This window comes from Ranitomeya variabilis, chromosome 5 (assembly GCF_051348905.1).
Source record: "Ranitomeya variabilis isolate aRanVar5 chromosome 5, aRanVar5.hap1, whole genome shotgun sequence".
NCBI classification, from domain to species: Eukaryota; Metazoa; Chordata; class Amphibia; order Anura; family Dendrobatidae; genus Ranitomeya; species Ranitomeya variabilis.
In genome coordinates, this window is record NC_135236.1 from 650,147,681 (window position 1) to 650,219,769 (window position 72,089).

The window sequence follows — 72,089 nt, forward strand, 5'->3', positions numbered from 1 at the left end:
TCTGCGTTTGTAAGACTTGTATTCAATCTAGACCAAGGCTTTCACCTCGGATCGTGCACAGTGAAAACTGAGGCCTTCAGCAAAGATTGAGAGGCAGCACTGAAGTAGAGGCTCGAGGACAACCCTATTCCTCTTCGCTGCCTTTATACTCCCTGGGAATGGGCCCTTTCTGCCTTCCCCCTCTAATTATGCCACTGACCAAGGTAGAATGACTTGTTGGCAGAGTCTTCCATACATGGATCCTACTGTAGGCACTAATCCCTGCTTAGAGCTATAATGGTAAAGCAGCTTTTCCATCTCGGATAACAAGGCTTAGGATTATACAAAATTTCACAAATTTCTCAAAGTTGCTTAATTCTAGGTAGGTAGAGCAAAGGTCATTACAATTTCTCCAAATTCTTTAAAATCACTGATTATATCTCAATTAATATTATTATTATTTTGTAATACTACTACTACTACTAATAATAATAATAATAGAAAACCTGCAACAATGTGTCTTCAAGATTTTCTGCCTTTTAAAGAAGGTAGAGGAAAGGAGAGTCATTGGTGAATACCGTTCTGTTGGGTCAGATTTTGCAGTAATCTCTTTAAATTTGTACAAATAGGGGTGTGACCCCCTTTTTGAGCTTAGTAATTAATCTGTATAGTTTCCCATGGATGGGTGTCTCAGTTGGGGCCCTGTCCTGCTCCGCCCTTATTCATATTGACATCCTATGACATATGGAAATGATTTAATATTGGACAGGTTAGGACCGTCCCGATTGGGTAAACCTTGTCATGGTGGGATGGCTTTTCTGCTTTTTTGATCAAAATGGTGTTAGCTAAGTGCCCCATGTAATTTACATGTACTATTACTATTTACTTACTTAAGACATTCAGGCAAGTGGTAAATAGTCCAACAAAAAAGAACCATAATTTTAAAGCTAATTAATCTTTATTAGAGGCAAACAATTTAAGAACAACTATAGGGATGCCACTGTGTCCCGACCAAATCAATATAAGCCTAAAGTCAAAATTGAAATTCAAACTGTGAGGTTAAAAACAGTTCAAGCCAAGTGTCCCCGGAAGAAGCTTGAGGCGAAACGCTTGTTGGGGTGTGGGGATGCCACGGTGACCTTTCCTGCCATATCTACCTCTGAGACCTTTATATATTGATTATTACCAAGGTATTTATCAGGCTCTTTTCTCTTCTCTGATGTAGACTCACATCACTATAATTTATATTCATGCGATCTTATTTGTGAGACTATTCATACATATGCTAATATATCAGGAATAATTATCTAGTACTTTGGCATCTATAGTGCCATTCTTCTAACCTTTGGTAGCCGCAGGGTATTTTATCATAGAGGTTAACCCTTGTTTATACCGTAACTGGTCTCTTGTGTTAGTAAGGAATGTTAAAATTCTATTTGCATTATTGATTAATGTTATATTCTAATATTAGGGATTTTTTTTTTTTTTTTGGCTGGTTATATTATTTATATGAGGAGTCTTTTGACTTGATTTGTTTATAACCTCATTTTTTGAATTTGGGCTTATATTGATTTTGTCGGGGCACTTAGTGGTTTTTTAACTAGAGTTGTTTTAATTGTTTGACTCTAATAAAAATTAATTAACTTTTTAATTATAGTTCTCTTCTTTTATCTTGGGCTATTTATCTCTAGCTTGAAGTTTTCTATATTGCATATGAAGTGCCAATAGCATGATTGATTGGACTTTTTGAGTTTTATTACTTATTTAATTGTTGTAGAGTATATACCGTACTCATTTTGTGATTTTTTTTTTGTGTTTTTTTTATTTTCTTGGGTTTTCGCTTTAGGTCCATATTAGAATCCTGAAATAATCAGTGTAGAAGGATAAGATAATATCTTTGAAATTAAATAAATCTCACCCATTCTATGTACTTGATGATTATTTTCTCTGTATCAAGTTTTTAATCATCAGATAATCAAATTCTGATAACTCTTGCTTTCTTTTCCGCAGTAAATGCAGAGCACGGACGTCTAATTACATGGATTTTCCATGGCAACACCGGATGCGATCGTCTGGTCCCCTGATGGACCATCCAGTCATTTGCATACAAGTGCGGTATTTGAGATGAAAAAGCAGTCAAGAGAGCAAGTATTATAGATTAGGCCCGGTCCGGGCAATACTTGGAGGGCTCTCAACATTTATCTTCCAGGCTTCTTTTATACTCATGTACTTTTCCTGTATTCTTAAGATGTTTTCAAGAATAATAGTGCAATGTACAATTAATTGTGTCCCTTTCCTTAAGGACTTGTTCAGATGTCTGTTTTTCTCATAAGAGTGCAACCGTGGTTTTCACGAAAAGAAGTTGCATCTATTATAGTCTATGCAGCTATTAACATGTCCGTGACCGAGTGGCTCACAGAAAATCATGGAGTCATGTCCGATTTTGATCCGAATTTTGGATCAAACTCGCCAATGCACGTTTATGGGTCCGTGCAAAAAAAAAGGGCCAGCACTCGCAAGCCACCTGTGTGCTGTCCGATTTTCAGGGACTGTTAGATAGAATCTTGAGAAACTTATGTCAGTTTTTTTTTCATCTGAGAAAACTGATGATACTCTGACCAAACTCTGATGGTAAAAACTGACACTCTGACCAAACTCTGATGGTAAAACTGACACTCTGACCAAACTCTGATGGTAAAACTGACACTCTGACCAAACTCTGATGGTAAAACTGACACTCTGACCAAACTCAGTTGGTAAAAACTGACTCTGACTAAACTATGAGGGTAACAACTGACACTCTGACCAACCAAACTCTGATGGTAACAACTGACATTGACCAAACTCTGAAGGTAAAAACTATCACTCTGATCGAACTATGATGGTAAAAACCGACACTCTGACCAAACTCTGATGGTAAAAACTGACACTCTGAACAAACTCTGATGCTAAAAACTGACACTCTGAACAAACTCTGATGCTAAAAACTGACACTCTGAACAAACTCTGATGGTAAAAACTGTCCTAACTATGATGGTAATGTGACGCCCGCTAGGGCCGCAGGGTACTCGGTCTGGGTCGGCCAGTTCTTCAAGGGGTTGTCACGGCAGCAGTGACCCGGTTCGTGGCCCTGGGCGCGCAATAAAATAATGAAGTAAAGTTATTAGGGGATTTAACGTGACACCACCTGTGGTGTTCGGCAATGAATGGCCGACACTGCTTAAGGGGACAGCTGGGGCCGATGGTAATGCAGCTGGGATGGTTCTGCTCCTCACAGATGGAGCGGTGCCTCAGGGCTACTGGTACTGCTGTAAGGGATCATGGACTTTGGGGTGTAGGACTGAGGGTGCGAGAAATGACCGGAGGACACAAGGGCTGTAGTTTTATTTACCTTTACTCAATGGCTGAAGGTGCAGTCTGGGGCACGGGCAACAGATGGTAATGGAGATCTGGGCAGCCTGGAAGCAATTTACGATCCACCCAGCCAGGTGGGTTCAAAGGTCTTCCTACTGCGCTGTCCTGTTAGGTCCTTGCTGCTTTAAGCTATGCTCAAGTCCCTCTCACTGGCTGGCAGTTAAAATCAAACAGGCCGCTTGACCCTGTTACAGGTGTTGCTCCTTCGTGGCGGCTCCGGGCTCTGGTATGCTGCTGTGCCGCTGGGTGTTAGATGGGCCAGTAGACCTGCAGTCTCCTGCCCTCTGGATTTAGTTGCCGGGACATCAGTACCCGAGCAACCACGAAATCTGGTGTCCAGTTTCTAGCACTCTACTCTGAGGTGAGCTTGGTTGCAGCTCCACTCCCCAGGTTCTCCTCGACTTCTTTCCTCTCACTCTAACTCTCTCTCAGACTCAGACTCACTCACTCCGCTTCCAGGCCAGAACTTATAGGGAAGCTCCCCTGAAACCAGGTGTTAGAGCTCCCCCTTCTGGTCTGGAGTAAGGAAAAGTGTTGGATGCTGGTGTTACCTGGTAAGGGGACCCCTCCTTTCTTCCAGGCATGGCATCACCCCCTGTGAGGGAGGCAATGCCACTGTGGCAACCGGACACCTGGGATGCCACAGTAAGAATGGACACTTTGACCAAACTGATGGTAAAACTAACACTCTGACTAAATTATGATGAAAGGGTAGGAGCACACGGTGTCATTTCAAGGAGCGCCCCATAAAATGAACATAATGCACAGCAATGTAAAAATGACATTGCTGTGCACATGTTCCATCTTATGTCACTTTTTTAACCACTTTAGTGTTCAGAAACCCGCTAGGAAGTCACCCGCTCTCTTGTCTACAGAAAGCCGCCAGCGTAGGAACCGATGCAAAACGAAGACAGGCCACCTCAGGACAATGACCACCGATAGAACACTCAGTGTCTGTGCCAGCCTTTAAGAGATGCTGCATGCACATACCCAAACTTTGAAGAAACACTGATGAAATTTGAACTGTTTTTTGCATGCAAGAAAAATCACTGATGCCTGAATGAGGCCTAAATTTGTGTATGTAGGATGTAATGGTAATTAAGACCTTGAAATAGTGTGACCCCAGTGCAGGGTGGGACTGGGACTAAAATTCAGCCCTGGCATTTGAAGTTACACAGGCCCACTTGTCACATGGAGACTGTATAATATCTTTGTACACTTGTAGGTTACAAGAAGTGAGGGGAGTGTAACACGACTGTATATAACTTATAATCACAGCTGTATCCAGCATTACAGCTCAGTTCTATTTATTGCTTTTAGTTGCAGTACCAAGAAAAAACGCTACTTTACCTACATAACTGGATCTCGTAGATAATGAAGGGATTGTGGAACCTCATTCTGATGCTCCATAAACTTTGCCTACAGCCACTTTTGGTTCCGCTGCGCAGCACGAGACCCGGTGACTCTGAAGAGTGGTGACATCAGTAACGTCACCGCTCTTCAGATATTCCGGGTCTTGCGCTAAGCTCGGCGACTGTGAAGAGCGGTATTGTTACGACTGTCACCGCTCTTCAGAGTCGCTGGGTCTCGCCAGGTCTGGGCTAGTAGTGGGGGTGTCTGATAGACACCTCTCCATTACTTACACCAGGGATTGATAGTAGCTGACATTACGCAGCTGACATCAACCCTAAAAATCATTACACATACCAGAATTAAATGCTCTGGCAGCTGGGAAAAGCAGTAGAGTTAGTGCTATTCCCAGGCGCCGGGTGCTAACTACAACTGTCATCATCCTTGCCTCATCTCCCTGCGAAGCATCTCTGCTGTATTTACATGCGCTGATCTCAGGCCGCTAAACGAGTGTGATCGACAATACTGAAGTCGTTCGCTTGTTTCCCGGCCTCTTTACACCAACTGATAAAGAATTAAGGGAACAGAACAATCACAATTAGATCAATCTGTCCCTATACAGTATCATGTTATCAGCAGCACATCTACAGTTTACACCGCGATGTGCTGCTGAGAACAAGGATTTCTGTTCCCACATAAACAATCCAATCACTCGATGAATAGGCAGCATTTTGCTTGTTTAGTATAATACACCCCATAGTCCTCCATATATTATAATGTGCACCTCAGTCCTCCATATAGTATAATACACTCCTCAGTCTTCCATATAGTATAATACACTCCTCAGTCCTCCATATAGTATAATACACTCCTCAGTCCTCTATATAGTATTATACACTCCACATAGTCCTCCATGTAGTATAATACACTCCTCATAGACCTCCATATATTAAAATACACTGCAATTCCTCCATACAGTATAATACACTCCTCAGTCCTCCAAATAGCATAATACATTCCTCAGTCCTCCAAATAGTATAATACATTCCTCATAGTGCTCCATGTAGTATAATGCCCCGTCATTGTCATCCATGTAGTACAATTCACTTCCCATGGTATAATGCACCCCATAGTTCTTCATATAGTATAATGTATTCCCCATAGTCCTCGATACAGTATAATGCAGCCCACATATAGTATAATGATGCCACCCCAGAGTATAATGCAGCCACCCCACAGAATATATTGCAGCCCCCTGAGTATAATGTAACCCCCCAGAGAATATAATGCAGCCCCCTCATATAGTATAATGCAGCCCCTGCATATATAATATATGGTAGCCCCCTCATAGAGCATAATGCAGCCCCCATAGAATATAATGTAGCCCCTCCATAGAATATAATACAGCACCCCATAGAATGTAATACAGCCCTCTCCCATAGAATGTAATGCAGCCAGCCCCCATAGAATGTAATGCAGCCAGCCACCCATAGAATGTAATGCAGCCAGCCCCCATAGAATGTAATGCAGCCAGCCCCCATAGAATGTAATACAGCACAGCCCAATAGAATGTAATACAGCACAGCCCCCATAGAATGTAATACAGCACAGCCCCCATAGAATGTAATGCAGCACAGCCCCCATAGAATGTAATGCAGCACAGCCCCCATAGAATGTAATACAGCACAGCCCCCATAGAATGTAATACAGCACAGCTCCCATAGAATGTAATGCAGCCAGCCCCCATAGAATGTGATGCAGCCAGCCCCCATAGAATGTAATGCAGCCAGCCCCATAGAATGTAATGCAGCCAACCACCCATAGAATGTAATGCAGCCAGCCCCCATAGAATGTAATACAGCACAGCCCCCATAGAATGTAATACAGCACAGCCCCCATAGAATGTAATACAGCCAGCCCCCATAGAATGTAATACAGCCAGCCACCCATAGAATGTAATGTAGCACAGCCCAATAGAATGTAATACAGCACAGCCCCCATAGAATGTAATGCAGCCAGCCCCCATAGAATGTAATACAGCACAGCCCAATAGAATGTAATACAGCACAGCCCCCATAGAATGTAATACAGCACAGCCCAATAGAATGTAATACAGCACAGCCCCCATAGAATGTAATGCAGCCAGCCCCCATAGAATGTAATACAGCACAGCCCAATAGAATGTAATACAGCACAGCCCCCATAGAATGTAATACAGCACAGCCCCCATAGAATGTAATGCAGCACAGCCCCCATAGAATGTAATGCAGCACAGCCCCCATAGAATGTAATACAGCACAGCCCCCATAGAATGTAATGCAGCACAGCTCCCATAGAATGTAATGCAGCCAGCCCCCATAGAATGTGATGCAGCCAACCACCCATAGAATGTAATGCAGCCAGCCCCCATAGAATGTAATACAGCACAGCCCCCATAGAATGTAATACAGCACAGCCCCCATAGAATGTAATACAGCCAGCCCCCATAGAATGTAATACAGCCAGCCACCCATAGAATGTAATGTAGCCAGCCCCCATAGAATGTAATACAGCACAGCCCCCATAGAATGTAATACAGCACAGCCCCCATAGAATGTAATACAGCACAGCCCCCATAGAATGTAATACAGCACAGCCCCCATAGAATGTAATACAGCCAGCCCCCATAGAATGTAATACAGCCAGCCACCCATAGAATGTAATGTAGCCAGCCCCCATAGAATGTAATACAGCACAGCCCCCATAGAATGTAATACAGCCAGCCCCCATAGAATGTAATACAGCACAGCCCCCATAGAATGTAATGCAGCCCCCCCAATAGCCCCACAATCCAGTTATCACTCAGTGATATATTTAAAAAAACAAACAAACACTCTCCCCACCTCTCCTCGTGCCCAGCGCTGCTCCTGGCTCCGGTCTCAGCAGCTGCAGTCTGCCCGCCCGACACACAGCAGGTGCGCGATGATATGACATCATCGCGCACCCGCAGTGTCAGCGCCAGGCAGAGCAGGGAATGATGGGAGAGGGAGCGTCAGCAGACGCTCTCTCCTCCATCATTGCATTCAACTGTATCGGTGTCATAGACGCCGGTATAGTTGAATGCGGCGGTGCTGGCGGGGGGGTGAGTCGCCGGGGGGGTGAGTCGGCGCTGGCGAGCGGCCCACAACTGTCAACGGCCCTTCTGGCACTTGCCAGAACTGCCCGATGGCCAGTCCGGCCCTGCCCCAGTGGTATAAAAAAACATTTATCCCCTTTTTAGATTTTTTTTTAAAGTCATAATAAAGATTTTATCGAAACACATAGTAAAAGGATTAAGAATATTAACAGAAGTGATGCACAAAGTGGTCAACTCCGAGTAAGGAACCATTAAGGTGGTTTTCTGACAGCAAAATATTTTATTTTTTAGGGGATGGTTTAAATAAAAGTAATGAACAGAAGCATGCTCATCGTACAGCGGCCATACATAATCAGTATAGAATGCTCCGGAGGTCTGTGGAGGTTCAGGAAGCGGTGTCTGCCCAACTTGAATGCAAAAAGAATTAAAGGTATCACTCATGCACTGCTTAGATAAAATCCTTAAAATCAAATCGTTTATTAGACCAGGTTTACAAGTCAACACGTTTCAAGTTCACGCCGGGCCTATTCATCAGGACAAACCTGGTCAGGTTTGTCCTAATGAAGAGGTCCGGCATGACCTTGAAACGATCTGATTTTAAGGATTCTATCTCAGCAGCGCATGAGTGATACCTCCTGTCATTTTTCCTTGTAGTCACTCGACATCTGCAGCCAATTACATGCTTCAGCTAACATATGAAACTGTGCTACATTGACCTCATTGCCTCTCTATGACTTGGGCCACAACATCTATTTTTTAAAAGATTTGCCCTGCCTTCCACTACGCAATGGAAAACAGCTAGAGAGATAAATGTATTTTTTTAAATTCCAATTAGCCAAATTCAATAAATTTTTTCAAAAAATTGCAAGCACCCTAATTGGAAGGACCAATTTGTGTGTAACGCTCTGAGGTCTACAAAAACTGTATCTGACCCCTTTAAAGCTCTTTAATTCATACGTAGCTTTAGTAATGTCAAAGCAACCTCACCATATATGGCTAGTAGATATGAGAGGACTGATTTGGGCATCATACGCCACATCAGTAGAATCTCTTACTTTCCGCAATCCCCAGCACAGCTTTTGACTAGCCAGTGCTGGCACGATATCATTATTGCGGTGCACTATGATCAACTAATCAAAAAGCTGCACTTGGGTACCTGGAAGGTAAGTTTCTTCAGAGTTTGATGGTTTTCTTACCCTATGTCTAAGGCTAAAGCTGTAAGCTGTGACATTTTCTCACTATCCAGATTCACAACAAAATGGTTGCTGCATTCCCTTCTTTTGCTTTTATACAGGCTATGATAGTCTCCTCATTGGCTGTGCCATACCACATAATACGATAGCTGCAAGACATTATGGAGAAGACCAGCCAAGGCCATGTGAGCCTTCTCTGTCTGATGCAATCTTCTGCATTGTGCAAAATGGTAGGGGGAATGTTTGGTGATTGGCGTTAAGTGAATTGCACATTTTTCAAATTCACCAGATTCAGCGAATTCTGAAAAATTCTGAAAAAAGGATTTGCACATATCTAAAATCAACCTATTTATAAGCTGTAAAACTTCTTATTTTTCACTCCTTTGGGTGATAGAACTGTTATGCATAAGACCATGTTTAGTGAATAAGTATTGGTATTTTTGGGACAACCAATAATTCGTGATGTCCTTGTGGTTTTAGGCACCCTGCAGGCAGCATTGTGACAAGTATAATATGAATTGATATGTTGCAGTTTATTAGAATGATAAGATTTACTTTTCCCGCATTTTACTTTCTATGATATTCTCCCCTGCTGGGCAGGTTATTTGCTGGAATGGTGCAAGCACTAGATATAATTTCCTGTCTTTATGATGTGTTTTGTAGTTGACAGTGTTTGATGGAATCCATTGCAGACTAATCGGCTCATTTTAGCAGATAGTTAAATCGGAGGTTCACGTGCAATTTCTTTCCGCAAAACGCCTAGGATGCCCAATCTCATGACATGCTGCTTATAAAAAATGATTCTCGCGAAGAAGATCGTAAGGTCAGCAAAGGATTAGTATTTTTTTTTTTGTATATCAGAAAATTGTAATTGCTCGTTACCTTATCATTAGTAATATAATAATAATAATCTTTATTTATACAGCGCCAACAATTCAACAGTTCATATACAAGTCATAAGTAACAGCGTTAAAGATAATACAATATTTAAAGGGAAAATAATGACGACCCTGCCCGTGAGAGCTTACAATCTACAAGGTGGAGAGGCACAAAGTACAGGTGCTTGTTTACAATGATGGTCCAGCCATCTTGAGGGAATGGGGGATAGATAAAGGCTCGATGACCTAGTCACCAGCCAATATTTGTGGTGCTTTGGGGTATGGTGGAGTTTGATGGAGAGTTATTCTCAGATAACTAGTGAATGGAAAACACACACTTTGATTAGGGAACGTGTTAGGCCGCTCTAAACAGATGTGTTTTGTGGGAGCGTCTAAAACTGCGTCAGTTGTGGTTAGTCCTAATTTCTTGGGGTAGGGCATTCCAGAGGATTGGTGCAACTCGGGAGAAGTCTTGGAGCCGGGAGTGGGAGGTACGGAATAGTACAAAGGTTAGTCGAAAGTCGCTTGTGGAGCGTAACGAGCGGGTAGGCCGATAAACAGAAATGAGGGAGGAGGTGTAAGGATGTGCCGCCCTGTAGAGAGCTTTGTGGGTTAGAACAAGCAGTTTAAATTGGATCCTATAATGTATGGGCAGCCAGTGTTTTGACTGACGAAGAGAGGACACGTCCGAATAACGATTAGCCAGATGGAAAACCCTGGCTGCTGCATTAAGGATAGACAATAGAGGGGAAAGTGGAGTGAGGGGAAGACCTACTAATAGCGAATTACAGTAGTCCAGGCGGGAATGGATCAGGGCAACATTGAGGGCTTTTGTTGTTTTCATGGTGAGAAACAGGCGGATTCTAGAGATGTTCTTTAGGTGCAAGCAACAAGAGGGGGCAAGAGATTGTATATAGGAGGTGAAGGAGAGATTGGTGTCAAACATAACACCTAGACAGGGATCCTGCTGCCTAAGGGTTATTGTGGTGCCACCCACAGAGAGGGAGATGTCAGATTTAGGGAGGTGAGTAGACAATGGGAGCAAAAGTTCTGTTTTGGAAATGTTGGGTTTCAGATAGAGAGAGGACATGATTTTGGAAACTGTGGACAGACAGTCACTGGTGTCCTGTAGTAGAGCGGGGGTAAGGTTAGGGGATGGTGTGCATTATTGGATATACCCTATTATATTATGATATTTAAATAGTTCAAGACCAGGCCATATACCCCCATTCCAACCAGACACATTTTCAGGTTTTATTGTCCATGCGGTTCACATTTTATTCTTGCTTGGCTGTTCAAATAAAAATTTTTGCATCTTTTTTTCGTCATACATGCAGCATAATTGTAATGTTACTTTCATAATCTCCTCTTTCTTTTTTTTTTTACAATTCCAGCTATATCAGAGGAAAAATAAAGGAAATACATGTCTGTCTGTCATGTTTTTTAATTTATTTTAAAGGACTACTAAAATACATTTAAAAATGCTGTCTCCATTCTGTAATAAGCTTATTTTTGTATTTCAGACTTTTTTTGACAGGAGACTAATATTTTTAGCTATTTATTCATTTATTTTTCATTTATCTCACGTGTAGCACCCACTATACGGTCATACAGGACATGTGGTCAACATGTAAATCATTTACAATTTTTGTTTGATAGCCCCTGTAACTGGGGATAGTATCTCAGCCCCAGTTACAGCTCTGTGTATATAGTGATCGGGAAAACAAAGTCGGTAATAAACCATCTCTGCCTTCTCTATCATGTGCAGCTGCAAGGCTTTGTAGTGATGTTTTATAAAGTCACTGCAGAGCAAAAAGTGGACGTGCCAGATGTGAATCATCTATGGGTGGTTTGGAAGTAGTTAAAGTGCAACCGTAATTTTTATTTAATAAATTAATAATGCCCATGAAAATACTTTTTAATATATCTTATCAAACAAATCTTCTTCATTTTCCTCCTGGACTGATCATTCATTCAGTAAACTCTGTGTTCAGTGGTAAAATCCACCCTTAGTAAAAACAGATTTTCAAGTTACTGACAAAGGAGGAGGAGGGAGGAGCTAGAGACAGACACAGACATTCTAGGGAAGAGATAGAGGCAGATACAGACATTCTAGGGAGGAGCTAGAGGCAGACACGGACATTCTAGGGAGGAGCTAGATGTAGACATGGAAATTCTAGGGAGGAGCTAGAGGCAGACACAGACATTCTAGGGAGGAGCTAGAGGCAGACACAGACTTTCTAGGGAGGAGATAGAGACAGACAGACATTCTAGGGAGGAGCTAGAGGCAGACAGACATTCTAGGGAGGAGCTAGAGGCAGACACGGACATTCTAGGGAGGAGCTAGAGGCAGACATGGAAATTCTAGGGAGGAGCTAGAGGCAGACACAGACATTCTAGGGAGGAGCTAGAGGCAGACAAAGACATTCTAGGGAGGAGCTAGAGACAGACACAGACATTCTAGGGAGGAAATAGAGGCAGACAGACATTCTAGGGAGGAGCTAGAGGCCGACACAGACATTCTAGGGAGGAGCTAGAGGCAGACAGACATTCTAGGGAGGAGCTAGAGGCCGACACAGACATTCTAGGGAGGAGCTAGAGGAAGACATGGACATTCTAGGGAGGAGCTAGAGGCAGAAACAGACATTCTAGGGAGGAGCTAGAAGCAGACACAGACATTCTAAGGAGGAGCTAGAGGCAGACACAGACATTCTGGGGAGGAGCTAGAGGCAGACACAGACATTCTAGGGAGGAGCTAGAGGCAGACACAGACATTCTAGGGAGGAGCTAGAAACATACACAGATATTCTAGGGAGGAGCTAGAGGCAGACACAGACATTCTAGGGAGGAGCTAGAGGCAGACACGGACATTCTAGGGAGGAGCTAGAGGCAGACACAGAAATTCTAGGGAGGAGCTAGAGGCACACACAGACATTCTAGGGAGGAGCTAGAGGCAGACACAGACATTCTAGGGAGGAGCTAGAGGCAGACACAGACTTTCTAGGGAGGAGATAGAGACAGACAGACATTCTAGGGAGGAGCTAGAGGCAGACAGACATTCTAGGGAGGAGCTAGAGGCAGACACGGACATTCTAGGGAGGAGCTAGAGGCAGACATGGAAATTCTAGGGAGGAGCTAGAGGCACACACAGACATTCAAGGGAGGAGCTAGAGGCAGACACAGACATTCTAGGGAGGAGCTAGAGGCAGACAAAGACATTCTAGGGAGGAGCTAGAGACAGACACAGACATTCTAGGGAGGAAATAGAGGCAGACAGACATTCTAGGGAGGAGCTAGAGGCCGACACAGACATTCTAGGGAGGAGCTAGAGGCAGACAGACATTCTAGGGAGGAGCTAGAGGCCGACACAGACATTCTAGGGAGGAGCTAGAGGAAGACATGGACATTCTAGGGAGGAGCTAGAGGCAGAAACAGACATTCTAGGGAGGAGCTAGAAGCAGACACAGACATTCTAAGGAGGAGCTAGAGGCAGACACCGACATTCTGGGGAGGAGCTAGAGGCAGACACAGACATTCTAGGGAGGAGCTAGAGGCAGACACAGACATTCTAGGGAGGAGCTAGAAACATACACAGATATTCTAGGGAGGAGCTAGAGGCAGACACAGACATTCTAGGGAGGAGCTAGAGGCAGACACGGACATTCTAGGGAGGAGCTAGAGGCAGACACAGAAATTCTAGGGAGGAGCTAGAGGCACACACAGACATTCTAGGGAGGAGCTAGAGGCAGACACAGACATTCTAGGGAGGAGCTAGAGGCAGACAAAGACATTCTAGGGAGGAGCTAGAGACAGACACAGCCATTCTAGGGAGGAAATAGAGGCAGACAGACATTCTAGGGAGGAGCTAGAGGCCGACACAGACATTCTAGGGAGGAGCTAGAGGCAGAAACAGAGATTCTAGGGAGGAGCTAGAGGCAGACACAGACATTCTAAGGAGGAGCTAGAGGCAGACACAGACATTCTAGGGAGGAGCTAGAGGCAGACACAGACATTCTAGGGAGGAGCTAGAGGCAGACACAGACATTCTAGGGAGGAGCTAGAAACATACACAGATATTCTAGGGAGGAGCTAGAGGCAGACTCACATATTCTAGGGAGGAGCTAGAGGCAGACACGGACATTCTAGGGAGGAGCTAGAGGCAGACACGGAAATTCTAGGGAGGAGCTAGAGGCAGACACGGAAATTCTAGGGAGGAGCTATAGGCACACACAGACATTCTAGGGAGGAGCTAGAGGCAGACACAGACATTCTAGGGAGGAGCTAGAGGAAGACACAGACATTCTAGGGAGGAGCTAGAGGTAGACACAGAGATTCTAGGGAGGAGCTATAGGCACACACAGACATTATAGGGAGGAGCTAGAGGCAGACACAGACATTCTAGGGAGGAGGTAGAGGCCAATGCAGACATTCTAGGGAGGAAATAGAGGCAGACACAGACATTCTAGGTTGGATCTAGAGGCAGATAAGGCCATTCTGCTGCAAGTTCTCCTGAAATGACCGTAACACTTTAAAGCAGAACTCCGGTGAATTTTTTTTATTTCTCCCTTTGTTAGCAATCTTGTGCATATTGTAGTGCAGTGACATGCAGTGTCACCAGTTGATGTCTTCTGCTTTTTTCACATAAACTCACTTGTGGCCTGCCAGTTCGCGCAGTGTCTGTTGTGTGGAGCAGACTGTGAGATTCCAAATAAGGCTCAGTAGACCTCATTTGGGGTCTTAGAATTACATTGAGAATTTTTTTTAAAAAGAGACCTTTGCTCCACACAGAAGATACTGTTAATCCATACTCATATGATTGCTGCCAAAGGAAGGAACACAAAAGTTATTTAGTTTTAGTTTAAAGAATGGAATGATAGAAGCATTGTAGGTGCAAGTTATTGAATTTCAGTTTTTTTGGAATTTGAAGCAATTCCAACAAACTGTAGGTCAGCCAGCTGTCATTCTGTTGGGTTCCAAGAGCTTGCAGGGGATAAATAAAAATTGTATTCCTCACCTCTCTTTCACCCACTCTTTCTTTCCTGGTGGTTAAGTTTATGCTTGCTACCTTCTGGTCAACTCATTGGCTGCATAACATCTCAAACTGTTATTGGACTCAATTCACATTGGGGATTCATCTTTGAAAACTCCTGTGGTTCCTTTGCCTTTCACTCTGTACTGTTTCAGAATGGCAGTTTCCCACTTTGACTGCCCTCCTGGTTCTGTGGTTTCCATTATGATCAAGTCTTTGCTATTTCATGTGCAATCCAGCCTGCTGTGCCAATGACCTGCGACTTTGTGAATCCACCTCATCAGGTGAGCCTAACCGATACATCAGTAGATAAACTCCATTACGAACTTTAAAGTTCTTTTTATTTCAATTATTTGAATTTTCAGTTTACTGACGCATAGATATCTGGGAAATTGAATACTTATGTCAATGCTTTAGTCGGGGAAATGCTTGGTATAAATCCTGCAGAGAACAAAGGGGTTCATACTCCTGAAGATCAGTTCCATCCTCAAATGATCGAATGAAGTTTCACACGGTGAGGAGGCAGAGCTTGGCCCTCTCCTGCCGATAGGGCAGGGAGGACAGAGGCTTCTGCTGCAGCTAGTTGTCTTACAGCCACAAACAGGATAGTGAGAAGAAGGACATGGCTGATCTCCACAATCACACACAGATCTTTTTTTTCTCAATTTCAATTATAACACAAATTAGGATCAAGCAAAAGGAGAAGATCAAGGGAGAAGGTGCTGGGATATTTTTTTTTAATCATTTTTTGTGCATTTTCTGTGTTTAGATTTTCTTGAGATTGCTGTTTTTGTAGCAATAAAGAAAAATGGCTCTTTCTGCTACCTCTACATAACAGATCAATTTTTGTCTTTATTTCTGGTATCTAATGAAGTGCGCCGTACCTTTTTCATGCTTTTCTATTATTGTTAACCACATGATCAAGAACATTTTTCATGTTCAATAGGTATTACGCACTTTTCATGTTTTGCTTGTGGGTCTCCTTTTATACAATGAACAAGTTGGGGGGGAGCGAGAGAAGAACATTTTCTGCCACTAATAACAGCTACAAGGCACAAGTGTGTACAATTCATTATGAGACTTGGGTAATGGAAATTGATTAAAACTCCTAAGGGTGCTTGTACACGTGCACATTTAGTTCTGGTTTTGTGATGCAGTTTTTCAATCCAAAACCAGAATCATGAAAGGAAGAGAAAAGTACAAAATACAACTACATCTCCTTGGGTAACCTCACTCTTCAACATCCATTTCAATTAAATAAATGATCAATTTGGTTTCTGGCATCCTAAGAAGGTTTGATTGAAGGTTTTAATATAATTGTCCATGGCCTCCAGGAAACTCAACCACTGCTGCGTTCTTCTGAGATTGCAGCAGCAGTTGTCAAATCTCTACCACTCTTGGTTTAGTTTGATATCAAGCTTTTGGTTATACAGTCGACTCGTGACTAAAAGTTTTCAGCCTGGAGCAAATTTTGGTTTTCATGAAGTTTGCTGCTTCAGTGTTTTTGATCTTTTAGTCAGATGTTTCTCTGGTTACTGAAGTACAGCTATCAGCATTTCATCAGCAAAGACTCAATATTTACAGTTGACCCTTATGTAGTGATCCACGGGGAGGCACCAGAAGATGCAGAGGGGCCAAATGGGACATTTAATTCAACTGGCAGCAGATGGCAATGACACTATAGCTGAAGTGGGTTGCTGGACTTGTAAACACTTCCCTTGTGTCCACAACAATGGTCAATAGCGGGAGGTGGCACTTATGGAGATAGTATAGGACCCCTCGGGGGTGTTCCTAGATAGGTGTTGTCTGGCTTGAGTGTCCTTGGTGTTAGTGAAATTGGAAGCAGCCAGACACATGTGTGAACTTAGTTACATAAGTTGAAAAAGACCAAGGTCCATCAAGTTCAACCTTTCTCCTCCAATTGTGCATTTTGTCACTAAATTAACTATAACCCGCAATGTTATGTTTTAGTCATTATTTTGCATATGAAAGGATCTTTCCTCTAGCAAGGTTTAGAGCCTCTCATGGTGGCTGTAATGCATTTCACTTCACTTGATATTGGAGGAGTTGTTATTGGAAAGTACAGTCAGATAATACTTTGCAGATGGAGGAATCTTCATCGGTTGGCTTCCTGTGGCGACACACTGGTAGTATGAAGTTACTCATGGTTTTAGGCACTACTGTTCCCTATTAAAGGGGGTAGGAAAGACAAAGTGGCATGGAAGTCACATTGCACTGGTTCCCAATGGAAGCCCATTGAAAAAACAGTATGCAGGAGAGCACTTGTTCAGCCTTATCTCTCCCTGCCTCATTGCCCTGTTCCCCTGAAGACCTCAGTGCTGTGTATAATGTAAAGGGTAGTGTGTATAATGTCATGCATTATTGTGATGTTGTGTATGGTAATGTTTTGCACCAAGCGGTAAGGAAGTTGAGTTTTCCCCAGCAACCGACAGTGAGTAGGGTAAGTTAGAGTTGGGACTAGCTCATAGTGAGAGGGGCTATGGTCTGTGGACAGAGACAGTTTCCTTCTAGAAGCTCAGACTCAGCTTAGCATTCACCTAGAGCAGACATTTGTTCTGAGTGCTTAGCAAGGCCGCATGCAGTGAGTGTTCTGTGGCAAGTGAGAAAGGAGACCAAGTCAGAGATAGCATGATCCTTAAGAACAGACCATGACAGAGAGAGAGAGTTACAGAGATGCAGAGAGAAGGACAGTGCCGGCTCAAAGGACTGAGCCGAGTGACCAAATGAGAAGGGTCCGGAGAAGGTACGCCTACCAGCATGCCCCCTGAGTAGCTTACAGGGCCAGGATGTAATAGAACGTGAGACAAAGTGGTTGCCCTTGGCTTGAGTTCCATAAGTATCAGAAATAAGTCCAGCCATATTGGCAAACTCTTACCTGTAAGAGGAGATTCAGACATGAAAACTCGGGAAGCGTAAATGACTTTCACGGACTGTACTGTGCTGCTAAGCTGGGTTGTGGTAAAGGAAATGAGAACATTGGATGCAGGAATGTGTGAGACCAAGGAAGTAATGAGACTGTGTATTGAGATGTTCTGTATTAATGAAGAAATGTGTGAGAAGCTATGTACATGCTATCCTGTATACATAGTAGCCACACAATGGCTCTTTAGTAAAGCATTGTTTGCTAAGAACTAGTGGTCTCCTTTCATGAAGTGGTTAACGTCAGGTCCTAGCTAGCCAAAGTCACCGGCATCATATGGCCTGCACTGGAGTACTGCCCCTACGACACAAGTCCACACACTCAGCCAACACCTATTTTTCTTCCAGCATGTCGAGGGACAGAACATACAGACCTTGCCCATGGCTACTGGCCCGCACCATCTTCAACACTAACTAGTAGATGACATCAAAGTGCAAAGCACAATTCATATTTATCCATTCTCAGTGCGCACACAGCACACTGCAACACCCAATGTATAATACATGTCCTAAATCACAGTACTCAAAGTCATTCTGGCACATTGGAACAGAACTACTGCCACACAACTACTGTTTCATTCAGTAGCAGAATAATGAGTATTGGGATACCACTAGAATCAAAGTGATCCAGCTCACCACAGTAGTTCCTCCTTACAGTCTGGAGCATAGAGGCATCTCTCTCAGGGCATGATGCACGAAGAAAGGAAATCCAGCTCCACAAACCCATAAAATTCTTAATTTAGGTAAGTATATACAAATGGACAAAATGGTTAAAACATAATTGCTACTGATATTTATGCGTTTCTTCTGCTCTTCAGCCTGGTAGCTGGATATCGGCTTCTGGTCTACTTCTTGACTGATGACCACTCATTTTTTTATGATCAGGGCTTGGAGTTTATGTCAATTTCTGTCCTTTTGTTTGTCCACCAACTTTGTTGAAGATTGTTCACATGTTCTCAATGGAATTGATATCTGATGAGTTTCCTGGTAAAGCAAAAACCTGCTGACAGATTCCCTTTAACAGTTGGTCAGCTATGCAGATGGGATAAGTATTTGGACGTAAGAGGAACGTGACTTTCCAGTTAAAGGAGTCATCAGCTAGTGATTAGCTCTGGAAGAGGAAAGAAGTGAGCCTCATGCCAGTGTGTGACAGGAAGATTGCAGGGTCAGAGATAGCAAGCTCTGAAAAGTAAAAGTACAGGATAAAGTGGAGAGTTGAATACAGCTGGAAGATCTTGGAAGCTCAGCTGCCGTGAGCATGGCCGGGAGCCAAAGGAGGTATAGCTGTGGGTTGTAGGTAACTCTGAGACAGCGCAGAAGAAGAGAGCTGAGAGGCAAGGTGTAGGTCAGACCTAGGAATGTTAGTGAACAAACACTAAGCTTACCAGTTCGGGACATGGGTACCATTGAAGAGGGTTGTGGTCAGTGGGGAACAGTTAGTGAAAATGGAGTATGCAAACCATGTATGCCGTATTACTGAACTGTTTTTGCTAATGTGAATCCAAATGTGACCGCTAAGTCTGCAATAAAGAAGATGTGAACAAGCTTTGTACATGCTACCTACTGTATCTGTGTTAAATCTGTTCCAGATGAAAAAAAATGTTCTTTTTTTATAAAATGGGTCTGAATCCTTTCTTGCTATTTCTTCATATCTTGGATTCCTGTGTCATCTGTGGGTATGAAAGAAGTACATAAGATAAATATGCGTGCACTACTAATGGTGGTGCTCAGGTAAGTTCCCACACCATGTGATATTAGATAGAAGAACCTGGCACTCAACTTAATGCTGTGTGAAGGATTTATTTGTAGTACCAACAAACGTTTCGGTCCCCAAATTCGTGACTTTCCTCAGTTACGTACTAGTGGACTTAATAGGAAAAGCCAAAGGTAATGGTCTGCGTCAGTTACGTAGGATTAGAGCCAACAGGTAAATGCGCTTAAAGCGGCATGTGTCGCGTGTGTTCTCCTGGCCGAGACGCAGTTACCGCGTCTCGGCCAGGAGAACAGACGCGAAGGGACACAGAGTTAGAAGATGCTTGCACATCACACAGGGGCTCTTCAGGAGTACCATCATCTCCTCTTACAGTTGCACCCATGGGTAAGGTGGAACATTTTGTGGGAAATAGAAGCCAGCAATACTGCAACCAGAAAAACCCACACAGAATACATAGAGAACCTAAGAAGTAACCCCTACGTTGTCTGTGAGTGAAGAAAGATCGGTTAGTTCAGGTCCTAACATACTCAAATTGATAGACAGGAACTCTAGAGCCACCTATTGGATGTAGCAATCCTAAAAGTCAATATTGATCCTTTAACAAGCCTACTCACCTGTCTTGGGGTAAGAAGCTAAACCAGAAGCACCATTTGCAGACACGTGTTTCGTGCTCTTGCCCCTTATCAGTGCATAGCTAGAGATCTAATTTGGCTATTCAAGACACATCTGACTGGGGGTCTGCGGAGGAACATTTATGGTTGTGGCACATATGCACCGTTGGTACACATCATGAAAATTAAAGAGACATGAAGCCATCATTTACAAGATGACAGAACTTGAAGTTGATTTAATTTACTTTATTCTTAAATAAAATACATTCACTGTGTGCTGTACAATAGCAGGTACAGTACAGTAGACAGGGATATCCTGTAGATTACACTATTAAATACAAGACATCATAGTAAGATCTATGGCATTCCGTGATTAGAACAAATGTACTGCTAGTAGGTGATGATCCACCATGAAAAGCAATGACGTTACAACCATAGGAAGTTAAGGTTCCTTTCACACTGGCAACTTGGGGGCAATGGGAATGACTCAATGAAGCCTAACAACAAGGCGTAGAAAAGTTCAGTATCTTGTGTACCCCAATTGTCTCTTCAGAGTGGAAAAGGATTAGAACTCTAGCGCCACCTATTGGAAGTAGCAATCCTAAAAGTCAATATTGATCCTCTAAAGAGCCTTGTCACATGACTTAGAATAAAAGTCAAAACCAAAATTAACAGAGACTGTGCTTCGGGGTACTGTCCTTCATCAGTGCAAAGTGTGAGATCTGATTTGGTTGGGATCCAAAGGGGTAACGTTTCTCCTTGCGGAGAGTGACATGCCAAGGTGAGGAGAATTTTCACAATTTAAACTGTATACATTATTAAATAAATGTCTTAGATCTGAAGAAGCTGATATATTTACATGTCTAAATGGCTTCAAAAGTAGGTAAGCTTGATTTTCAAATCTTACATGTTACAATTTTAAAAGGGATTATACATTAATACTAACATGGATTTTAGAAGTAAGTACATCAGAGTTTGGGTGTTAATCTACGAGACACTTTATTAATGTGCACAGTTTTTATTTTGAAATCTTCCCTTTAATGGCCCAGGTTATCTTGGAGCCTTCTGGTGGTCATAATTCCCGAATTACGAAAAACGTAACCCTGAATACGACTTTGCTTGTAAACAGTAAATGTTATCATTTTAGGTCACAAAATGACTTAAAATATTTTAGTTTAGAAACTAACATCATTTTTTGGGACTGTCCATTATATGACACCTAATACTGCTTAGTAATAAAATATATTACATGTAAATTACTGGAAATTAAACATTTTTTGCATAATTTTATTCTATAACACAAAAAATTAGTTTGGTGAAATAATGACTTCCTTTTGGTTCACATTACGGTTGTGTCAATACTTCTGTTCAAAATGGAGCCATGATGGATCGGTTTTCAAAAGACCAAAATACCATTATACTCTTCTAAAGTCCGAAACTTGTTTTCTCTGAGACCCGGAATTTATAGCTGCAGAATACTCTATTGGTGCGGTCAAAATGGAGAGAAATAAACTTTTGGGAAGAGAATGGTCTCACATTGGGTGATTTTGTGTTCGGATTGAACATAGTGTAAAATTTAAAGGGGTTTTCCAGAATGTTAATGAAGGGGGTTTTGATTCCTGGCACTTTACATATCGCCCGGTCGAAGGATCTGCACTGGAAGTGTCACAGCTCTACACAGTAGAGAGGCCATAAATGGTTCTGGAAGCTTCCACAACTCATTTATAGAGATGTGCCACTTCCAAAGCACCATGACATACTCAATGAGCTGATCGATGAGGGTGTCAATTTCAGAACCTCAATAATCTGATATCTGGTGGATAGGTCATCAATATTAAAGTCACGAAACCACACTTTAATATGTAGTGAAATCATCTCAACTGGCAAAATTACTGTATAATTTATACAGTATATTGTGTAAGATCTCAGGTGATGAGCAGTGGAATAACTAAAGTCTGATTGGCCCTGTGCAAGATTTGGACTGGGCCTCTCCCCCTTCCTCATATATATGCCCTCCATCCTGGACTATATGTCCTTCATCCTGGTATATATATCTACAATCCTGGTATGTAACACTTATCCGAGGCCCCATCCTGATATATATATCGTCCATTCTGCTATATGGGCCCCATACTGGGCCCCATCCTGGTATTTATGTCACTTATCCTAGGCCCCATCCTTATTTATATATATATATATATATATATATATATATATATATATATATATATATATATATATATATATATATATATATATATATATATACACATACATACACATATATCCCATCCTGGTATATACAGTTGTGCTCAGAAGTTTACATACCCTGGCAGAATTTTTCTGTCTTGGCCTTTTTTCAGAGAATATGAATGATAACACCAAAAGTTTTTCTCCACTCATGGTTAGTGGTTGGGTGAAGCCATTTATTGTCAAACTACTGTGTTTTCTCTTTTTAAATCGTAATGAAAACCCAAAACATCCAAGTGATCCTGATCAAAAGTTCACATGCCCTGGTGATTTTGGCCTGATAACATGCACAGAAGTTGACACAAATGGGTTTGAATGGCTACTAAAGGTAACATCCTCACCTGTGACCTGTTTGCTTGTAATCATTGTGTGCGCATGAAAGCTGAGTGAGTTTCTGGGATCCAGACAGACTCTTGCATCTTTCATCCAGCCACTGATGTTTCTGGATTGTGAGTCATGGGGAAAGCAAAAGAATTGTCAACGGATCTATGGGAAATTGATAATGCCAGTCAGCAGCGTTCAAATTGTGATTAAGAAATGGAAAATCAGGGGCTCTGTAAAAACAAAACCACTGTCAGGTAGACCAACAAAAATGTCGTCCACAACTGCCAGGAAAATGTTTGGGATGCAAAGAAAAGCCCACAAATAACATCAGCTGAAATATGGGAGTCTCTGAAAACTAGCGGTGTGGTTGTTTCAAGATGCACAATAAGGCACTTGAAGAAAAATGGGCTACTTGGTCGAGTCGCCAGAAGAAAGCCATTACTGCACAAATGCCACAAAGTATCTCACCTACAATATGCAAAACAGCATAGAGACAAACTTAAACATTACATTTGGAGAGAGGTCAACTAGGCCTATGATGAAAGGAACACCATTCCTACTGTAAAGCGGAGGTGAATCACTGATGTTTTGGGGATGTGTGAGCTACAAAGGCACAGGAAAGATGAATGCAGCATGTTATCAGCAAGTACTGGAGGCAAATTTGCAATCGTCAGCCTGGAAGCTGCGCATGGGACGTACTTGAATATTCCAAAATGACAACGATCCAAAACATAAGGACAAGTCGACCAGTCACTGGCTACAGCAGAACAAAGTGAAGGTTCTGGAGTGGCCATCTCAGTCTCCTTACCTCAATATCATTGAGCCACTCTGGAGAGATCTCAAGAACACAGTTCATGCTAGACAGCCCTGGAATTTACAGGAACTGGAGGCTTTTTGCCAAGAAAAGTGGGCAGCTTTACCATCTGAGAAAATAAGGAACCTCATCCACAACTACCACAAAAGACTTCAAGCTGTCATTGATGTTAGAGGGGACAATACACGTTATTAAGAAATTGGATATGTGAACTTTTCATCAGGGTCATTTGAATGTTTTGGGTTGTCATTATGATATAAAAAGAGAAAACTCAGTAGTTTGACAATAAATGGCTTCACCCAACCACTAACCTTGAGTGAAGAAAAAGTGTTGGTGTTATCATTCATATTCTCTGAAAAAAGGCCAAGAAATCAAATATTCTGCTGGGTATGTAAACGTTTGAGCACGACTGAGCACAACTGTATATCTCTTATCCTGGGCCCCATCCTGGGCCCCATCCTGGTATATATGCTACTCATCCTAGGCCCTATCGTGACATATATATCTTACACGCACATCCAGCTGAAGTATTTCCTGGCGTCGGCGGACCCCTCACCCGCCGGGCCCTTTCTCATTGAAAACTTCTGTAACCAAGGTAGTTATGCCCCTGGTGATGAGTTAAGAACCTTTTTATGGCACAGCTTTGCTCACAACAACAGACATGAATATTTTTTTTAAGTAAAACTTTCAGCTAAGTCTATTTCTCTTTTACATATAATGTAAGCCCTTTGAAAATGTTGTGTATTATCACACACTGCATATAAAAGTATATCTGTCAGTCATTATTATTATTATTATTTATTGTTATAGTCATAAAAAAGAATAAAAATTAAAGTCATATGTCTGCTTTACTGTCACTAGGCTTAAAGTACGAGAAAACATCACTTGAACACAGTGATCAGCATGCACAGAGCAAGATGTTTTAATCCACTTTAGCAATGAAATGATAAAGATGTTCTTCGATTAAGTCCCTTCTCTTATGGCTGTGTCAGCCATTGACTAAGCGTGAGATTTTTTTTTAGGTTTTTTTAGAGTTCTTTTGCACCTGGCTAAAGTCATTCCGAGAAAGAGGATTGTTTTCTTTTTTTGACAGTAACTTATTGACTACTGACATGTCCAATGCCCAGGTTCAGTAAGAAGACCTTACTGCTCAGTTGACCATGGCCCGGTCACAGAACGGTAGAAAGGTGGGAGCTGCAGACGGAAACGCGATGAGGAAACGAAGGACTTCCTTCTTCAGCAGAGTATTTGCGGTTTTGATTGGCCACAATTATAGTGCTCTTCTGAGGAACAAGCACCTGAACAGGAAGTTTAGGGGTCCAGTGTTTGAAGAGAGGAGGCAAAAAGTTTCTGAACGCAGAGCGAAAGCGTCTGGAGAGGAGATTGTAGATCAGGGGGTTGACAGCGGAACTCAGATAGAAAAAGACTCCTAGAAGATGAAAAAAAGACAAACAAGATGTTAATGTCATCATCTCTCCCATTCAATTTTGGGTTATATTCTTCTCTTTACGGAAAGTTGAAACCTACACGAAAATCACATACAACCGTTTATATCATTCGGTGGAATGGATATAGAAGAAAAGTCTGAGATAATAATATGCCTCTGATCTATCAGTAGTAGAGATTCAACCAATGTTTTGGCATTCAACGGATGGATTTCTGAACAGAAAAATTATTCAGCCAGCTAATTTTTTTAAACACAAATACAATACTATAAAATATAAAAAAAAAATGAAAATACAACACACTGATTATCTACTGATTCTATGACAGTGCTTAACTTGGTACTCAACCAGTCTCAGTTTCTTCTGCAGGCAGGCAAGGAACCGCAAGTGTGGACAAGTACGGAACCACAAGTGTGGACAGGTACGGAACAGCAAGTGTGGACAGGTACGGAACCACAAGTGTGGACAGGTACGGAACCACAAGTGTGGACAGGTGGGGAACCACAAGTGTGGACAGGTACGGAACCACAAGTGTGGACAAGTATGGAACCACAAGTGTGGACAGGTACGGAACCACAAGAGTGGACAGGTACGGAACCACAAGTGTGGACAGGTACGGAACAACAAGTGTGGACAGGTACGGAACCACAAGTGTGGACAGGTACGGAACCACAAGTGTGGACAGGTGGGGAACCACAAGTGTGGACAGGTACGGAACCACAAGTGTGGACAAGTATGGAACCACAAGTGTGGACAGGTATGGAACCACAAGTGTGGACAGGTACGGAACCACAAGTGTGGACAGGTACAGAACCACAAGTGTGGACAGGTACGGAACCACAAGTGTGGACAGGTACGGAACCACAAGTGTGGGCAAGTACGGAACCACAAGTGTCGACAAGTACGGAACCACAAGTGTGGACAGGTACGGAACCACAAGTGTGGACAGGTACGGAACCACAAGTGTGGGCAAGTACGGAACCACAAGTGTGGACAGGTACGGTACAACAAGTGTGGACAGGTACGGAACCACAAGTGTGGACAGGTGGGGAACCACAAGTGTGGACAGGTACGGAACCACAAGTGTGGACAGGTACGGAACCACAAGTGTGGACAGGTACGGAACCACAAGTGTGGACAGGTACGGAACCACAAGTGTGGGCAAGTACGGAACCACAAGTGTGGGCAAGTACAGAACCACTAGTGTGGACAGGTACGGTACAACAAGTGTGGACAGGTACGGAACCACAAGTGTGGACAGGTGGGGAACCACAAGTGTGGACAGGTACGGAACCACAAGTGTGGACAAGTACGGAACCACAAGTGTGGACAGGTATGAAACCACAAGTGTGGACAGGTACGGAACCACAAGTGTGGACAGGTCGGAACCACAAGTGTGGACAGGTACGGAACCACAAGTGTTGACAGGTACGGAACCACAAGTGTGGACAGGTACGGAACCACAAGTGTGGACAGGTACGGAACCACAAGTGTGGACAGGTGTGGAACCACAAGTGTGGACAGGTACGGAACCACAAGTGTGGACAACTACGGAACCACAAGTGTGGACAACTACGGAACCACAAGTGTGGACAGGTACGGAACCACAAGTGTGGACAAGTACGGAACCACAAGTGTGGACAGGTACGGAACCACAAGTGTGGACAAGTACGGAACCACAAGTGTGGACAGGTGTGGAACCACAAGTGTGGACAGGTATGGAACCACAAGTGTGGACAAGTAGGGAACCACAAGTGTGGACAGGTACGGAACCACAAGTGTGAACAGGTACGGAACCACAAGTGTTGACAGGTACGGAACCACAAGTGTGGACAGGTACGGAACCACAAGTGTGGACAGGTACGGAACCACAAGTGTGGACAGGTGTGGAACCACAAGTGTGGACAGGTACGGAACCACAAGTGTGGACAACTACGGAACCACAAGTGTGGACAACTACGGAACCACAAGTGTGGACAGGTACGGAACCACAAGTGTGGACAAGTACGGAACCACAAGTGTGGACAGGTACGGAACCACAAGTGTGGACAAGTACGGAACCACAAGTGTGGACAGGTGTGGAACCACAAGTGTGGACAGGTATGGAACCACAAGTGTGGACAAGTAGGGAACCACAAGTGTGGACAGGTACGGAACCACAAGTGTGGACAGGTACGGAACCACAAGTGTGGACAGGCACAGAACCGCAAGTGCGGCACCGCAGGTGCAGACAAGCAAGGAACTACAGGTGCGGACAGGAACAGGGTCAGGTCTAAGTTCAGATTAGACTGTAACAGGGAAAGGTTCAGGATAAAGCAGAGGAAGCTCAAACAAAGGTTGCAGATTAATGGTACTTGTTCAGACACAGCAGGAATAGGAAAAGGTACTGGTTTAGACACAGCAGATTTCGAAGTAGGGACTGATTCATACATTGCAGATTTGGCGATGGTTACAGATTCAGACACTTCAGGTTTAGTTTTGATTCAACATGTAGGGATATAAACCACGGCACTCAGGGCTTCTTGGAGGTGCACAAGTTAGGTATCCAACCCGTCAAACATAAATAAGGAATACTTGGCACTCTGGAGATCTTTTTTGCAAGTTTAAGAACTTTGCTTCCGAGATCGGACGAGATCGGGCGTATCCAGGGTGGTGTGGCCAGTAGACAGTCTACTGGCTACACCACCCTGGATACGCCCGATCTCATCCGATCTCGGAAGCAAAGTTCTTAAACTTGCAAAAAAGATCTCCAGAGTGCCAAGTATTCCTTATTTATTTTTAGTTTTGATTCAGACACAGCAGGTTTTTGAGATAGGCACATATTCAGTCATTTAAGGAATCTTTTGACACACCAGAAAAATAATATATCCTCCTACAATCCAGTTCAGCTAGGCTAAGGAACCCCCTTACTCTTCTTACCAACCCCGTACAAATGACTGCATAGTCTCATAAGCAAAAATAGTATTGTTGCATAAACATAATGAAACCATGATGTGAGTAATAAAAGATAAGTGCATAAACATTTGCAGCTCAGGACCCTCAAAAGTTAGCAATTAATGGACCGGTACAATGTAAGGTACAATCTGATCTCCATCCACTAGCTTAGAGACAACTGAAAATTGCAGATAAAGTCTGCAGAGTAGTAACTGTTGAAAAATGCATAATCTAAGTCATGTAAATGTCTCACTGGTACGTCACTAACACGGGAATGACATGTAATTTGACATTTGTCTAATATTGTGAATTTCTAATTAAAAAAAATGAGTCACTACATGCCAGCAGAGGACTTATGATTTTGACCCCCATTCAGAAAATATCCATTTCTGATATATTTTTTTTCATTAGTAATAACAGCCTCACATGTTGAGTGACATCTGCCATGATAGGACAGATACAGGAAGACTGGCACAATTAGCACGTCTGCACAATTACGTGGAAAGGATGAGCAAGTCTCTGGGAATCTGGACACTGGAAGCGTCTGGATGCAAAATGACTTACATCAGTGTCTGTCTGGACTCCGAAGGTCGAGAACAAACGTTGTGATGATGAGGATTTATTGTTCTGCTAGGGGGATGGGCATCTATTCACCAGAGTTTTCCCCACCAAAAATCAGTGTGTTGGAAGGAAGAACGTGCATAAAATATGCGCATCATATACTTCATTCATTTGAATGGGTGAGAAATGCTTTAAAATGCTGACAGAAGAAACACTTGGATGGGTCAAATCCACACTGAAAAAAATGTGACTACTACTGCCATATTAAAGAAAGAGAATGAGAGAAAGAAAGAAAGAAAGAAAGAAAGAAAGAAAGAAAGAAAGAAAGGAAGGAAGGAAAGATGAAAAGTAATAAATAAATAAAAATACATAGAAAGAGAAAGAAAGAAAAGAAAAAGACACATAGAAAGAAATATATAGTGTAGTGCAGCAGGGTTGGTGCAGTGTGACAGATAGGCAGAGACCACATAAAAGTTCAAAGCAAATGTCTTTAATGTCCAAAGAAACTCACAAATGGAAAGCAAATGGTATCCTCCAGATCGTAGCCGGGGTATCAAGACAGTCCATATCTGAGACTGTTTCCGTGGGCGACTGTACTGCTGTGTCACGCTGAGGGGTGCCAGGCTTTTTTATTCCCTTGGCTCAGTGTTACTTCACACAAGCTGGATGTTGCAGAGCCACCTGCTCTGCAGTTTGCAAACCAAGACTGACCCACCCAACCCTTTGCTGCAGGGTTTTTAAAATGGAATCTGTGGCCATCGGCCATTTGTAAGACCCAATGTGGAGGGAGCGAACAGCCCCACATCCTGTGGTTCACTCCAAAAATAAAAACCCATGCCGGTTTTCTTAAATCTGCTTTGGGCAAATAGCTTGTCCAAGACCAAACTTACTTTTACTCTGCACTGCAACCACAGCTCTGCCTGTGAATGCAATGCACTCCAGCGGGTTTAATAAGACTCTGTTCGCATCCTGGTAGACACATATTGACCCTCGCTTATGATGCCCCTCACTGCCTCACAATAGAAGGAGAGAAAGAAAAAAGCAAGAAATAAAGGGATAGAAAGAAAGAGATGGAAAGTTAGAAAGAAAGAGACAATGGGATAGAAAGAAAGAGAGAATTGAAGGGAGAAAAGCTAGAAAAAAAGAGATAGAATGAAAGACATGGAAAGTTAGAAAGAAAGAAACTCTAGATCTGCTACATCAATAGACACATACACATAACCTGTGTCCTGCTCTCTTCTCTTTACTTCACTGCCAGTCAGGTTACTAAAGACTGTCACGTGATCCAAAAGTCCTGGCAGAACCTTCCATTTCTACAAAGACTGAGAGGTGGAAGAAGGACCTGTCTGCTGTCTCCTCCACTGTTATGTTCACTGGCATCAAAGCGTATAGGTCACAGACATCGATTGTCGGGGCATGCCCGTGACCTCCCGGGACAGTGGGACAGCTCCTCAAATTCAGATGGTTGGGAGGTAATGCAACCTGTGTAGCACGGTGTCTAAAAATTGCGAAAATTTTAAATATGCCATCATCTACAGGACATATTATCAAAAGATTCAGAATGCATGTGCAAAAGGGACAAGGCCAATGGTCGATGTTGAATGTTCGTGAATTGATCTATGGGTCCTCAGAATTTATTTAATTAAAATAGGATAACGGTAGGTTGTGAACATAACGGCATGGGCTCAGGAATACGTCCAGAAATCATTGACTGTGCACAAAGCTCCATGTGCAATCCACAGATACAAGTGAAAGCTCCATGATGCAACGAAGAAGCCATATGTCAACACAATCCAGAAACTCTGCCGTCTTCTCTGGGCCAAAGCTCAATCAGAATGGACAGAGGCAAAATGGAAAACCATTCTGTGGTCAGATTTAATCAAAATTTCAAATGCTTCATGGAATTCACTGATGTTGTGTCCTTTGTACTCAAGAGGAGAGGGACCATCCAGCTTGTTATCAGCAGATTTCTAAGCCTGCATCTCTGATGGTTTGGGGTTGCATTAGTGCTTAGGACATGAGCAACCTACAAATCCTGAAAGGAGCATTATATAGAGGTTTTAGAATAAAATATGATCCATGTAGACAACGTGTATTTAAGGGATGGCTTGGTAAATTTCAGTAAGACAACAGCTCCAGAGAAGAAGACTTTGCATGATGAACTGGCCTTCTGGAGTCCAGAGTGTTCACCAATTGAAAACTTTTGGCGCATTATGGAATATAATCCCTGGACTGCAGTGAAGCGAGAATCCTACATTAGACAAGAATAGGACAACATTTTTCAGCTGGTCTCCTCACTTCTCAGACGCTTACAGACTGTCATAAAAAGAAGAGGAGATGCTAAACAATGGTAGACATGGCCCGGGCCAAACTTTTGTGAGATGTGTTGCTGCCACTAATTTCTAAAAGAGTTAGTTTTTTTTTAAATGAAATGGAAAAATGTCCGACGTTCATCTTCTGATCTGTGATCAATGCTCTGTTGTGAATAAAATATGGTTATAACAGATTTCCAAACCATTGCATTCTTGTTTTTTTTTTACATTTTACACAGTGTCACAACTTTTTTGGAATTGGGGTTGAAGCTTGATGCCACATTGAGGTTGAAGCTTGATGCTCTAGGACAATTTTGGCTTTCTGTTTGGAACATCAACCTCACAGAACAGGTATGAAGTCAGAACCAGTAACAAATGCCGAATCCTTCACTATCCCAAAACACTTACAGTGGCATGTATAAGCTTGGGCAACCCTGGTCAAAATTACTGTTATTGTGAACAGTTAAGCAAGTAGGAGATTAAATGACCTCAAAAAGGCCTAAAGTCAAAGATGACACATTGCCTTTGTATTTTAGGCTGAAAAAAATAATTAAAAAAAAAATATATATATACAGTATATATATATATATATATATATATATATATATATATATATATATATATATACAGTATATATATAGTTGTCATCTTTTTAATTTTAAAATTCCAAAGTTGAAAATGGACAGATGCTAAAGTCTGGGCACCCTGCTTCGTGTAGTACCTAGTAGCTTGTTATCATTTTTTGCAGCCAGACAAGAGCCTTTCAATTCTTGCTTGAGGGATTTTCAACCATTCTTCCTTGGCCAATCCTTTCAATTCTGTGAGATTCCTGGGTCATCTTGCATCCTCTGCTATTTTGAGGTCTAGCCACAGATTTTCAATGATGTTCAGATCAGGGGACTGTGAGGGCCATTGTAAAACCTTCAGCTTGCGCCTTTTCAGGTAATCTATTGTGGATTTTGATGTGTGTTTTTCCATTTCTAGAAGCCATCCTCTTTTCAACTTCAACTTTCTTACAGATGGCGTTATGTTTGCATCAAGAATTTGTTACATTTTAATTGAATCCATTCTTCCCTCCACCATTGAAATGTTCCTCTTGCCATTGGCTGCAACCGTACTCCAAAGCATGATTGATCCACCATCATACTTAATGATTGGTGAGATGTTATTTTCCTGAAATTCTATCCCCTTTTTTCTCTAAATATACATTTGATCATTGAGGCCAGAAAGTTCTATTTTAACCTGATCAGTCTACAAGACATGTTTCCAAAATGCATCAGGCTTTTTTAGATGTTCTTTTGCATACTTCTGAAGCTGACATTTATGGTGTTTTGCAGTCAAGCTGGGGTTCTGATTAGCCTCTCTAGCAATCCTATGAAATTTTGCTTGGTCTTCCAGACCTTATCTTGACCTCCACTGTTCCTGTTAACTGATATTTCTTAATTACATTTCAAACTGAGGAAAGGGCAATTTGAAAATGCTTTTCTAACTTCTTATGGCCTTCTCCTACTATGCTTTGTGGGCCTTTACCATTTTCATTTTCATAAAATGAAGGACCCATGGCTGTTTTTTTATGGCACAAGGTTAGAGGTGGTTGAGTTTTTATAAAGCTGGGAAATTTGCATCCTCTGGTCTTTCCTAATGATGATAGTGAACAAGCCATAACCATAACAGGGTTATTAAGGTCTGAAACCTTGGTCTATGTTATCTGAGCACACAAATCTCCAAGGGTGCCCAACCTTTAGCATTGGCCCATTTTCCTTTTTGTAATTGTTAAAATTTAACCCCTTAGTGACGGAGCCAAATTTTTGAAATTTGACCAGTGTCACTTTATGTGGTAATAACTCTGCAACGCTTCAACAAATCCCAGTGATTTTGAGACTGTTTTTTCGTGACACATTATACTTTATGATAATGGTAAATTTTGGTCAATATGTTTTGTGTTTATTTATAAAAAATATCAAAAATTTGAGAAAAATGTTAAAAAATTGGCAATTTTCAAAATTTGAATGGTTATCCCTTTAATCCAGATGGTGATACCGCAGCAAACCATTAATAAATAATATTTCCCACATGTCGGCTTTACATCAGTACCATTTTAAAATGTTATTCTATTTTGTTAGCATTTTAGGAGGTTTAAAAATGTAGCAGCAATTTTTCATTTTTTCAAGGAAGTTTCCAAAATTTATTTTTTACGGACTTATCAATGTTTGAAGTGACTTTAGGGGTCCTATATATTGGGAAACCCTTAAACGTGATACCATTTTAAAAACAGCACCCCCTGACATACTGAAAACTGCTATCAGGTAGTTTATTAACCCTTCAGGTGCTTTACAGGAATTAATGCAAAGTGGCATGACAGAAATGAAAATGTCTATTTTTACCACCTAAATGCCTCTAACTTCTGAACAGATTACTATAGCCGGCAGACTCTAAGGCCGCTATTTGGTCATGAATTGCCATGGCAAACCTCAGGACCACACAGTCATGATCTGAGTGGACCAATTTGGATAAAGAGGAAGCCCTCACGATCTGTTAGCCATTTATAATGATGTAGTCACTATTGACAGCAGCATCTAAGGGGTTAAAAAGATATGGATGGTGCAAACACTGATCATGACTGATACAGCAAGTTGTCAGCTATATTGTACAGCCGACAGATGCTGGATTGTCACCTGTATGGGGAGGATATTCTCTAATATCTCAGGTCAGTTAAAAGACGTATTGGCTGTCATTAAGGGGTTAATATCGGACTATTTTTTTTGACTAAAATTCAAAGTAAATGTGTCATCTTTAACTTTACCCTTTTTTGAGATCATTACATCTTCAACTTGCTTAACTGTTCACAATAACAGTAATTTTGACCAGGGGTGCCAAAACTTTTACATGCCACTTTAGCGAGTGTTCACTGCCCATACCCTGTTCTCCTAGAGGGCACATATAAAGGACTTGGTGATCATTTTCGCCAAGTTAAGAGATGATCAGCATCCAAATCCACTCCCTTCCTATTCTTTGTATCACTTGAGGCCAACATTTAGCAGCTGTCAAAAGATTTTTTTTTTTACGAAGAATGTCTGGCTTTTCATCAGATCTCAGACATTTAATCAAGACACGCTCCATATCAAGACGCCAGAGGGTTTATCGCATCTGAACCATTCTGTGCAGCAGCCAAAAATCTGCAAACAATATCCGCATATAGATTAAATGTAGTTACAGTGCAGCGACTTTGGAAAATGTACAATAATATGAAAAACACAGAAGAAAATGATTTTTCTACGAACAGTTGTAAAGTTATAAGCAGGGATGAATTTACATATAGGAACAATAGACTTATACCTACAGTATAGGAAACCCTGGGGGACATTCACCGTGGGAAGAAAAAGTGAGCACATCTGTGTTGACTTAAGGAGGACACCAAGGGTCAAGGAATGAGAGCATTTCATAGTCAGAAAGGACGAAAATTGGGTCCGCCTTGATGTTCAGTTTCCAATGAGCCGAACACTCTGCGTCTACAGGGTTCTAATTTATAAGTCTTGTAGTGTTTTTGTTTAGGCTTAAAAGGGTTGTGTAGGTTTAGACTAAAAGTCTTCAGTCACTCTTTGTGGCGACAGACTTTTGAATCCTTACAGTGTGCACATTGCACACTGTCAAAATTCTGCCGGCGTGATTAAGGGGTCATGTGACCGCATATATGTGATTTGCATACTTCAGCTCACATTCCGACTAGACATGCTCATCCTCTCTCACTGCACTTCTTGTTATGGTTCTCAATGGCAAGAGAACATAGCCCAGCAAACATAAGAACTAGCTCTTGGAAGGATGGAAACTAAACTGACCATGAACTAAACCTGCCGCACAACTAACAGTAGCCGGGTAGCGTAGCCTGCGTTTTATCCCTAGACACCCAGCGCCGGCCGGAGGACTAACTAATCCTGGCAGAGGAAAATATAGTCCTGGCTCACCTCTAGAGAAATTTCCCCGAAAGGCAGACAGAGGCCCCCACAAATATTGGCGGTGATTTTAGATGAAATGACAAACGTAGTATGAAAATAGGTTTAGCAAAATTGAGGTCCGCTTACTAGATAGCAGGAAGACAGAAAGGGCACTTTCATGGTCAGCTGAAAACCCTATCAAAAGACCATCCTGAAATTACTTTAAGACTCTAGTATTAACTCATAACATCAGAGTGGCAATTTCAGATCACAAGAGCTTTCCAGACACAGAAACGAAACTACAGCTGTGAACTGGAACAAAATGCAAAATCAAACAAGGACTAAAGTCCAACTTAGCTGGGAGTTGTCTAGCAGCAGGAACATGCACAGAAAGGCTTCTGATTACAATGTTGACCGGCATGAAAGTGACAGAGGAGCAAGGCTAAATAGCGACTCCCACATCCTGATGGAAACAGGTGAACAGAGAGGATGATGCACACCAGTTCAATTCCACCAGTGGCCACCGGGGGAGCCCAAAATCCAATTTCACAACAGTACCCCCCCTCAAGGAGGGGGCACCGAACCCTCACCAGAACCACCAGGGCGATCAGGATGAGCCCTATGAAAGGCACGGACCAAATCGGAGGCATGAACATCAGAGGCAGTCACCCAAGAATTATCCTCCTGACCGTATCCCTTCCATTTGACCAGATACTGGAGTTTCCATCTGGAAACACGGGAGTCCAAGATTTTTTTCACAACGTACTCCAACTCGCCCTCAACCAACACCGGAGCAGGAGGCTCAACGGAAGGCACAACCGGTACCTCATACCTGCGCCATAATGACCGATGAAAAACATTATGAATAGAAAAAGATGCAGGGAGGTCCAAACGGAAGGACACAGGGTTAAGAATCTCCAATATCCTGTACGGGCCGATGAACCGAGGCTTAAACTTGGGAGAAGAAACCCTCATAGGAACAAAACGAGAAGACAACCACACCAAGTCCCCAACACAAAGCCGAGGACCAACCCGACGCCGGCGGTTGGCAAAAAGCTGAGTCTTCTCCTGGGACAACTTCAAATTGTCCACTACCTGCCCCCAAATCTGATGCAACCTCTCCACCACAGCATCCACTCCAGGACAATCCGAAGATTCCACCTGACCAGAAGAAAATCGAGGATGAAACCCCGAATTACAGAAAAAGGGAGACACCAAGGTGGCAGAGCTGGCCCGATTATTGAGGGCAAACTCCGCTAAAGGCAAAAAAGCAACCCAATCATCCTGATCTGCAGACACAAAACACCTCAAATATGTCTCCAAGGTCTGATTCGTCCGCTCGGTCTGGCCATTAGTCTGAGGATGGAAAGCAGACGAGAAAGACAAATCTATGCCCATCCTAGCACAGAATGCTCGCCAAAATCTAGACACGAATTGGGTACCTCTGTCAGAAACGATATTCTCCGGAATACCATGCAAACGGACCACATTTTGAAAAAACAGAGGAACCAACTCGGAAGAAGAAGGCAACTTAGGCAGGGGAACCAAATGGACCATCTTAGAGAAACGATCACACACCACCCAGATGACAGACATCTTCTGAGAAACAGGAAGATCCGAAATAAAATCCATCGAGATGTGCGTCCAGGGCCTCTTCGGGATAGGCAAGGGCAACAACAATCCACTAGCCCGAGAACAACAAGGCTTGGCCCGAGCACAAACGTCACAAGACTGCACGAAGCCTCGCACATCTCGAGACAGGGAAGGCCACCAGAAGGACCTTGCCACCAAATCCCTGGTACCAAAGATTCCAGGATGACCTGCCAACGCAGAAGAATGAACCTCAGAAATGACTTTACTGGTCCAATCATCAGGAACAAACAGTCTACCAGGTGGGCAACGATCAGGTCTATCCGCCTGAAACTCCTGCAAGGCCCGCCGCAGGTCTGGAGAAACGGCAGACAATATCACTCCATCCTTAAGGATACCTGTAGGTTCAGAATTACCAGGGGAGTCAGGCTCAAAACTCCTAGAAAGGGCATCCGCCTTAACATTCTTAGAACCCGGCAGGTAGGACACCACAAAATTAAACCGAGAGAAAAACAACGACCAGCGCGCCTGTCTAGGATTCAGGCGTCTGGCGGACTCAAGATAAATTAGATTTTTGTGGTCAGTCAATACCACCACCTGATGTCTAGCCCCCCCAAGCCAATGACGCCACTCCTCAAAAGCCCACTTCATGGCCAAAAGCTCCCGATTCCCAACATCATAATTCCGCTCGGCGGGTGAAAATTTACGCGAGAAAAAAGCACAAGGTCTCATCACGGAGCAATCGGAACTTCTCTGCGACAAAACCGCCCCAGCTCCGATTTCAGAAGCGTCGACCTCAACCTGAAAAGGAAGAGCAACATCAGGCTGACGCAACACAGGGGCGGAAGAAAAGCGGCGCTTATGCTCCCGAAAGGCCTCCACAGCAGCAGGGGACCAATCAGCAACATCAGCACCCTTCTTAGTCAAATCAGTCAATGGTTTAACAACATCAGAAAAACCAGCAATAAATCGACGATAAAAGTTAGCAAAGCCCAAAAATTTCTGAAGACTCTTAAGAGAAGAGGGTTGCGTCCAATCACAAACAGCCTGAACCTTGACAGGATCCATCTCGATGGAAGAGGGGGAAAAAATATATCCCAAAAAGGAAATCTTTTGAACCCCAAAAACGCACTTAGAACCCTTCACACACAAGGAATTAGACCGCAAAACCTGAAAAACCCTCCTGACCTGCTGGACATGAGAGTCCCAGTCATCCGAAAAAATCAAAATATCATCCAGATACACAATCATAAATTTATCCAAATAATCACGGAAAATGTCATGCATAAAGGACTGAAAGACTGAAGGGGCAATTGAAAGACCAAAAGGCATCACCAAATACTCAAAGTGGCCCTCGGGCGTATTAAATGCGGTTTTCCACTCATCCCCCTGCTTAATTCGCACCAAATTATACGCCCCACGGAGATCTATCTTAGAGAACCACTTGGCCCCCTTTATGCGAGCAAACAAATCAGTCAGCAGTGGCAACGGATATTGATATTTAACCGTGATTTTATTCAAAAGCCGATAATCAATGCACGGCCTCAAAGAGCCATCTTTCTTAGCCACAAAGAAAAAACCGGCTCCTAAGGGAGATGACGAAGGACGAATATGTCCCTTTTCCAAGGACTCCTTTATATATTCTCGCATAGCAGCATGTTCAGGCACAGACAGATTAAATAAACGACCCTTAGGGTATTTACTACCTGGAATCAAATCTATGGCACAATCGCACTCCCGGTGCGGAGGTAATGAACCAAGCTTAGGTTCCTCAAAAACGTCACGATATTCAGTCAAGAATTCAGGAATCTCAGAGGGAATAGATGATGAAATGGAAACCACAGGTACGTCCCCATGCGTCCCCTTACATCCCCAGCTTAACACAGACATAGCTTTCCAGTCAAGGACTGGGTTATGAGATTGCAGCCATGGCAATCCAAGCACCAACACATCATGTAGGTTATACAGCACAAGAAAGCGAATAATCTCCTGGTGATCCGGATTAATCCGCATAGTTACTTGTGTCCAGTATTGTGGTTTATTGCTAGCCAATGGGGTGGAGTCAATCCCCTTCAGGGGTATAGGAGTTTCAAGAGGCTCCAAATCATACCCACAGCGTTTGGCAAAGGACCAATCCATAAGACTCAAAGCGGCGCCAGAGTCGACATAGGCATCCGCGGTAATAGATGATAAAGAACAAATCAGGGTCACAGATAGAATAAACTTAGACTGTAAAGTGCCAATTGAAACAGACTTATCAAGCTTCTTAGTACGCTTAGAGCATGCTGATATAACATGAGTTGAATCACCGCAATAGAAGCACAACCCATTTTTTCGTCTAAAATTCTGCCGTTCACTTCTGGACAGAATTCTATCACATTGCATATTCTCTGGCGTCTTCTCAATAGACACCGCCAAATGGTGCACAGGTTTGCGCTCCCGCAGACGCCTATCGATCTGGATAGCCATTGTCATGGACTCATTCAGACCCGCAGGCACAGGGAACCCCACCATAACATCCTTAATGGCATCAGAGAGACCCTCTCTGAATTCGCCGCCAGGGCGCACTCATTCCACTGAGTAAGCACAGCCCATTTACGGAATTTCTGGCAGTATATTTCAGCTTCGTCTTGCCCCTGAGATAGGGACATCAAGGCCTTTTCCGCCTGAAGTTCTAACTGAGGTTCCTCATAAAGCAACCCCAAGGCCAGAAAAAACGCATCCACATTGAGCAACGCAGGATCCCCTGGAGCCAATGCAAAAGCCCAATCCTGAGGGTCACCCTGGAGCAAGGAAATCACAATCCTGACCTGCTGAGCAGGATCTCCAGCAGAGCGAGATTTCAGGGACAAAAACAACTTGCAATTATTTTTGAAATTTTGAAAGCAAGATCTATTCCCCGAGAAAAATTCAGGCAAAGGAATTCTAGGTTCAGATATAGGAACATGAACAACAAAATCTTGTAAATTTTGAACTTTCGTGGTGAGATTATTCAAACCTGCAGCTAAACTCTGAATATCCATTTTAAACAGGTGAACACAGAGCCATTCCAGGATTAGAAGGAGAGAGAGAGAGAAAGGCTGCAATATAGGCAGACTTGCAAGAGATTCAATTACAAGCACACACAGAACTGAAGGAAAAAAAAAAAAAAAATCTTCAGCAGACTTCTCTTTTCTCTCCTTTCTCTGTCAATTAATTTAACCCTTTAAGGCCGGTCAAACTGTTATGGTTCTCAATGGCAAGAGAACATAGCCCAGCAAACATAAGAACTAGCTCTTGGAAGGATGGAAACTAAACTGACCATGAACTAAACCTGCCGCACAACTAACAGTAGCCGGGTAGCGTAGCCTGCGTTTTATCCCTAGACGCCCAGCGCCGGCCGGAGGACTAACTAATCCTGGCAGAGGAAAATATAGTCCTGGCTCACCTCTAGAGAAATTTCCCCGAAAGGCAGACAGAGGCCCCCACAAATATTGGCGGTGATTTTAGATGAAATGACAAACGTAGTATGAAAATAGGTTTAGCAAAATTGAGGTCCGCTTACTAGATAGCAGGAAGACAGAAAGGGCACTTTCATGGTCAGCTGAAAACCCTATCAAAAGACCATCCTGAAATTACTTTAAGACTCTAGTATTAACTCATAACATCAGAGTGGCAATTTCAGATCACAAGAGCTTTCCAGACACAGAAACGAAACTACAGCTGTGAACTGGAACAAAATGCAAAATCAAACAAGGACTAAAGTCCAACTTAGCTGGGAGTTGTCTAGCAGCAGGAACATGCACAGAAAGGCTTCTGATTACAATGTTGACCGGCATGAAAGTGACAGAGGAGCAAGGCTAAATAGCGACTCCCACATCCTGATGGAAACAGGTGAACAGAGAGGATGATGCACACCAGTTCAATTCCACCAGTGGCCACCGGGGGAGCCCAAAATCCAATTTCACAACAACTTCTATTGCGAGAGGATGAGCACGTCTAGTTGGCATGTGACCGCAACTGACCTCCTGTTCTCACCAGCAACACCGGAGAATCCTGACAGTGTGGTGATCCGACTCTCATATCAAAATGTCTTCTCAAATTTGCACGAACCACTCGGTCCATGGAAAATCATGGACATGTGAATGGCCCCACTCACTATTGTAGGTAAGAGTGCTATTCATGAAAAACAAGGATAGGACTTGACCGGGAAAAACAGACATCTGAATGAGATCTTATTCATACCACGAATACGAGCTACGTGATGGTCTATGGGCCAACTGGGCAAAGTATAGAGAAAGTGTCTTTTAAGACTTTTATGCCTTATTTCTAAGCCCTCTCTACACATTTCTGTAGCTCACCTTCTCACTTTCATATTTTGCCTTTACTCCTTATTTTGTCTCGTCTCTCGATTCCCTAATTATTCTAAGAATACCGGCAACCCAGGTCAAAGCCAATGATTAATGGAAGCTGATGAAAGTGAACCGGTTCCAATTACCATATGGCATCATGTATGCAAATGATGCAAATTTACTTATGCATAAATTAGATTAAAAAGGTACGTGATGAAACTTACCAGAAATAACATGGATGAGATTAAACACATTGGCGAGAGGTTCAGTCCAGTTCACGACAAAACTGAAAAAAAGTCGATCCACGTGGAAGGGAGCCCAACAGATGCCGAAGACCGTGACTAAGACAACTGTCAAAAAAGGACTGATATTAGTATAGAAAGAAGAGTTTAGCTTAATATCTGATTGTTCTGGAATATTATAGATGGACATTAACAGTGAAAGCAGAAGATTATAATTTGCCCCATGCAGGAAAGTATATATATATCCATCCTAATACATTATTAGAATATTTTTCGTAGAGCAATATATGACTAAATGGGTTGTCGGGACTTTAACATTTACGGCCTTGCCTTAGGATTTGCATAAAAAAGCTGAAAAACGCAAGATGTGAACATAGCCTTAGGGGTTTTATTTCAGAGAAATTAGGGAAAATAAAGACATAAACTTTATCGAATGGTTAATATCGTCACAAATAATTTTAGTTTGTAAATAGAACATTTCCTTTTGTTGGTTTCTATCCAAAGACAACATTTCCCATTCTCCACTGACCCCACCGCACAATAGTAAATGTCTCTTGATACTTACACAGCATCTTTGTGACTGATTTCCGTGATGGTCTCTGGATGTTAACAGACATTTTGTCAGCTCCCAGTGAATGATCGCCTCTGAGCTGAACAAGACAAAGTGATGAAATATAAAATTCTTGAAACAGATGACTTACAATTTTTTTTATGATGTATCGCAAATGCAACATATAGCAAAAGAAAGATGCCATTCTTTTGACAAGTAAAATTTGAGTCTAGGCTCCAGTATATTGGAAGCCAAGAAAAAAAAAACTAATGAACCATTCATGCGAAAGTAATGTATATAGTTTTCATGTCATATGATATACCTTTTTTAAATTTTATAATAAAGTAGTAACAATGCACTAAGATGCAGAAAAAAATGACCAAAGCACCCCCAAAGATCTTTGCTTTGGAGGACCTAAAGTGTGTGTGCAATGCTCCATTTCTCCTGTGGAGGCACCGCAGGCAAAATAAATAATTGTCACCAGCTTCCACCACAGATTACACTTGATCGTTGAGAATCTTAGAAGCGGGAATACCTGTAATAAAGTAATAGTCAGGCCACTCTTATAAAAATAAATGATACTAGTGAGCCTCGCCTTCTAAATAGATTAACCCCTTAATAATTTAATAAGACTGTATGCAATAAGATTAAGAAGAGATCCTCACTCTTCCTGCCCTGTCTGGGAAAATGCAATGATAAATATGAAGATTATGCAATCCATGGATACTACTCATTTACTAGGAAGATTTGGATGAGACTTAATTATCTGGTAATCAATGCTAAAACTGTTGTCTCCATTTATTGAGGCCCCTCAGAGAAGAGCTTCATTAGGTTGTAGTCTCTGTAAGGCCCCTTTAACATGTCAGTGTCTCTGGTACGTGTAGTGACAGTTTTCACACGTACTGGAGACACGTACACACACAGACCCATTCAAATGAATGGGTCTGTGTACATGTCAGTGGGTTTCCACAGACTGTGTGTCCGTGGGCAAAACACACTGACATGTCTTATTTTTTGGCAAAACGTCCCGCACACATGCACACGGAGAACACACTTTGATGTCCTCTGTGTGACACGTACGGCTGCCGGGGAAGAAGCGCTACTGTAAGCGCTGTTCCCCGGCGGATGGTGCTGAAGCCGGCTGTCATCATTATCCCCTGCTCTGCCGGTGACCAGAGGAGAATGATGAGCGTTATATTAAAGTCCGAACAACAGCAGGTGGGGGCTATTGGGAATGTTACCCTATCATCCGACACCTGCTGTCACTAATAACAGTGACAGTAGGTGCGGATGATCCGGGTATTCCACAGCTGCCGGCTGTGATCGTTCGGAAATAAATGAATGAAAAACCAGACATGGGTTCCTTCCTATTTTAGTGAACCAACCAGACAAAACTCACATCTGGGGGCTGCAACCCCCAGCTGTCAGGTTCTGCAAGGTTGTTTATCAAGAATAGAGGGGTCCCCACCCTGTTTTTTAATTATTTAAATAAATAATTTAAAAAACAGCGTGGGGTCCCCCCCCCAATTTTTGACAACCAGCCTTGCTAAAGCTCACAGCTGGGGGATGTTATTCTCAGACTGGTAAGGGGCCATTGATATAGGCCCCTCCATCCAGCCTAAAAACAGCAGCAGGTGGCAGCTGCCCAGAAAAGGCACATCGATTGCGCTTTGCCCGGCTTTTCCCACTTGCCCTGTTGCAGTGACAAGTGGGGTAATAGCAACCCCCAGCTTTGAGCTTTAGCATGGTTGGTTGTCAAAAATGGGGGGGAGCCCTCGCTGTTTTTTTAAATTATTTATTTAAATAATTTAAAAAACAGTGTGGGGACCCCTCTATTCTTGTCCTCAAACCCCTCTGCTCCGGTCTCTATAGAATGTTATGAAAGCTTTGCACAGCTCTGAGAAGGCGCAATATAGTGACATTCAGGGAATTAGGCTTCAAGCTGAAAGCAAGGACCTCCAACGTGGTTTTTTCCGAAATACTGCCTGTACCACGTGCCACGCCAGAGAGGCAATGGGAGATTAGGGAGGTTAATAAGTGGCCCAAGAATTGGTGTAGGAAGGAGGCGTTTGGGTTCCTGCAGAACTGGGCCGACTTCTCAGTTGGCTACAGGTTCTACGCTAGGGACGGGCTGCACCTCAATGGGGAAGGTGCAGCTGTGCTGGGGGAGAAAATGGCTAGAAGGCTGGAGGAGTGTTTAAACTAGGGAATGGGGGGAGGGTACTCATTTTATAGGAGGGGAAGATAGGGCAGATAGAGACCTGGGCACAAATAAGGAAGTTGGCGGTGGCGGTGGCATGGTGGGTGGGGTTAGAACAATTAATAATTTAAGTAAGAATAGAGGTACAGAGAGGAACATCAAGTGCATGTATACTAATGCCAGAAGCCTCGCCAATAAAATGGACGAATTAGAACTAATGTTGTTGGAGCATAATTATGACATGGTGGGGATATCTGAGACGTGGCTGGATGAGAGCCATGACTGGGCTGTTAACTTGCAGGGCTATAGTCTGTTCAGAAATGACCGTACAGATAAGCGAGGGGGTGGAATGTGTCTATATGTCAAATGGTCCTTAAAACCCATCCGGCGTGATAATATAGTTGAATTTAATGAAAATGTTGAGTCCCTGTGGGTGGAGATAAGGGGAGGGGGGAAAATAATAAATTACTGATAGGGGTTTGTTATAAATCTCCAAAAATAATGGAAGCAATGGAGAATATCCTCGTAAAGCAAATAGATGAAGCTGCGACTCAAGGAGAAGTCATTATTATGGGGGACTTCAACTACCCTGAAATAGATTGGGGAACAAAAACCTGCAGTTCAGGCAAAGGTAATCGGTTTTTGACAACTATGAGAGACAACTCTGACAACTGGTTCAGGACCCAACAAGAAGGGGGGCACTGCTAGACCTAATATTAACCAACAGGTCAGACCGCATATCAAATATAAGGGTTGGGGGTCACTTGGGGAATAGTGATCACAAAATAATACGTTTTCATGTATCCTTTAATAAGATGTATAATAGAGGGGTGACAAGGACACTAAACTTCAGGAAGGCAAATTTCCAACGGATGAGAGAGGATCTTGGTGCAATTAACTGGGACGATATCCTGAGACATAAAAGTACACATAGAAAATGGGAGACGTTTATTAGCATCCTGGATAGGACCTGTGCACAGTATATACCGTATGGGAATAAACATACTAGAAATAGAAGGAAACCAATATGGCTAAATAGAGCTGTAAGGGGCGCAATAAGGGACAAAAAGAAAGCATTTAGAGAATTAAAGGAAGTAGGTAGTGAGGAGGCATTAAATAAATACAGAAAATTAAATAAATTCTGTAAAAAGCAAATCAAGGCAGCAAAGATTGAGGCAGAGAGACTCATTGCCAGAGAGAGTAAAAATAATCCTCAAATATTCTTTAACTACATAAATAGTAAGAAACTAAAAAATGATAGTGTTGGCCCCCTAAAAAATAGTCTGGGTGAAATGGTGGATGAGGATGAGGAAAAAGCCAATATGCTAAATTAATTTTTTTCATCAGTATTTACAGAAGAAAATCCCATGGCAGACAATATGATCAGTGATAACAAAAATTCCCCATTAAATGTCACCTCCTTAACCCAGCAGGAAGTACAGCGGTGTCTAAAAATCACTAAAATTGACAAATCTCCGGGCCCGGATGGGATACACCCCCAAGTACTGCAGGAACTAAGTACAGTCATTGATAGACCATTATTTTTCATCTTTAAAGAGTCCATAATAACAGGGTCTGTACCACAGGACTGGCGTATAGCAAATGTGGTGCCAATATTCAAAAAGGGGACAAAAACTGAACTCGGAAATTATAGGCCAGTAAGCTTAACCTCTACTGTGGGTAAAATCCTGGAGGGCATTCTAAGGGATGTTATACTGGAGTATCTGAAGAGGAATAACCTCATGACCCAGTATCAGCACGGGTTTACTAGGGACCGTTCATTTCAGACAAATCTGATCAATTTCTTTTGATACGGTGCCACACAAAAGGTTGATAAATAAAATGAGAATAATGGGGATAGGGGAAAATATGTGTAAGTGGGTTGAGAGCTGACTCAATGATAGGAAACAAAGGGTGGGTATTAATGGAGCACACTTGGACTGGGTCGCGGTTAGCAGTGGGGTACCACAGGGGTCAGTATTGGGCCCTCTTCTTTTTAACTTATTTATTAATGACCTTGTAGGGGGCATAGAGAGCAGAATTTCAATATTTGCAGATGACACTAAACTCTGCAGGGTAATCAATACAGAGGAGGACAATTTTATATTACAGGATGATTTATATAAATTAGAAGCTTGCGCTGACAAATGGCAAATGAGCTTTAATGGGGATAAATGTAAGGTCACGCTCTTAGGTAGAAGTAATAAGATGTATAACTATGTGCTTAATTCTAAAACTCTGGGCAAAACTGTCAATGAAAAAGACCTGGGTGTATGGGTGGATGACAAACTCATATTCAGTGGCCAATGTCAGGCAGCTGCTACAAAGGCAAATAATGGGATGTATTAAAAGAGGCAGAGATGCTCATGAGGAGAACATAATTTTACCTCTATACAAGTCACTAGTTTGACCACACTTAGAATACTGTGCACAGTTCTGGTCTCCGGTGTATAAGAAAGACATAGCTGAACTGGAGCGGGTGCAGAGAAGAGCGACCAAGGTTATTAGAGGACTGGGGGATCTGCAATACCAAGATAGGTTATTACACTTGGGGCTATTTAGTTTGGAAAAACGAAGGCTAAGGGGTGATCTTATATTAAGGTATAAATATATGAGGGGACAGTACAAAGACCTTTCTGATGATCTTTTTAATCATAGACCGGTGACAGGGACAAGGGGGCATCCTCTACGTCTGGTGGAAAGAAGGTTTAAGCATAATAACAGACGCGGATTCTTTACTGTAAGAGCAGTGAGACTATGGAACTCTCTGCCGTATGATGTTATAATGAGTGATTCATTACTTAAATTTAAGAGGGGACTGAATGCCATTCTTGAAAAGTATAATGTTACAGGGTATATACACTAGATTCCTTGATAGGGCGTTGATCCAGGGAACTAGTCTGACTTGCCGTATGTGGAGTCGGGAAGGAATTACTTTCCCCACCCAATCTGGAGCTTACTCTTTTCCACGTGGGTTTTTTTTGCCTTCCTCTGGATCAACATGTTAGGGCATGTTAGGTTAGGCTATGGGTTGAACTAGATGGAATTAAAATCTTCCTTCAACCTTAATAACTATGTTATTATATTATTGTGCCCACGGCGCTGAGACGCCAGAGCTCAGAGGTAGGGAGAATGGGAGATGACGGTTCCCTGTTCCATCATTGCTTTCAACTGTATCGGCATCCAGGATGCAAATATAGTTGAAAGTGCGATGCTGGGCTGAGGGGGTTTGGCACCAGACCACCCCCCACTCATAGGTGCCATAGCAAACCCCATTAGCAGTATGCCACTGGCTGTCAGGAAGGGGAATCAAGGTTCAGTGTGGACAGGGTGTGATGGTGATGTAACTATGGGCTATAGAATGGAGCAAACTAATAGTTAATTCCAGCATTTACTGCTTTTTATCAGCGACAAACAGGTTCACAGCCCTGGAGGCTGCCAGTGTCCTCATTACAGCTGGCAAAATGACTGTTACACAATCAACCATTCACCAAATGACCTCGGCTCATTTAGAGCCGTCTGGTCTGAAAAAGCATCTCTAGCTATCAGCGGCCATTCTTTCTACCTTCTCTGTGTTTCTGTGTGAGCTGATTTACTGGGGGAACAGCTATTTATTTCAGACATCATTAACTTTAAAAGGAATCTGTAAGCCCAAAATGACTGTTCAAACAAAGCACAAATGCTCGGCGCACCCTTGACGTGGTTAAACAGCACCTTTCATCTACTTATTTTCTATCTATTTCTGTCCGTTTCTGGCCCTGGTAAAGTCAGAGCTGTCAATCAAAGCTAGCAAAACTCTTGACTGGCTGCACTTCACATTATAACCAGCAGGTGGTCACATAGGAACACGTAAAGTATAAACATCTCCCGATAGAGTATCACAAAATCTTGATTTTTTTTATTTTTTCAAAGCCAGTTATTTTGCACAACTTTTTTTGAGATATTTTCGAACCACAAGGTAACTCTTTATATTTAAATATACACGTCTTTTTTCTTATCCTTTCCTTGTGGCTCGAAAATATCTCAAAAAAAGTTGTGCAAAATAATAAGAAATAGGATAAGAAAAAAGACGTGTATATTTAAATATAAAGAGTTAGCTTGTGGTTAGTTAACTCAAAAACACATTAAAAATAATGTAAATTTTTCATGAGGTTCAAATATTGTGGTCTCCCCTGTCTTGAGAACAAGGGTGGTCAGAATCCATTGAGCAGTGATTGTGTGAAGAAATGATCTCCCTTGAACACCTTCTTTAGCACTAAATTGGTTGAATTATTAGAGGTGTTCAGGGGAGAGATGAGACCCCATAACAAAAGGGATGTGTGAATCTCTGTTTACTCCCCTCCATGACCCATCCCTTCTTCTATTTTGGTTAGGTCTCTTTCACACGTCCTGATATTTCCCGTACCGGAAAAACCAGTACCGGAGATATCTGTGTCCGTGTGTGTAATACTTGCAGCACACGTGTGGCAACCATGTGCCGCCCGTGTGCCGCATCAGTAACACACAGACGGCCGCCGGGGAAGAAGCGCTACAGTAAGCGCTGTTCCCCAGAAGCGGGTGCTGAAGACACTTCTCATCATTCTCCCCTGCTCTGCTGGCGATCGGCATGAGCAGAAGAGAATGAGGAAAGTTATATTAAAGTCAGAACGATGACAGCAGGTGGGGGCTTTGGGACTATTACTCCCATCATCTGACACCTGCTGCCGCTAATAACAGTGACAGCAGGAGCAGATGATCAGGGTATTCCTCACCTGCTGCCTGCCATATAAAGAAATAAATGAATGAAAAACCCGGCGTTGGTTCCCCCCTATTTTCATTAACCAACCAGGCAAAACTCACAGCAGGGGGCTGCAACCCTCAGATGTGAGCTTCATCAAGGTTGGTTATGAAAAAAGAGAGGTCCCCACGCTCTTTTTTAAATTATTTAAATAAATAATTTAAAAAACAGCATGGGGTTCCCCCATTTTTGACAACCAGCCTTACTAAAGCTCACAGCTGGGGGCAGGTATTCTCAGGCTGGTAAGGGGCCTTTGATATAGCACCGCCAGCCTAAAAACAGCAGCCTGCAGCTGCCCAGAAAAGGCACATCTATTAGATGCGCAATTCTGGTGCTTTGCCCAGCTCTTCCCATTTGCCCTGTAGTGGTGGCAAGTGGGGTACATACTTGTGGGGTTGATGTCACCTTTGTATTGTCAGATGTCATCAAGCCCATGGCTTAGTAATGGAGAGACATCTGTAAGACACCTGTCCATTACTAATCCTATAGTTATATGGTAAATAAAGACACAGCCAGAATAAAGCCCTTTAATTGAAAAAATGACACTCTTTTAATAACCTCAATTAAACCATACTTACGACTTTGCCTAATTCCACCGAAGCCCTTGTTCTCCTGTAATAAAGCTAAAATAAAAAAAACAGCAATTGCCCTCAGTTTACAACATCTGCCCTCTCACCCCCAGTGTATAGCATACAGCCCCCTCACACAGTGTATAACATCTGGCCCCTTGGTGTATAAGATCCGGATCCGCTTTCCCCGGTGTATAACATCCGTCCACTCGTCACACAGGGGTATAACATCTGGCCCCTCACCTCCAGTATATAACATCCGGCTTCTCGATGTATGACATCCGGACAGTAGCCCCCAGTATGCAACATCTGCCCCATCACTCCCAGTGTATAACATACATCCCCTTAGACAGTGTATAACATCTGGCCCCTTGGTGTATAACATCTGGCCCTTCACCCCGGTGTATAACATACAGCCCCTCACATGGTGTATAACATCTGGCCCCTCACCCCTAGTGCAAAACCTTCAGCCCCTCATCCCAAGTATATAACCTTCAGCCCCTCACCATGCCACTTCTCTCTACTAACATGTTACAGCATCGTTGGTGGTAAAGAGCTCATTGATACCAGCACCATCCTATAATATTATATCACTTTTGTAAGACTAGTTCACAAGGAATTTTGTGAGGAGTATTGGCACAGATTCTCTTCAAAATTCCCCACAAAAAACAGTTTAAAAGTTTAACAACACTTGGAAAACCTTACACTTAATTCTCATGGGAAATCTAGTTCTGCTATTCTAATCAAGAGTTTATTTGTGGTTTTTTTAATCCTGAAAAGACAAACTCAGTGGAAAAAAAATGCATGTCACTTTTTTTAAGTGGATCCTGAAGAAAACCTCTCCAAACTAGGTACTGCCCAATCAAAAGGCTGCAAAGAACACATCCGGAATAAAAAGCTCTTCACAAGCAGCTTTAGGCCATGTGCGCATGGCATCTGTTAGGAGCTGGCGCACTGCCTCATTTTTCTAGTTGAGGCTGCTTCAGGGTAAAGTCGGCAGTTCAGTTTTGAGATGAATCATGCAGCGGCCCGCCAATGGTGTCTTTACTAGGAAGGCGCCTGAAGAATGAACATATTGCTCCACCTGAAAAAGACATCATGTGCACATATCCTTAGGAATATACTCTTTGTTTAGCCAACTGGTCGTGGACCTCAAGAGGATGTCCCCATAGATCAGGTGATGACCACACTCACTTGACTACAAAGACTAGATTTGTATACAGGGAAGAGCAGGCCATATCTCAGGAATTAATGAAACACAGGAACATAAGAATAACAACAAGAAAACAGAGGCATTTTCACCAGGTTAAAAAATTACTCCTGTCAATCTCTGGCAGTTTTGTGATTGGCCGGATCACTGCATTATTTCATGGAGCACGATGGAGGTCACTGCTCAATACAAGTCTATACGAGCCTCGTTCTACTTCTCATACTTGCTTTGAGAGCTTGTGACATAAATTGTGACTTCCGGCCAGTAAGAAGCGGCGGTCACAAAGATTGAGCTGAAAAAAGGGTGAAGACTACGGCAGGTAAACATAAGACAGGGACCTTAGATTAGTAGCACCACTCCAGCACTGAAAAAAAATGCGGAAGTGGTGCTTTAAAGGGAACATGTCAGCAGATTTTGCCGCTATAAGATGCGGCCACTGCCTTTCATGGCTTATCTACAGCATTCTATAATGCTGTAGATAAGACCCCAGTTCCACCTACAAGTGAAGAAAATTAAGTTATATTATACTCCCCCAGGGGGCGGTCCTGTGCGGTCCGGTCTGATGGGTGTTGCAGGTCCAGGTCCGGCACCTCCCATCTTCTTGCGACACCGCCCTCTTGCTTCTTCATCGCTGCCCGGCATCGGCGCCCCTGTTGAGGGCAGAGCAAAGTACTGCAGTGTGCAGGCGCCTGGCCTCTCTGACCTTTCCTGGCACCTGCGCACTGCCGTACTTTACTCTGCTCTCAACAGGGCAGACAAAGTACGCCTGCACCGGAGCGCCGATGTTGGGGGGCGATGAAGAAGCAGGAGGGTGGCATTGCAAGAAGATGGGAGGCGCCGGACCTAGACCTGCGACAGCCATCGGACCGCACAGGACCGCCCCCCCGGTTGAGTATAATATAACTTATTTTTCTTATCTTGAGGTTGAACCGGGGGCTTATCTACAGCATTATATAATGCTGTAGATAAGCCCTGAAAGGCAGTGGCCGCATCTTATAGCGGCAAAATCTGCTGACAGGTTCCCTTTAAATCCATAGATTTGGGCCTAAAAATCACCTTATCTGACCATGTTCGCTCTTCACTAGTGATTAATAAACACCCAAACTCTTCTGTGCTGCAAGAAACCTGAACTTATTTCCTTCAATTTATCAATATTTCTTATTTGTCACATTTTATGATAATACAGCTATTACATCCGATCACTACCAAATTAACACAGCGGTAAATGATTGGAGATTGTGCAATATTCGGAAGCAGGAAACTGCAACTAATGTGATTTTTCTGTTGCTATCTTCAGCCACGGAAAGCAAAATCTCAGCTGAGTGAATCCTGGTACATTATGCCTAGGTTTATCATCTTGCTGAGTTTAACTCGAGCATTAAATCGTAGACACCTATAACAACAGGAGGTTAGGCAAGTAGGAGAAGATACATTACACATTACACACAGCTCTGTACTAGCAAAAGATTTGAATATATATATATATATATATATATATATATATATATATATATATATATATATACTGTATGTACACAGTGGCATCTAAAAGTTTGGGCACCCCCTGGTCAAAATCAATGTTACTGTGAACAGTTAAACAAGTTGAAGATGTAACGATCGCTAAAATTTCTAACGATGACACATTTCCTTTGCATTTTAGGCCAAAATGTATATATGTGTTCATCTTTTACATTTTAAAAATTACAAAAAGGAAAATGAGTGAAGCAAGCATTTGTGTACCCTTGGAGATTTGAGTGCTCAGATAACTTTGACGAAGGTTTCTTAATTAGTCTGTTAGGGTAATGTCTTGTTCCCTTTCATCCTTAGGAAAGATCAGATGATCAATTTACCCAACTTTATAAAAACCCAGCCTCCTCTAAATATGTGCCAATAAACAGCAGCCAATGGATTTTCTAAGCAGCTGCCTAGCACTCTGAAAATGAAAATGGTGGAGGCCCACAAAGCAGAAGACTATAAGAATATAAAAAAGTGTTGCCCTTTCCTCAGTTCCAAATGTAATTAAGAAATGGCAGTTAACAGGGACAGTGGAGGTCAAGATAAAGTCTGGAAGATCAAGCAACATTTCAGTGCGAGCTGCTTGTAGAGAGGCAAATCATAACCCCTGCTTGACTGCAAAAAATCTTCAGAAAGATTTAGCGGACTCTGGAGTTGTGGTACATTGTTCTACTGTTCAGAGCCTCATGCACAAATATGGCCTTCATGGAAGAGTCATCAGAAGAAAACATCTCCTGTGTTCTCACCATAAAATTCAGTGGCAGAAGTACGCAAAAGAACATCTAAACAAGCCTGATGCAATTTGGAAACAATTCCTGTGGACCGATGAGGTTAAAATAGAACTCTTTGGCCACAATGATTAAATATATGTGTGGAGAATAAAGGGCACATAATTTCATTAAAAGAACATCTCACCAACCAATAAGCATGGTGGTAAATTCAACATGCGTTATGTTTGCTCTGCAGCCAATGGTACGGGGAACATTTCACAGGTTTAGGGAAGAATGGATTTAATTAAATTTTTAATGAAATTTCAACAAATTCTTGTTGCAAATATGACACAATCTGTAAAAAAGCTGAAGTTGAAAAGAGGATGGCTTCTACAAATGGATAATGATCCTAAACACACGTCAAAATCCACAATAGACAACCTCAAAAGGCGCAAGCTGAAGGTTTTACAATGGCCCTCACTGTCCCCTGATCAGAAGGTCATTGAAAATCTGTGGCTAGACCTCAAAATAGCAGAGGATGCAAGAGAACCCAGGAATCTCACAGAACTGGAAGAATTCTCCAAGGAAGTATGGATGAAAATCCCTCAAAAAAGAATTGAAAGATTCTTGTCTGGCTTCAAAAAGTGTTTACAAGCTGTCATACTTTTAAAAGGGGGTGCTACTAGGTACTAACCGTGCAGGATGCCCAAACTTTTTCTGGAGCTGTAAAGTTGATAAAGGACAATAAATATACTGTTTTGATTAAAAACCTTGTAATATATATATATATATATATATATATATATATATATATATATATATATATACACTCACTGGCCACTTTATTAGGTACACCTGTCCAACTTCTTGTTAACACTTAATTTCTAATCAGCCAATCACATGGTGGCAACTCAGTGCATTTAGGCATGTAGACATGGTCAAGACAATCTCCTGCAGTTCAAACCGAGCATCAGTATGGGGAAGAAAGGTGATTTGAGTGCCTTTGAACGTGGCATGGTTGTTGGTGCCAGAAGGGCTGGTCTGAGTATTTCAGAAACTGCTGATCTACTGGGATTTTCACGCACAACCATCTCTAGGGTTTACAGAGAATGGTCCGAAAAAGAAAAAAAATCCAGTGAGCGGCAGTTCTGTGGGCGGAAATGCCTTGTTGATGCCAGAGGTCAGAGGAGAATGGGCAGACTGGTTCGAGCTGATAGAAAGGCAACAGTGACTCAAATCGCCACCCGTTACAACCAAGGTAGGCCTAAGAGCATCTCTGAAAGCACAGTGCGTCGAACTTTGAGGCAGATGGGCTACAGCAGCAGAAGACCACACCGGGTACCACTCCTTTCAGCTAAGAACAGGAAACTGAGGCTACAATTTGTACAAGCTCATCGAAATTGGACAGTAGAAGATTGGAAAAACGTTGCTTGGTCTGATGAGTCTCGATTTCTGCTGCGACATTCGGATGGTAGGGTCAGAATTTGGCGTAAACAACATGAAAGCATGGATCCATCCTGCCTTGTATGGAGCATCTTTGGGATGTGCAGCCGACAAATCTGCGGCAACTGTGTGATGCCATCATGTCAATATGGACCAAAATCTCTGAGGAATGCTTCCAGCACCTTGTTGAATCTATGCCACGAAGAATTGAGGCAGTTCTGAAGGCAAAAGGGGGTCCAACCCGTTACTAGCATGGTGTACCTAATAAAGTGGCCGGTGAGTGTATATATATATATATATATATATATATATATATATATATATATACACTCACCGGCCACTTTATTAGGTACACCTGTCCAACTTCTTGTTAACACTTAATTTCTAATCAGCCAATCACATGGCGGCAACTCAGTGCATTTAGGCATGTAGACATGGTCAAGACAATCTCCTGCAGTTCAAACCGAGCATCAGTATGGGGAAGAAAGGTGATTTGAGTGCCTTTGAACGTGGCATGGTTGTTGGTGCCAGAAGGGCTGGTCTGAGTATTTCAGAAACTGCTGATCTACTGGGATTTTCACGCACAACCATCTCTAGGGTTTACAGAGAATGGTCCGAAAAAGAAAAAAAATCCAGTGAGCGGCAGTTCTGTGGGCGGAAATGCCTTGTTGATGCCAGAGGTCAGAGGAGAATGGGCAGACTGGTTCGAGCTGATAGAAAGGCAACAGTGACTCAAATCGCCACCCGTTACAACCAAGGTAGGCCTAAGAGCATCTCTGAACGCACAGTGCGTCGAACTTTGAGGCAGATGGGCTACAGCACCAGAAGACCACACCGGGTACCACTCCTTTCAGCTAAGAACAGGAAACTGAGGCTACAATTTGTACAAGCTCATCGAAATTGGACAGTAGAAGATTGGAAAAACGTTGCTTGGTCTGATGAGTCTCGATTTCTGCTGCGACATTCGGATGGTAGGGTCAGAATTTGGCGTAAACAACATGAAAGCATGGATCCATCCTGCCTTGTATGGAGCATCTTTGGGATGTGCAGCCGACAAATCTGCGGCAACTGTGTGATGCCATCATGTCAATATGGACCAAAATCTCTGAGGAATGCTTCCAGCACCTTGTTGAATCTATGCCACGAAGAATTGAGGCAGTTCTGAAGGCAAAAGGGGGTCCAACCCGTTACTAGCATGGTGTACCTAATAAAGTGGCCGGTGAGTGTATATATATATATATATATATATATATATATCTCCAGAATAAACCTAATATTGGAGCAGAGCTCGTTGTGTTATTTTTTGTTTCATATAGCACTACTTGTCTATCCATTTATACTGCAAGGTATCTGTTAGAATGAGTAGCGATACTTCAACAGACTAAAGGATTGGATTTATTACCATTTAATGGAGGATTTGTATGATCGAAGACATGCCAGTTATATTTCTAATCTCCGACAGACCAGTCTACAAGACTACTGATGTCACAAGGCTTCCATAAAGAGTTAAAAGACAGTTTTAATTCTGTTACATCTGCAGGCGATGAATCATTAATTGAAATAAAACACTAAGGATGAAACAGAGATTTATAGATCTCATGTATCAATAAACTCATTGCCACCTGCACTAAGGTCTCCCCCTTCTGAGTTCCTCCTGTTGACATGATTGTGATATTCCCAGCAGTTGGCATACCGCTATGCTCATCATCTATCGTGAAGTCATTTCTCATCTAGTTAATTGGTAGCTGTTGTCGAGTCTGATATTGCCCTTCTTAGTAGTGGTTACCTGTCTCTGAAAATTGATATTTAATTAAACTATTTATGCCCCACATTTCATTGAAAACTATTTTCTGAAGGGATGATTTCTAAAGTATATAGTATGCAGAGTATATGATGGTACTAAAGATCTGGTCAAGATCAAGGGGTGTTCCTCTCAAAGAAGTAGCCTGAATTCATAATATTTTATGGTATTGAAGATTTGGTGTAGATGAAGGGATGGTCTTCTTAAAGAAGTAGAAAGTATTTTTACAATATGATGGTACTGAAGATATGGTCAAGATTAAGGGATGGTCCTGTTAAAGAAATAGCAAGTATACATAATTGATGAAATGATTAAAGGTCAAAGTGTGTTCTTCTCAAATAAATAGAAAGTATTCAATATAAATAATGATAATGAAGATCTAGTCTAGATAAAGAGGGGACAATTGGTCATCCCCAAAAAATAGCCAGTATGCAGAAAATATGATGGTATGGAAGATCTGGTCTACAGTATGAAAAGGGGTCTTCCTCTTAAAGAAATAGTCCATCTACAAAATATGTCATGGTATTGAACATCTGCTCTAGATAAAGGGATGTTCTTCTCATAGAAATACAAAAGTATTCATAATATAGTATGGTACTGATGATCTGGTCTAGAACAAGGTATGGTCCTCTCAAAGAAGTAGCTAGTATTCCTAAAATATGATGGTAATGAAGATCTGGTTTAGATCAAGGTAAGGTTCTCTCAAACATATAGAAAGTTCTAAAGATCTGGTCTAGGTCAAGATCTCGACTAGATAAAGAGGGAATAGGTGGTCATTTCAGAGAAAAAGCCAGTATGCAGAATGTATGATGATATGGAAGATCTGGTCTACTGTATGAAAAGGGGTATTCTTCTCAAAGAAATAGCCCATGTACAAAATATATGATGGTACTGAACATCTGGTGTAGATCAAGGGATTGTTTTCTCAAAGAAGTAGCTACTATTCATAATCTGTGATGGTAGTGAAGATCTAGTTCAGAACAAGGGAAGGTTCTCTAAAAAAAATCTAGTATACAAAATATATGATGGTCTTACAGATCTGTTCTAGATAAAGACATCTTTTCCTCAAAGAAGTAAAGAGCATTCATATTATATTATGGTAAATAAGATCTTGTCTAGATAAAGAGGGGATAGGTGGTCATCTCAAAGAAATAGCCAGTATTCAGTATATATGATAGTATGGTACAGTAGGAAAAGGGGTGTTCTGCTCAATGAAGTAGCTTATGTACAAAATATATGATGGTACTGAAGATTTGGTGGTCTTCTTGAAAAGATGATCTTTTTGAGATGTTTCATGGTACAAAGTGTACATTTTTGAGGCTTAATAAGTTATGAGACAAGAAGATCCTATAGCTACAGCTGTATATAACCTCAAAATCACATATAAGTATTATGTTGTCAAAGACATCAAACTTACTTTAATGCCCATCAGGCAGTAAAGGACACTGATGACTCCCATTGGCAGCACAAAGAAGAGCAGAGATGTGACTTGGATGATACAGTTGTATATCCACATGGGTTGGATCACAGTACAAGTGGCAGAGTCAGGAATAAGACTTCCATTGGGAAAGTTCTGCAGTTCGATGCCATGAGTACTGGTATTTGGAATGGAAAAAAGAATGGAGAAGATCCAAAGTGTGATGAGTATCCTAAGCGCTCTTCTTCGGGTGCTCTTCAGTTTGGCTTGGAAGGGATGCATAATGGCTACGTATCTCTCCACACTGACTGTGGTCACACTAAGAATAGAGGCAAAGCACACAGTTTCAAAAAGGACTGTCTTAAAATAACAACCCCAGGGACCAAAAAGGAACGGGTAGTTGCTCCACATCTCATAGACTTCAAGTGGCATCCCAATAAGTAGGACCAGGAGGTCAGAAACTGCCAGACTGAACAGGTAATAGTTTGTAGGAGTCCTCATGTTATGATGCTTTAAGATCACCAGACACACCAGCATGTTACCACTGACCCCCACCAAGAAGATAACTGCATAAACTAGAGTCATGGGCAACGACAAGCGACTTCGCTTTGGCCCACAAAGATGTGCTAAATATTCTTCAGTGCTATTTAGATACCTCAGAAAAGAGTTGTCCGAAGATAAAGTAGAACCTGGCCACGTGGAATTGATGTTCTGCAGGTCATCCATGACTATAGCTTGATAAAGTGAGAAGGACACAAATGATTTTGTCGTGGCGAGTCCAAAAATGGTTGACTTTGTCTATAATAATAATAAAGAAATATATAGAAAACTGGGAATGGGTGATCAATGGTTAAATCAGAACATAAGTAACACCATGCAGATGGGGTGACATAAAATACACAAACAAGACACAAATGAGAATACAATACATATGGAAGAGGTCAAAAATAGATAAAGAACTCAACAGATTAAGTCTGGATGGAACTTGAATGAACTAATAGTCAATGCAATAATCTAAAAATGGAGAAATAATGCAAATTAATTCATAAAAAAATAACACAAATGACAGAAAATCTTCTTTCCTGGCACTTTTCATATGAAGAGACTTGAGTTTCCCCCGGATGGGAAAATGCTTCCTAACTCTCAGTTTGTGCAGCTGTGATAGTGTACACCAGTTGCCTGTGTTTTCAGTCGAATTTCTCCTCCCCTGAATGATGCTGATTGGGTGCCTGGGATTATTCAATATTCTCACAAAGACTTGAAGCAGGATTTAGCACGGATGTATCTAAGACGGGGAGTCTGCATATTGCAGGTGGTTTGCTGCAATTCATCACCAAGTTCCATTGATTACATTTTAACAATAGTGTCAAAGAAAGGGTTAAAATTGGCTCACATGCATTCCGCGGGCAATGCTGGCTACAAAAAAACAACAAAGCTAATTTATCTTCTCATTTTTTGAAAAAAAAAATAAAATGTGTGTAATCTTTATTCGGTGAAATGAGCCATAAACATGAATCAATATTGTAGCTGTGGGACTTACAGATATTGACATTCAATTTGTAAATTATCTGGATCCTTTATAAAATGGAGTATTACTGTGATCTCCATTACTGTAATGTTTTTAGTAAAGGGTTGCTCAATTTAGAAAACCCATTTTTCTTTAAACTATTTTGAAATGTTGCCCAAAATTTGCATGAAAATGTGCCGAAAAAGAGTTAGAAAATGGACATAGTGCACATTAGTGTCAAAACAACATTTCTTTTCTTGTGTTACTTCTTTTAGCTGCTTCAGGATTCGTAAACTATGAAGTAAATAGAAGAAGTGACATGTTCAACCTTAGGGCGGCTTCTCTGTACATTAACTGTATAAAGTATAAGACGCCGGTGGCTGGAAGAACCTGGTGGTTGCGTCGCCGCCTAGTGGACAACAAGTGCACATAGCCTCATGGTATGTGCATACAGAGTTTTTTGGGGGCAAAAATTGAGCAGTAACTCTAAAAATCCTCCTCTAAATCTCAAAACTCAAAAATGTTGAGTTTTCATTCAGTTTCATTCAGTTTCTGCTCTGATAACTCAGCAAAAAGCCTCTTTGTGCACATAGAATTTTTTGGAATAGAAAGCCTACTCAAAACTCCTCGAAAAAAAAAAAAAGGAAATTCTGCCCAGCTTTTGCTCTGAAATCTCTGCAAAAAGACTCCCTGTGCACAAAACCTTCAAGAGTTATTTTGATCATATTAAGTTGTCCCCTATCCATAGGGCACTGATTCCTAGGTGCTGAGCTCTGCAGAGTCCCGTATTTAATGGAAGTTTCATTGTCTTTGGGACTTCTGGAAAGAGGAGCGTTGAGCTTGGCTTTTTCCAGCAGAACCTTAGACAGTGCTCCATTTAAGATGGGGGTCTGCAGAGCTCATCTCCCCCGTTCCAGAGCCCTAATCTTGGGGTTACTGGGGGTTGCAGAGGTTACACCCTCAGATATCCTATGCAACAGAGAGGGGACCTTCCTCAAGGTCTTTCTGACCGAAACGCGCATCGGGGTGGACGGGCGTGCCACGGCATTTTCTGTTACTACAATCCTTCGAGGTATTTGTATTTACTAATATGCCTCACTGTTTTTGGATTGTATGTTACTATAGATTTTGAATTTGTACCTCTGCTACATATCTAGTGCCTCTGGCATGCCTGCCCTTAGCGTTCCTTCTGGATGCTGTTAGCACCTGATTTTACTCATGTTTAGTCCCACTAGTCCTTTTCCTGTTTCTATGTTATCAATAAAGATTTAGATTTTGCTGCTATTTATGGGCTCTAGGACTGCTGTCTTGCTTCTTGGTTTGTTTTGCGCATTATGGTTGCAGTTGGCACCTATTGTAGTCCATAGGAGAAGATGTAGATGCTAGTACATGTAACTAGTGTTGAGCGATACCGTCCGATACTTGAAAGTATCGGTATCGGAAAGTATCGGCCGATACCGGCAAAGTATCGGATCTAATCCGATACCGATACCCGATACCAATACAAGTCAATGGGACTCAAGAATCGGACGGTATTCCTGATGGTTCCCAGGGTCTGAAGGAGAGGAAACTCTCCTTCAGGCCCTGGGATCCATATTAATGTGTAAAATAAAGAATTAAAATAAAAAATATTGCTATACTCACCTCTCCGACGCAGCCTGGACCTCACCGAGGGAACCGGCAGCGTTGTTTGCTTAAAATGCGCGCTTTTACTTCCTTCCGTGACGTCACGGCTTGTGATTGGTCGCGTGCCGCCCATGTGGCCGCGACGCGACCAATCACAGCAAGCCGTGACGTAATTTTCAGGTCCTGGATGCCTAATTCTAGGCATTCATGATTTTAAAATTACGTTCCGGCTTGTGATTGGTCGCGTCGCGGTCACATGGGCGACGCGACCAATCACAAGCCGTGAGGTCACGGGAGGCAGGAGACGCGCGCATTTTTAAAATTACGTCACGGCTTGTGATTGGTTGCGTGCCGCCCATGTGACCGCGACGTGACCAATCACAGCAAGCCGTGACGTAATTTCAGGTCCTGAATGCAGAAATAGGCATCAGGACCTGAAATTACGTCACGGCTTGCTGTGATTGGTCGCGTCGCGGTCACATGGGCGGCACGCAACCAATCACAAGCCGTGACGTAATTTTAAAAATGTGCGCGTCTCCTGCCTCCCGTGACGTCACGGCTTGTGATTGGTCGCGTCGCCCATGTGACCGCGACGCGACCAATCACAAGCCGGAACGTAATTTTAAAATCATGAATGCCTAGAATTAGGCATTGAGGACCTGAAAATTACGTCACGGCTTGCTGTGATTGGTCGCGTCGCGCCCACATGGGCGGCACGCGACCAATCACAAGCCGTGACGTCATGGAAGGAAGTAAAAGTGCGCATTTTAAGCAAACAACGCTGACGGTTCCCTCGGTGAGGTCCAGGCTGCGTCGGAGAGGTGAGTATAGCAATATTTTTTATTTTAATTCTTTATTTTACACATTAATGTTGTTTCGATACCGATACCCGATACCACAAAAGTATCGGATCTCGGTATCGGAATTCCGATACCCGCAAGTATCGGCCGATACCCGATACTTGCGGTATCGGAATGCTCAACACTACATGTAACCCTTCCTTATGATATATGATTAGTGGAGGTTTTCCTTCATTTCTCTTCTAAAACTATGCTTGCCAATGATATTGTCAGTGTTTTGAACAGGGGATTGGGAAGCAGAGGAAGAGGCAGTGCTTTCATCCAATTACACCATTTGTGGACTCAGGCTTTCGACCCACCGAGTCGTGTGCTTAGATGACATGTGCCTGATCAAGCTGGCGGTGGTTAGGTTCTAATCTTGGCATGGCACAGGTTGCAAATGGCCATTTTATTTGTCTCAGAAAGTCTCAGACTGGAGAACACCTAACTCTTTGACAGAAAAATTCAGGAGTGTCGGAGCTCTGCGAAACAGTTTTCCGCCTTTTCCCTCTAGTCACCCCGCTGCCTCTTCCTGTCTGTTTCACTGCTGATGATCTCTACCCCTCAGCACTGCTGGGGTCCCTCTGCATGTCAACTTCCCAGGGTGGGTCAGTGACTTCATCATCCACCACCTCTTCTTCCATGCCTGCACCCTGGTCATCCTGACTTAACAAGACTTACCAGCAACTGTGCCTCATCATCATCTTTCTTCTTAACCTAAATTTGCTTTTAACCACCATCATCTTCTTGTGACAGTGGCTGGTTTATGCATTACTAAACAGCATGTACTCCTGTCTTTCTTTGGAGCATGCAGGCTGAGAGGCTACAGTCAAGAAATGTTGTTGCAAAGAGCTCCCCAGAATGTCCTACTGTGGGATCACTAGTCTCCTGGGACTGAACATGGTGGGAGGAAGGAGGATCAGGGTCAGGTGTTGTGAATTCTGTTCTCGGACTCCCTCCTGTGGTCATGAATGGTACTTTGGTTAATTCTGCTCTTGGACTCCCTCTGGTGGCTTCGAGCGGAACTGCTGGTCACTGAGGTTTGATTTATCAGCTGACCTCGTTTATTGCTATGCTGGCTTCCTATTTAACTCCACTCAGATCGTTACTTCATGCCAGCTGTCAATGTCTTAGTATTGGTTCAGATCGCTCTTGGACTCTGAGGACCTGTCTATTCCAGCAGAAGCTAAGTCCTTGCTAGTTCATTTTGTTGTTACTGCTTCCTTAATATATTTCTTAGTACTGCTAATTTCTAGTCCAGCTTGCTATCATGATATTCCCTTGCTAGCTGGTAGCTCTGGGGGTGCAGAGTTGCACCTCCACACAATGAGTCGGTGTGGGGGCCTTTTTGCATACTCTGCGTGGTTTTTGTAGTTTTTTTGTGCTGACCGCATAGCTCCCTGTTCTATCCTCTGACTATTTAGTGAAGTCTGGCCTCCTTTGCTGAAACCTGTTTCATTCCTGTGTTTGTGACTTTCCTCTTAACTCACAGTCAATATATGTGGGGGCTGCCTTTGCCTTTGGGGAATTTCTCTGAGGCAAGGTAAGGCTTCTATTTCTATCTTTAGGGGCAGTTAGCTCTTAGGCTGTGAAGAGGCGTCTAGGGAGAGTTAGGTACGCTCCACGGCTATTTCTAGTGTGTGTGATAGGATTAGGGTTTGCGGTCAGCAGAGTTCCCACTCCCCAGAGCTTGTCCCGATTACTAGTTTGCTCATCAGGTCATTCCGGGTGCTCCTAACCACCAGGTCCATAACAGTACAGCTGGCCCACAAAGTGTTAATGCTTCTCAGAAGAGGGATAAGAGAAGTTCTGAATCCATTTTTTTTTCTTTGCAGTGTGTTTTGTCTCTCTTTTCCCCTTAACCTCTGGGTGGTTCAGGACTCAGGTGTAGATATGGATATTCAAGGTCTGTCCTCTTGTGTGGATCAGCTCGCTACAAGGGTTCAGAGCATTCAAGATTATGTAGTTCAGAATCCGATGTTAGAGCCTAGAATTCCAATTCCTGATTTGTTTTCTGGGGATAGATCTAAGTTTCTGAATTTCAAAAATAATTGTAGACTGTTTCTTTCTTTGAAACCCCGCTCCTCTGGCGACCCTCAAGACTGGGCATTCTCCCTTGCGCCAGGAGATCCTGCATTGCTTAATGTAGATGCGTTTTTTCTGGTGCTTGGATTGCTTTATGACGAACCGAATTCAGTGGATCAGGCAGAGAAAATCTTGCTGGCTTTGTGTCAGGGTCAGGATGAAGCGGAGGTATATTGTCAGAAGTTCAGAAAATGGTCTGTGCTTACTCAATGGAATGAGTGTGCCCTGGCAGCAATTTTTAGAAAGGGTCTTTCTGAAGCCCTTAAGGATGTTATGGTGGGGTTCCCCACGCCTGCTGGTCTGAATGAATCAATGTCCTTGGCTATTCAAATTGATCGGCGTTTGCGCGAGAGCAAGGTTGTGCACCATTTGGCGGTGCCCTCTGAGCAGAGGCCTGAGCTTATGCAATGTGATAGAACTTTGACCAGAACTGAACGGCAAGTACACAGATGTCAGAATGGGCTATGTTTTTACTGTGGTAACTCCACTCATGCTATCTCTGAGTGTCCTAAGCGCACTAAGCGGTTCGCTAGGTCTGTCACCATTGGTACTGTACAGCCTAAATTTCTTCTGTCTGTTACTCTGATTTGCTCTTTGTCGTCCTACTCGGTTATGGCATTTGTGGATTCAGGCGCTGCCCTGAATTTGATGGACTTGGAGTTTGCCAGGCGCTGTGGTTTTTTCTTGGAGCCTTTGCAGTATCCTATTCCATTAAGGGGAATTGATGCCACGCCGTTGGCCAAGAATAAACCTCAGTACTGGACTCAGTTGACCATGTGCATGGCTCCTGCACATCAGGAAGATATTCGCTTTTTGGTGTTGCATAATTTGCATGATGTGGTCGTGTTGGGTTAGCCATGGCTACAGGTTCATAATCCAGTATTGGATTGGAAATCAATGTCTGTGTCTAGTTGGGGTTGTCAAGGGGTACATGGCGATGTTCAGTTGGTGTCAATTTCTTCTTCCACTCCTTCTGAAGTCCCTGAGTTTCTGTCTGATTACCAGGATGTATTTGATGAGCCCAAATCCAGTGTCCTACCCCCTCATAGGGATTGTGATTGTGCTATAAATTTGATTCCTGGTAGTAAGTTTCCTAAGGGCCGACTTTTCAATTTATCTGTGCCAGAACACGCCGCTATGCGGAGTTATATAAAGGAGTCCTTGGAGAAAGGGCATATTCGTCCGTCTTCATCACCGTTGGGAGCAGGGTTCTTTTTTGTGGCCAACAAGGATGGTTCTCTGAGACTCTGTATAGATTACCGCCTTCTCAATAAAATCACAGTCAAATTTCAGTACCTTTTGCCTCTGCTGTCTGATTTGTTTGCTCGAATTAAGGGGGCTAGTTGGTTCACCAAGATAGATCTTCGAGGGGTGTATAACCTTGTGCATATTAAACAGGGCTATGAATGGAAAACAGCATTTAATACGCCCGAGGGCCATTCTGAGTATCTGGTAATGCCATTCGGACTTTCTAATGCTCCATCTGTGTTTCAGTCCTTTATGCATGACATCTTCCGAAAGTATCTGGATAGATTCATGATTGTATATTTGGATGATATTTTGGTCTTTTCTGATGATTGGGAGTCTCATGTGAAGCAGGTCAGAATGGTATTCCAGGTCCTTCGTGCTAATTCCTTGTTTGTGAAGGGTTCTAAATGTCTCTTCGGAGTTCAGAAGGTTTCCTTTTTGGGCTTCATTTTTTCCCCTTCTACTATCCAGATGGATCCTGTTAAAGTTCAGGCCATTTATGATTGGACTCAACCTACATCTGTGAAGAGCCTTCAGAAATTCCTGGGCTTTGCTAATTTTTACCGTCGCTTCATCGCTAATTTTTCTAGTGTGGTTAAACCTTTGACTGATTTGACAAAGAAAGGTGCTGATGTGGTGAATTGGTCCTCTGCGGCCGTTGAGGCTTTTCAGGAGCTGAAACGTCGTTTTTCTTCAGCCCCTGTGTTGCGTCAGCCAGATGTTTCGCTCCCTTTTCAGGTTGAGGTTGATGCTTCTGAGATTGGAGCAGGGGCTGTTTTGTCTCAAAGAAGTTCTGATGGCTCTGTGATGAAGCCATGTGCCTTCTTTTCTATAAAGTTTTCGCCTGCTGAGCGTAATTATGATGTTGGCAATCGGGAGCTGCTAGCTATGAAGTGGGCATTCGAGGAGTGGCGACATTGGCTTGAGGGAGCCAAGCACCGCGTAGTGGTCTTGACAGATCATAAAAATCTGACTTATCTCGAGTCTGCCAAGCGGTTGAATCCTAGACAGGCTCGATGGTCGCTGTTTTTCTCCCGTTTCGATTTTGTGGTCTCATACCTTACAGGTTCTAAGAATGTGAAGGCGGATGCCCTTTCTGGGAGTTTTGTGCCTGATTCTCCGGGAGTTCCTGAGCCGGCTGGTATTCTCAAAGAGGGGGTAATTCTGTCTGCCATCTCCCCTGATTTGCGGCGGGTGCTGCAGGAGTTTCAGGCTGATAGACCTGACCGTTGTCCAGCGGAGAAACTGTTTGTCCCTGATAGATGGACTAGCAGAGTTATTTCTGAGGTTCATTGCTCGGTGTTGGCTGGTCATCCTGGGATTTTTGGTACCAGAGATTTGGTGGCTAGGTCCTTTTGGTGGCCTTCCTTGTCACGGGATGTGCGTTCCTTTGTGCAGTCCTGTGGGACTTGTGCTCGGGCTAAGCCCTGATGTTCTCGTGCCAGTGGGTTGCTTTTGCCCTTGCCAGTCCCAAAAAGGCCTTGGACGCATGTTTCCATGGATTTTTTTTCAGATCTTCCTGTCTCTCAGAGGATGTCTGTCATCTGGGTGGTTTGTGATCGCTTTTCTAAGATGGTCCATTTGGTACCTTTGCCTAAATTACCTTCCTCCTCTGATTTGGTGCCATTATTTTTTCAACATGTGGTTCGTTTGCATGGCATTCCGGAGAACATTGTGTCGGACAGAGGTTCCCAGTTTGTCTCTAGGTTTTGGCGGTCCTTTTGTGCTAAGATGGGCATTGAATTGTCTTTTTCTTAGGCTTTCCATCCTCAGACAAATGGCCAAACCGAACGAACCAACCAGACTTTGGAAACCTATCTGAGATGCTTTGTTTCTGCTGATCAGGATGATTGGGTGACCTTCTTGCCATTGGCTGAGTTCGCCCTTAATAATCGGGCTAGTTCGTCTACTTTGGTTTCGCCTTTTTTTTGCAATTCTGGTTTTCATCCTCGTTTTTCTTTGGGGCAGGTTGAGCCTTCTGACTGTCCTGGTGTGGATTCTGTGGTGGACAGGTTGCAGCAAATTTGGACTCATGTAGTGGACAATCTGACGTTGGCCCAGGAGAAGGCTCAACGTTTTGCTAATTGCCGTCGTTGTGTTGGTCCCCGACTTCGTGTTGGGGATTTGGTTTGGTTGTCTTCTCGTTATGTTCCTATGAAGGTTTCTTCTCCTATGTTTAAGCCTCGTTTCATTGGTCATTATAAGATTTCTGAAATTCTCAACCCTGTGTCATTTCGTTTGGTCCTTCCAGCTTCTTTTGCCATCCATAATGTGTTCCATAGGTCGTTGTTGCGGAGGTACGTGGCACCTATGGTTCCCTCCGTTGATCCTCCTGCTCTGGTGTTGGTTGAGGGGGAGTTGGAGTATGTGGTGGAAAAATTTTTGGATCCTTGTATTTCGAGACGGAAGCTTCAGTACCTGGTTAAGTGGAAGGGCTATGGTCAGGAGGATAATTCCTGGGTTGTTGCCTCCGATGTTCATGCTGCCGATTTAGTTCGTGCCTTTCATTCAGCTTGTCCTGATCGGCCTGGGGGCCCTGGTGAGGGTTCGGTGACCCCTCCTCAAGGGGGGGTACTGTTGTGAATTCTGTTCTCGGACTCCCTCCTGTGGTCATGAATGGTACTTTGGTAAAATTCTGCTCTTGGACTCCCTCTGGTGGCTTCGAGCGGAACTGCTGGTCACTGAGGTTTGATTTATCAGCTGACCTCGTTTATTGCTATGCTGGCTTCCTATTTAACTCCACTCAGATCATTACTTCATACCAGCTGTCAATGTCTTAGTATTGGTTCAGATCTCTTCTCTGAGGACCTGTCTACTCCAGCAGAAGCTAAGTCCTTGCTAGTTCATTTTGTTGTTACTGCTTCCTTAATATATTTCTTAGTACTGCTAATTTCTAGTCCAGCTTGCTATCATGATATTCCCTTGCTAGCTGGTAGCTCTGGGGGTGCAGAGTTGCACCTCCACACAATGAGTCGGTGTGGGGGCCTTTTTGCATACTCTGCGTGGTTTTTGTAGTTTTTTTGTGCTGACCGCATAGCTCCCTGTTCTATCCTCTGACTATTTAGTGAAGTCTGGCCTCCTTTGCTGAAACCTGTTTCATTCCTGTGTTTGTGACTTTCCTCTTTACTCACAGTCAATATATGTGGGGGGCTGCCTTTACCTTTGGGGAATTTCTCTGAGGCAAGGTAAGGCTTCTATTTCTATCTTTAGGGGTAGTTAGCTCTTAGGCTCTGGAGAGGCATCTAGGGAGAGTTAGGTACGCTCCACAGCTATTTCTAGTGTGTGTGATAGGATTAGGGTTTGCGGTCAGCAGAGTTCCCACTCCCCAGAGCTTGTCCCGATTACTAGTTTGCTCATCAGGTCATTCCGGGTGCTCCTAACCACCAGGTCCATAACAGTCAGGGTTAAGTGAACCAGCCTGTAGACTGGTGAGACTGGACAGTGTGGAAGGCTTGGTAGTGCTGCCAACCTTGCTGGGAGCATTATCTGCTGTTCAACCAACCACCTGTTTGCACTTTTCTGGCTTCAGAAGTGGTGTACTGTCCCTCCCTGAAAAGTGGAGCAGGAAACTGTCGTGGATGGGCATAGTCGCACCTGCCCCAGGTCCTTGGTATCTGTGTGCACCATCATCAGAACTTCCACTTCCCCGTCCTTAACCGCACGCCTTATGCATTTTGTAATTGTTAGGTCTCTTGAAACCAAGTTTATTTTTAGTGAAAGAAAAAAATTGGTCAACCCACAGCAGTCAAAGCGTTTAATACCATTATAATGTAACAGAAAGAATTTACCCCAGACCACGGAATAGTTTATGGGTGAGAAATGGAATCTGTTGTGAATTGGATTTTTTGGCTCCCTCTTGTGGTCACTAGCGACAAGACACTTTGAGTTTCTTTCCTCAGCTTGGTACCCACCTGGCTCGTTAGTCCAGGGGTGTTGCTATTTAAGCTTCCTGGATTTTCAGTCTGGTGCCTGGCATCATTGTAATCAGTTCCTTTCTGTTTGCTCCTGTCTGCTGGTCCTGGTTCTTGCAAAATAAGCTAAGTCCTGCTTCCTTATTTTTTGGTTATTTGCATTGCTCTTATTTTTGTCCAGCTTGTACTAAATGTGATTCCTGATTTTGCTGCAAGCTCTAGGGGGCTGATATTCTCCTCCCGGGCCGTTAGACGGTTCGGGGGTTCTTGAATATTCAGCGTGGAAATTTTGATAGGGTTTTTGCTGACCGTATAAGTCATCTTCCTATATTCTGCTATTAGTCAGTGGGCCTCTCTTTGCTAAAAACCTAGTTCATTCTTACGTTTGTCTTTTCTTCTTACCTCACCGTTATCATTTGTTGGGGGCTTGTATCCAACTTTTGGGGTCTTTTCTCTGGAGGCAAGAAAGGTCTATCTTTTCCCTTCTAGGGTTAGTTAGTTCTCCGGCTGGCGCGAGACGTCTAGAACCAACGTAGGTACGTTCCCCGGCTGCTGTTATTTGTGGTGCTAGGATCAGGTATACGGTCAGCCTAGTTACCACTGCCCTATGAGCTGGTTTTTGTGTTTGCAGACATGGTAATAACTTCTGAGACCCTCTGCCATTGGGGTCATAACAGTATGCCAGGCCGAAGGTGAATGTTTAATGCATTGCAGAAGTGGGATAATAAGAAAGGAAATGCTGAGTTTTTTTTTTTTTTTTCTCTTTCTTCCTCCCCTTTACCTCTGAGTGGCTTGAGCTTGCTGCAGACATGAATGTCCAGACTTTGATTACTAGTGTGGATCAGCTTGCTGCTCGTGTGCAGGGCATTCAAGATTTTGTTACCAGTAGTCCTATGTCTGAACCTAAAATACCTATTCCTGAACTGTTCTCTGGAGACCGATTTAAGTTTAGGAATTTCAGGAATAATTGTAAATTGTTTCTATCTCTGAGACCCCGTTCGTCTGGAGACTCAGCTCAGCAAGTTAAAATTGTTATCTCTTTCTTGCGGGGCGACCCTCAGGATTGGGCCTTCTCGTTAGCGCCAGGAGATCCGGCATTGGCAAATATTGATGCGTTTTTTCTGGCGCTCGGGTTGCTTTACGAGGAACCCAATCTTGAAATTCAGACAGAAAAAGCCTTGCTGGCTATCTCTCAGGGCCAGGATGAAGCTGAAGTGTATTGCCAAAAATTTCGGAAATGGTCCGTGCTTACTCAGTGGAATGAGTGTGCTCTGGCCGCAAATTTCAGAAATGGCCTTTCTGAAGCCATTAAGAATGTGATGGTGGTTTTCTCCATTCCTACAAGTCTGAATGATTCCATGGCGCTGGCTATTCAAATTGACCGGCGTTTGCGGGAGCGCAAAGCCGCTAATCCTCTGGTGGTGTTGTCTGAACAAACACCTGATTTAATGCAATGTGGTAGAATTCAGACTAGAAATGAACGGAAAAATCATAGACGTCAGAATGGGTTGTGTTTTTACTGTGGTGATTCTACACATGTTATATCAGCATGCTCTAAACGCCTAACAAGGGTTGTTAGTCCTGTCGCCATTGGTAATTTGCAACCTAAATTTATTTTGTCTGTGACTTTAATTTGCTCATTGTCTTCCTACCCTGTTATGGCGTTTGTGGATTCAGGTGCTGCCCTGAGTCTTATGGATCTGTTATTTGCCAAGCGCTGTGGTTTTGTTCTTGAGCCGTTGGTAAATCCTATCCCTCTTAGAGGTATTGATGCTACGCAATTGGCGGAAAATAAGCCGCAGTTTTGGACACAGGTAACCATGTGCATGACTCCTGAACATCGGGAGGTGATTCGTTTTCTTGTTCTGCATAAAATGCATGATTTGGTCGTTTTGGGTCTGCCATGGTTACAGACCCATAATCCAGTCTTGGATTGGAAGGCAATGTCTGTGTCAAGTTGGGGCTGTCAGGGAATTCATGGTGATTCCCCGCCGGTGTCTATTGCTTCCTCTACTCCTTCGGAAGTTCCTGAGTATTTGTCTGATTATCAGGATGTATTCAGCGAGTCCAGGTCCAGTGCTCTTCCTCCTCATAGGGACTGTGACTGCGCTATAGATTTGATTCCAGGTAGTAAATTTCCTAAGGGAAGATTATTTAATCTGTCTGTACCTGAGCATACCGCAATGCGTTCGTATATCAAGGAGTCTCTGGAGAAGGGGCATATCCGTCCATCCTCTTCCCCTCTTGGTGCGGGATTCTTTTTTGTGGCCAAGAAGGACGGATCTTTGAGACCTTGTATAGACTATCGGCTTCTGAAGTATAGACTATCGGCTTCTGAATAAAATCACTGTTAAATTTCAGTATCCTTTGCCTCTGTTGTCGGACTTGTTTGCCCGGATTAAGGGTGCCAAGTGGTTCACCAAGATAGATCTTCGTGGTGCGTACAACCTTGTGCGCATTAAGCAAGGAGATGAATGGAAAACTGCATTTAATACGCCCGAAGGTCATTTTGAGTACTTGGTGATGCCTTTTGGGCTCTCTAATGCTCCTTCAGTGTTTCAGTCCTTTATGCATGATGTCTTCCGGAAGTATCTGGATAAATTTATGATTGTTTATCTGGACGATATTCTGTTTTTTTCTGATGATTGGGACTCCCATGTAAAGCAGGTCAGGATGGTGTTTCAGGTTTTGCGTGAGAATGCTTTGTTTGTTAAGGGCTCAAAGTGTCTCTTTGGAGTACAGAAGGTTCCTTTTTGGGTTTTATTTTTTCCCCTTCTGCGGTGGAGATGGACGCAGTCAAGGTCCGAGCTATTCATCATTGGACTCAACCCACGTCAGTTAAGAGTCTTCAGAAGTTCTTGGGTTTTGCTAACTTCTACCGTCGTTTTATCGCTAACTTTTCTAGCGTTGTTAAACCTTTGACCGATATGACCAAGAAAGGTTCTGATGTTGCTAACTGGGCTCCTGCAGCCGTGGAAGCTTTCCAAGAGCTGAAGCGCCGGTTTACTTCGGCGCCTGTTTTGTGCCAGCCTGATGTCTCACTTCCCTTTCAGGTTGAAGTGGATGCTTCTGAGATCGGGGCAGGGGCCGTTTTGTTGCAGAGAGGCCCTGGTTGCTCTGTAATGAGACCATGTGCTTTTTTTTCTAGGAAGTTTTCGCCTGCTGAGCGGAATTATGATGTTGGCAATCGGGAGTTGTTGGCCATGAAGTGGGCATTTGAGGAGTGGCGTCATTGGCTCGAGGGTGCTAAGCATCGTGTGGTGGTCTTGACTGATCACAAAAATCTGATGTATCTCGAGTCTGCTAAACGCCTGAATCCTAGACAGGCCCGTTGGTCATTGTTTTTCTCCCGTTTTGACTTTGTGGTCTCGTATTTACCAGGTTCAAAGAATGTGAAGGCTGATGCTCTTTCAAGGAGCTTTGTGCCTGACTCTCCTGGAGTCTCAGAGCCAGCTGGTATTCTTAAAGAGGGAGTAATCTTGTCAGCCATTTCTCCGGATTTGCGATGTGTGTTGCAGAGATTTCAGGCTGGCAGACCTGACTCTTGTCCACCTGACAGACTGTTTGTTCCTGATAAATGGACCAGCAGAGTCATTTCCGAGGTTCATTCCTCGGTGTTGGCAGGGCATCCGGTGATTTTTGGCACCAGAGATTTGGTGGCTAGGTCCTTTTGGTGGCCTTCCTTGTCACGGGATGTGCGGTCATTTGTGCAATCTTGTGGGA

General features: G+C 43.0%; 1 protein-coding gene across 3 annotated transcripts; it reads right to left on the reverse strand.

Moving 5' to 3' along the window:
* Window positions 1-23,909: 23,909 nt before the first annotated feature.
* Window positions 23,910-58,310, reverse strand: NMUR2 (neuromedin U receptor 2). Of its 3 annotated transcripts, none has more exons than XM_077266383.1 (5): window positions 58,116-58,291; window positions 57,151-57,948; window positions 41,524-41,608; window positions 40,941-41,066; window positions 23,910-25,040 (listed from the first exon to the last, which is right to left on the reverse strand). In XM_077266383.1, the coding sequence occupies exons 2-5, from the start codon at window positions 57,874-57,876 to the stop codon at window positions 24,781-24,783; spliced, it is 1,197 nt and encodes a 398-aa protein (XP_077122498.1). In that variant the 5' UTR covers window positions 57,877-57,948; window positions 58,116-58,291; the 3' UTR covers window positions 23,910-24,780. The 3 variants fall into 3 exon arrangements, with proteins under 3 accessions (XP_077122498.1, XP_077122499.1, XP_077122497.1); XM_077266384.1 differs by having other exon boundaries at window positions 57,151-57,469; window positions 57,806-58,291; XM_077266382.1 differs by having other exon boundaries at window positions 57,151-58,310.
* Between the last annotated feature and the right edge of the window lie 13,779 nt (window positions 58,311-72,089).

Coding starts and splice junctions, on each gene's coding strand:
- NMUR2 (XM_077266382.1), bottom strand. CDS start 57,876: ATGGATGACCTGCAGAACATCAATTCCACGTGGCCAGGTTCTACTTTA. Junction 41,609..57,150: donor ACTGCCTGATGGGCATTAAA/GTAAGTTTGATG, acceptor TGTCTTGTTCAG/CTCAGAGGCGATCATTCACT. Junction 41,067..41,523: donor ATCAGTCACAAAGATGCTGT/GTAAGTATCAAG, acceptor CTTTTTTGACAG/TTGTCTTAGTCACGGTCTTC.